The sequence below is a fragment of the Miscanthus floridulus genome, chromosome 19, assembly GCF_019320115.1.
Source record: "Miscanthus floridulus cultivar M001 chromosome 19, ASM1932011v1, whole genome shotgun sequence".
NCBI classification, from domain to species: domain Eukaryota; kingdom Viridiplantae; phylum Streptophyta; class Magnoliopsida; order Poales; family Poaceae; genus Miscanthus; species Miscanthus floridulus.
The window spans coordinates 24238270-24310358 of record NC_089598.1 but is presented as its reverse complement, the minus strand read 5'-3'; the positions used below and the strand labels follow the sequence as shown (position 1 = coordinate 24310358).

The following is a 72089-nucleotide window of genomic DNA, read 5'->3' as shown; positions in this document are numbered from 1 at the left end:
ACCACAACTAGTTTGCAAGAATATAAATGAGTGAGTAGAGTGATTATACCACCGTATAGAGGAGTGAACCAATTACAAGATGAATACTAAATCAATCACCGAAAGAATACCAAAGGGCAAGAGACAACCAATTTTTCTTCCGAGGTTCACGTGCTTGCCGGCACGCTAGTCCCCATTGTATCGACCAACACTTGGTGGTTCGACGACTAAGAGGTGTTGCTCGAACCTCGTCCACACAATCGAACACCGTAAGAACCTACCTAGAAGTAAGGTAACTCAATGACATGAGCAATCCACTAGAGTTACCTTTTGACTCTCCACCGGAGAAGGCACAAGACCCCTCACAATCACCACGATCGGAGCCGGAAACAATCACTGACCTCCGCTCAAGGATCCTCGCTGCTCTAAGCCATCTAGGTGGCAGCAACCACCAAGAGTAACAAGTGAATCCCGCAGCGAAACACAAATGCCAAATGCCACTAGATGCAATCACTCAAGCAATGCACTTGGATTCTCTTCTAATCTCACAATGATGATGAAACAATGATAGAGATGAGTGGGAGGGCTTTGGCTAAGCTCATAAGGTTGCTATGTCAATGTAAATGTCCAAGAAGGTGAGCTTGAGCCGGCCATGAGGCTTAAATAGAAGCCCCCCACGAAATAGAGCCGTTGTACCCCTTCACTGGGCACAACTCGGGGTGATCGGATGCTCTGGTCAATTCGACTGGACGCAGGATCCCAACTTCCAGTCACTCGATGCTTGCCACGTGTCATCGGCTTCAAATGCCGATCGCCCGATTTCAACGGTCAAGTGATGATTGGACGCGTCAGTTAGAAAGTGACCGGACGTAGGACCCCAGCGTCCGGTCATTTCCAGTAAGGTTCCAAACACGAAATTTCATGACTCAACCAGACACACCTAGCATCCAATCATGCTCGACCGGACACACCTAGCGTCCGATCACTCAACAATTCCTCTATGCGCCTCACGTCAGCGTACGTCAGCACTGACCAAACGCACCCTACCAGTGTATGGTCACTCTTCGCGCTAGCATCTGGTCACAAGACCGAGACGCGTGCTCACTGCTGCTACTGATTGAACTCAGGACCCCAGCATTCGGTCATTGTGCCACCAGCGTCTGGTCACTCTGTGAACCCCTATCTTTTCGATATAGGGCGCCGGTGTCACCGTCGGACTGTCTGTACTCTATGAGTGGACACTCCACTGGTGAAGTTTCTATCCCTTGCTCTAATGTGTCAACCACCAAGTGTATCACCTTGTGCACATGTGTTGGCATATTTTCACAAACATTTTCAAGGGTGTTAGCACTCCACTAGATCCTAAATGGATATACAATGAGTTAGAGCATGTAGTGGCACTTTGATAACTGCATTTCAATATGAGTTTCACCCCTCTTAATAGTACAGCTATCTAACCTAAATGTGATCACACTCGCTAAGTGTCTTAATCACCGAAACAAAATGGCTCCTACTATTTATACCTTTGCCTTAAGCCTTTTATTTTTCTCTTTCTTCTTTTCAAGTTCAAGCATTTGATCATCACCATGTCATCACCATCGTCATGATCTTCACCATTGCTTCATCACTTGGAGTAGTGCTACCTATCTCATAATCACTTTGATAAACTAGGTTAGCACTTAGGGTTTCATCAATTAACCAAAACCAAACTAGAGCTTTCAACGCTGCAGGGGGACATGGAGGAGGTGGCCAGACATGCGAGGGGTCATGGAGGAGGCGGCCGTTGTCGTGCTCAACGCCGGCGCTACTGTCGCGCTGGACTTTAGTGTGGTCAAGGGATGGGGAGGAGCTGAGGAGGAGCAGGGTTGGCATCGTGGAGGGGATGGAGGTCGCTCTGCTCAAAGCCATGTGGGGGGCATGAAGGAGGCGGCCAGAGCTAGACGTGCGGGGGGCGTGGAGGCGGCGGCTGCCGTCGGACTCGACATCATCGCGTGGTGGAGGTGGAGCTCTAGAGGTGGCGGCATGGGGATGGGAGAGGTGGAGTGGAGTGGAGGTGGAGGCAACAGCATGGCCGGGGATTGAGCAGGCGGTGCCAGCTGCCACGCGCCCACACCTGGCCGATAAACAAAGAGAGGGAGCATGGGAGAAGAGCGATGCTGCAAGTGGGGAGCGGGGAGGGAGGGGAGGAGTGAGCACTATGGTGTGGGGAGGCCAGGAGGGGGAGGCGCTGGGGGATGGGAAGGGTGTTAGGGTTCAGGGGGTGGGGGCGATGCTAGCAGGCCGGCTAGCCGGGCCGCTAGCGGGCCTCCAGCTCTGGAGCGGGCCGTGCCTTGCCGGGCCATGTGCCTAGGGTAAGGCCTAGGCACGGCCTGCTCCTCTGGGCCATGCCAGCCTGGGCCCGCTAGCCGTCGGTGTGGCAGAACCTCCTAAATTATAGGACCCACATGCACTTATCACTGTCCAACGACATTTGACAACTATGCATATGTTCCTGGTAACTTAAAAAGTCTGTCGGGTGTCCTCAGGGAACCCCGAATCATCCACTATTTCTGAGCAGGATCACATTACAGAGTCATTGCAGTATTACAATGCATATGATGACATGGCAGGTTTTAGTATTTAAACACCCGAGGTGTTACAATCCTTCCCCCTAAAAGAAATCTCGTCCTGAGATTCAAAGCCATAGGGTAAGTAATGGAAAAGGAAACATGTCAGTCCAAAAACATCCAAAACCTGTCCATAAAACAGCTGAGGTCCCTTTACAAAACACAATTTGTAACAACTGAACTCAACTAACATTACTCTATATTGACGCAAGAAACTCTAGAAATTTTTCTAGCAAGTAATCTTCGGATTCCCAAGTATCTTCTTCTTCGGAATGTTGATTCTATTGTATCTTGTAAAACTTGATTGTCCTTCTTCGTGTGACACAATCTTTTTGATCTAAAACTCGGATAGGATATTCGGAATAGGTCAAATTAGGTTCAAGTTCCACTCCTTCAACCTCAACATTCTGCTCAGGCACTCAGAGACACTTCTTCAATTGAGAAACATGGAACACATCATGTACAGCTGAAAGATGTTTAGGTAGCTTCAAGCGATATGCCACTTTTCCATACCTCTCTAAAATTTGAAATGGCCTAATATATCGAGGTGCCAATTTGCCTTTAACACCAAAATGAGTAACCCCTTTCATCGGTGATACCTTCAGATATACAAAATCTCCCTTGTTAAACACCAATGGTCTACGTCGTTTATCTGCATAACTCTTTTATTGGGACTGAGCTATCTTCAAATTACTTTATATTTGCCTAACTTTGTCTTCTATTTCTTTCACAAGGTCAACTCCAAAGAACCTTCTTTCCCCAGGCTCAGACCAACTCAGTGATGTTCTGTATCTATGACCATAGAGTGCTTCAAATAGAGCCATTCTAATGCTCTCCTGATAACTATTGTTGTATGAGAACTTAGCCAAAGGCAAACATTCATCCCACTTCTTGGAATAGTTAAGAACACAACACCTTAACATATCTTCAAGTACTTGATTGACCATTTCAGTCTGACCATCGGTTTGTGGATGATAAGCTATACTATACAATAGTTTGGTACCTAACGAAGCATGCAATTGTTTCAAAAAACTAGAGACAAACTGTGTACCCCTATCTGACACTATGGTCTTTGGTACTCCATGTAGACTCATGATTCTTGCTAGATACATCTTGGCATACTAGATAGTAGGATATATACTCTTGACTGGAAGAAAATGTGCTGACTTAGTTAGTCGATCTACAATGACCCATATTGAATCAAAACCTTTTGATGTCTTGGGTAGACCAACAATAAAGTCCATACTAATATCCTCCCACTTCCAAGCTGGAATAGGTAATGGATGTAACTCTCCTACAGACCTCAAATGTATAGCTTTCACCTTTTGACAAGTATCACACTTGGCTATATACCGGGCAATTTCTATCTTCATTTTGGTCCACCAAAACCTTTGTTTCAAGTCATGGCACATCTTATTACTTCTCGGATGAATAGATAGCCTAGTAGCACGTACTTCTTCAAGAATTGACTGTCGTAACTCCAGAACCTTTGGTACCACTAAGAGATTCTTGAACCATAACACACCTTCATCATCTACTTTGAAGCATTCCACTTTCCCATTCTTGATTCTTTCTTTGATATGGGCTATACCCTTATTTTCTTTCTGAGCAGCAATAATCTGATCTCGAATAGTGGCTTCAACAGTTATATTGGCCAAACTACATTGTTTAATTACCTCTATACTCAACTTTTTCATCTCTTGGCATAAAGTCAAACCCATTGTTCTTACTGTCAGACAATTGCAATGACTCTTTCGACTGAGGGCATCTGCAACTACATTTGCTTTACTAGGATGGTAATGTACTTCCAAGTCATAATCCTTAATCAATTCTAACCATCTTCTCTGTCGCATGTTCAAATCTGATTGAGTAAAGATATACTTTAAACTCTTGTGATCTATGTAAATATGGCACATATTACCTAGCAGGTAATGCCGCCAAATCTTCAGAGCATGGACAACTGCTGCTAACTCTAGATCATGAGTGGGATTGTGCTCTTCATGTTGCTTGAGTTGTCTAGAAGCATAGGCAATGACTCGGCCTTCTTGCATCAATACACATCCAATACCAATACCAGAAGCATTACAATAAACGTCAAACGACTTCTCGATATTAGGTTAGGCTAATACTGGTGCAGTGGTTAACAGTCTCTTCAAAGTCTAGAAAGCTTCTTCACATTTAGATGACCAGACAAACTTGGCTTGGTTCTTCAACAACCCAGTAATGGACTTGGATACTCTAGAGAAATCTATAATAAAACGACGGTAATACCCCGCCATTCCTAGAAAACTCCGAACCTGATGAACAATGGTTGGCGGTTTCCAATCAAGCACATTCTTAACTTTGCTTAGATCAACAGCAACTCCTTCAGCTAATAAGATATGTCCAAGAAACTATACTTCCTTAAGCCAGAAGTGACACTTACTGAATTTGGCATATAATTGATGTTCTCTTAAGCGGGTTAGGACAATTCTGAGATGTTCCGTGTGTTCCTTCTTGTTCTTAGAATAAACTAGGATGTTGTTAATAAACACCACCACAAACTTGTCTAGCTCAGGCATGAATACAGAATTCATCAGATACATAAAATAAGCTAGGGCATTTGTCAAACCAAAAGACATTACTAGGTATTCATATAATCCATATCTCGTGGTGAATGCTGTTTTGGGAATATCTTCAGGTTTAATCTTGATTTGGTGATAGCCTGACCTTAAATCAATCTTGGAGAAAACTTTGGCTCCGGCCAGTTGATCAAAAAGCAAGTCTATCCGAGGTAAGGGATACTTATTCTTAATGGTCACTTCATTCAATAGACGATAGTCAACACATAACCTCAAGGTCTCATCTTTCTTTTTCACAAAAATTGCAGGGCATCCCCAAGGTGATGAACTAGGTTGAATAAATCCTTTCTCAATCAACTCTTGCAACTAAGTCTTCAACTCGGCTAATTCCTTGGGAGGCATCCTATAAGCTCTCTGAGAGATCAGAGCTATTCCAGGCTTTAACTCTATGTTAAACTGAACATCTCTATCTGGTGGTAGACCGAGTAAATCCTCAGGAAAAATATCAGAAAATTCACAAACTATTGGGATATCCCTAATCTCCTTGACAAAAGTTGCACAAACTCTTTCTACTGGTCTCCTTAAGGTTGGAAGTTGGATAAGAAGCTAAGAATTACTATCAGGCAAACTCACCCTTAATGTCCTATGCAAAGCATCTATAACAGCCTTATGCTGATACATCCAATTCATTCCTAAGATCACATCTATATCTTGATCCTTGAGAATAATCATGGCAGTGGAAAAAATATACCCACCCAGGTTTATGGGTACCTTGTAACAGAACCGACCAATTATACGAAATTAAGTAAGAAAATCATCCACCAGAGCAGACGATTGAACAAACTTAAGCCCGTATAACCCGGTAGTCCGTGAAATCACGAAGGATTTCAAACCAACTCGTGTCCCAGCCATGATCGTAATAAGTTTAGCGGTCACCATCACAAATTACATAAAAGTTCGCATCACAGATACATCAGAGTTTAAACATAGTTATTACAAACCAGTTTGAATAAAAGTAGCGGAAGTCATTTGTTCAAACCACACACACACTCACGCGGAGTTTAAATATAGTACCAACGAATGATCATCTCCAACCAAAGCATCAGACGAGACATAAGGAATGACCATGCCCATGGTCCTAAGCATCACCCATCGCAGGATAAAGGCAGTTGATACAGTAGCCGTAATACATCTGCCCATCTGCAACAAGTGGGAATAAAACCCTGAGTACGAGAAGGTACTCAGCTAGACTTACCCGACATAACCAAAAATAAATGACACCAAGGATTATGAAGGGCTTTATAGTAGGGTAGCTGACTCATTTGCAAAAAGAAGCATTTTTAGCATTTCGAGAACCTTTAGAAAAGCATTTTTGCCAAGTTAATTATTATTAACCTGTCGACTAGATTTGCACCTATACTAGAGTAAACATGTGATTAAGCAGATAATGATAACCAATGGTCATTAAACAACTTCCATACTGTCATATTCATTATAACTGTCCAAGTGTTCCATAAAATTTACTACGATGAAGTAACTCAAGTCAAGTGCTCACTATCCAGGAGCGATGGCGATTCGAATTGATTCCTAACCAGCTGGTGATTTGTTCCTTACACAAACCTCACTCACCCGCTAAAGTGAGATATTGATCACCGAGTCAACTTTCCAGGAATCTCGAGTTTGCCAGGAACCACATGTACCCGGGGGCCGACCGACTGCACTTTGGTCTTATCATCCCGCCCCCGTGTCCTACCACACCTGCTCCGGCACAGTGCGTTGTGGGCAATCTACTCGGCCCGAAAAAGGCATGCGTTCAACATGACTTGAGGCCCAACAATGGTCGGTCCTTAATCGACACAGACGGAAGCACTACAGTCCAAAACTCTGCAAGTCTTCGTCCGGTCTCAACTTCGTTTAACACTTAGTTATACCATGACTTCATAGTCATCCAAGCAGATCTAGGTAACCACCTATAGCTCGCAGGTGATAGGAAATCACCCGACTTCTACCGGTCTAAGCCAGCTAAGCATTGACTCGACTGCGGATACCAAGGTAACAAGGATATAGTATAACAAAGGTAAACAAGGTATAATGCAGCAACGGTTGCAAACAACTCCTAGACGTAATGCATCAATTAAAGTAAAGCATTTAATTAAATCATTGCAAACCGGGAGAAAAATGCTCCGGGGCTTGCCTCTCTCGAAGGAGCTCGGACGGTGATCGGGGCACTCCGGAAGTTCCTCAACGTCCTCCTCGTCGGCTTCTGGCACTTCCTGCTGCTGCACCTCGAGCTGCTCCTCTGGCTCCTCGGGTATGACGACTGGGTTCTCGGTTTGCGATCCTGTATGATGCAATGCGCGTAAGTGATTATGCAAATGGTGCATCGAAGGAGATGAATGCAATGGATATGTTGAAATGCAAGGTAGTCAACATCATCCAAGAAACTATACTACAAGCACATGTCATCTACTGCATTCTCTTCTACTACTAATATGTTAAGTTAACATATCTTATGAAATGCTTCAAAGATACACCAAAGCTTTACTAATTTCTTAATCACACTTAAAGCAACACTTGCTTAAACCCTAATTAATAATAGGTTTGAATAGCAACATATATTTCTGATGCTCCTAAAAATCTGAGAAAATTACAGTAGCATAATACTACCCTAAACAGACTACCATAAAAATTTCATGGCATTTGGATAAGTAAACTATCCTACACAAAAATGACAAGCTATAGCATAAAAATGAGCATGAAATTACTTTGTACTATGAAAAGTGTCAAACAACAGAATTAATATTTTTCCTAGGTTCTTAATAGCATATAATGATTGTCCAAAAATTATCACATGCATGTTTTATACAAAGTTTGCTCTCTAGCAAAAATAACAAAAATCAGCCATTAAAGGTACTTGAACTACACCTCCAAAGTTTTCCCACAGCACATGCATGAAACATATTTTTCCTAGGAAGTACATGACATAAGAAGATTAACAAACTTGGAATCATATTTTTCTGAAGCCTATAGATTTTTCTACATATTTTTCAAGTTATCAGCAATATTCATGATTAAATAAAATCCTACAGAAAAGTATCCCAAAAATGACATGCAATAATTTTCCCAAGTAGATCTGATGATAAGGAACCTAGCAAAATTTGTTTCAACAAATTTGGAGCAAGTTTGAGCACCCAAACATTTTTCAAACCATTTCAGATTTCAAATAATAAAGAATAAATGGAATTCAAATCACTTGAACATTACTAGGCCAGCCCGTGGAAACGAACTGGCCCACGGCCACAACCGGCCTACGCGGCCCGAGCGCGAGGGAGGGGAGATGGCCCAACAGGGCGTCAGCCCACGGCCTGGCTCGGCCTAGCTGGCTGAGGCAGAGCGCCTCGCCGGCGTTTGCACAGGCGCGGCGGCACGGCTCGGCCATGAGGCCGGCGGCCATCTCCGGCCACGGCAGCACAAGCAAGCGAGCGCAGGAGGTTCGCGAGGCATTGGCGAATGCGAGCAGGTAGCTAAGCAGGGTGGAGAAGGGGAGGAAGGGGGAGTCCCACGGCGGCCGAGCACGGCGGCGCCATGGCCGTCGGTGGCGAGGCGCGGGGAAGCTCACCCTGGGCTCGGAAGGTGGCGCAAGCGCGAGCGTGAGTTGAAGGAAGGCGAGGCGGAGTTGTGGGCACGAGGAATCGGGGAATGGCGCGGTGGTGCGGGATCTCGACGCCGGCGGAGCTGTGGGCGCGGCGAGCGGCGGAGCTCGAGCTCTCGGCTCTAGAGGGAAGGGGAGGAAGCACGGGTGGGAGTGAGCGAGCGCACAGGCACCAGCAGGTGAAGACGGGCACGTGGGCGCGATGTCAGGCCACGGCTGCCGTGCGGCGGGCGACGACGGCACGGGGTCACCACGCGGCGGAATTTCTCTGCCGCGGTGGCGGCGTGGCGCAGCGCGACAGCGAGCAGGCACGCGAGTGCGGGAGAGCGGGAGGCGCGGCGTGGGCCTAGGCCGGCGAAGCGGCTGCGGGAGCAAGGGCGCGACGCGGAGGCAGGCCAGGCCGCCTGTGTGACTGGGCCAAAAATGAGGCGCAAGGCCCACGAAGGTATAAACAAGATTTTTCAAATTAATTTGAATTCCTTTTTCATTTCAAACGAATTTTTGGACTAAATCAAAGCAGTTTCAAACTTTGGGCCAAAAATAAAAGTTGCCCAAAATTTTATCCTCTACAACTTTGCTTTTATGACCAAAACTAAATTCTTTCTAGATTTTGAATTATAAAATCAAAGTCAATGTTTGACTCCAAACCCTAATTTTTGGGAATTTATTTTTGAAGCCAAATTTTGAATTAATTTGAATACAAACATTGCTCCAAAAATTAAACTAAACATTGCTAGATGATTTTCAATAGTAGCCAAACATGTTTTACTAATCTAGCAAGAAAATTTTTAGGGCAAAACAATTCTTAAACAGGTGTATGCAACATTCAGGTTTCACGCATGTTTCAGATGTTTCAAAGCAATGTTTCAATTGGTATTCACATGATTAAGCATGTATGATTTGGATGCTTGATGATGCATGATATGCATTATTTGCAGTGCCTAAATGCAGACATAACACCGGGGTGTTACAGCCCTCCCCCCTTATAAAAATCTCATCCCGAGATTTGGGTTACAAACCATTTGTAAAAAAATTCTTCATAAGCTTTTTGTAGATACTCTCCTGTTTCCCAAGTTGCATCTCCCTCATCATGATGATCCCACTATATCTTGTATATTTTCACCACACTATTCCGAGTAGCACGTTCCTTAGTGTCTAACACCCGGACTGGTTGCTCACGATACACCAAATCTGATTTGAGTTGAATACCTCGAGGTTCTATTCTTTCCTCCGGAACACGCAAACATTTCTTGAGATGTGATACATGGAAAACTAGGAAAACGGTACTCATTGTCTCTGGTAACTCAAACTTGTAGGCTACCGGACCTCTTTGTTCCAAGATCTTGTATGGTCCTACGAATCTCGCGGCAAGCTTTCTTCAGATTCCAAACCTTTTCTTCTTCATTGGCGTGACTTTCAGATAAACATAGTCACCAACTTCAAATGCAAGGGGTCTCCTTCTTTTGTCTGCAAAGCTTTTCTGACGTGATTGAGCAGCTTTCATATTCTGCTGAATAATATGAACTTTCTTCTCGGCTTCTTCTACAAAGTCAATGCCATAATACCTTCTATCTCCAGGCTCGATCCAATTCAATGATGTTCTACATTTTCTGCCATATAAAGCTTCGAATGGAGCCATCTTGATGCTTTCTTGATAACTATTATTATAAGAATACTCAGCTAACGGTAACCATGACTCCCATGATCCCTTAGAAGATAATACACAGGCTCTTAACATATCCTCTAAAACAGCATTCACTCGTTCAGTCTGTCCATCTGTCTGAGGATGATAAGCGGTACTGTGAATCAAACTAGTTCCTAAGCCTTTGTGTAAATGTTCCCAAAAATGAGCCGTGAACTGTGAGCCTCTATCAGATACTATGGTCTTTGGTATAACATGCAACCTCACAATTTCTGCGATATACTTCTCGGCATATTGAGGTGGTCGATAATCTATTTTGACAGGTAGGAAATGAGCGGTCTTGGTAAGACGGTCCACAATTACCCAAATCGAATCATGTCCTTTTTGAGTAGTGGGCAAACCCGTGATAAAATCCATACTTATATCGTCCCACTTCCAACTAGGGACTGATAAGGGTTGCAACATACCAGCAGGTTTCATGTGAATTGCTTTCACTCAACAACATGTGTCACATCTGACAACATATGCTGTAATTTCTTTCTTCATTTTGGTCCACCAATAACGAGATCTTAGTTCTTGATACATCTTACTACTTCCGGAATGGATAGATAGCTTAGAAAGGTGAGCTTCATCCATGAGTTTATTCCTAAGCTCTCTATCCTTGGGAACCACAAGACGGTCGTCAAACCACAACACGCCCTGTTCATCCACTTTGAATCGTTGAGACGGCTTTTCTTTTATTTTCTCTTTGATGTGAAATATCCCCTTGTCGGTTTTCTGGCCTTCTATTATCTTACTCTCCAAAGAGCAACTAATCTGAATACTATGTAACACAACAGGATGCATTAGATCGAACCCATCTTCAAGTAATGGCTGCACATTCAAGTAATGTGACTTTCTGCTCAAAGCATCTGCCACTACATTGGCTTTTCCAGGATGATATTGCACATTCAAGTTGTAATCCTTGATCAATTCCAACCATCTACGCTATCTCATGTTTAACTCTGGTTGGGTAAAGATATACTTAAGACTCTTGTGATCCGTGAAAATATTGCATACATTACCAAGTAGATAATGTCTCCAAATTTTTAGGGCGTGCACAACTGCAGCAAGTTCAAGATCATGTGTTGGATAGTTGACCTCGTGCTTTCTCAATTGACGTGATGCATAAGCTATGACTCTCCTTTCTTGCATAAGAACACAACCCAATCCAGTCTTCGATGCGTCGCAAAACATATCAAATGGTTTCTCGATATCTGGTTGTGCTAGAACAGGAGCAGTGGTCAACAGTTTCCGCAAGGTGTGGAAAGCTGCTTCACACTCCTCTGTCCACACAAACTTGTGATCCTTCTGTAGGAGGCTTGTCATTGGTTTGGCGATCTTCGAGAAATCTGGTATAAAGCGACGGTAATAACCCGCTAGTCCTAAGAAACTTCTAATCTCAAGAACTGTGGTCGGTGCTTTCCAATTCATAACTTCTTGCACCTTACTTGGATCGACTGAAACCCCATTCTCCGATAGAATGTGACCAAGGAAAGGAACTTCCTTCAACCAGAATTCGCATTTGCTAAACTTAGCATACAATTGATGATCTCTAAGTCTAGTCAAGACAGTTCTCAGATGCTCTTCATGATCTTTCTCGTTTTCGGAGTACACCAGAATGTCATCGATGAACACTACCACAAATTTATCCAATTCTGGCATGAAAACTGTATTCATCAAAAACATAAAGTATGCAGGAGCATTTGTCAAGCCAAAAGACATGACAAGATACTCATACAACCCGCATCTGGTGGAAAATGCAGTTTTCGGTACATCCTGTGGCCTAATCTTAATCTGATGATAACCGGATCTCAAATCTATTTTTGAGAACACCTTGGCCTTGGATAATTGGTCAAACAGAACATCAATATGTGGCAAGGGATATTTATTCTTGATGGTCACAGTATTGAGTGGCCTATAATCTACGCACATTCTCAACGTGCCCTCTTTCTTCTTCTTCACAAACAAGGCGGGACATCCCCATTCAGACTTGCTTGGCCGAATAAACCCCTTTTTTGACAAATCTTCTAATTGCTTCTTCAGCTCAGCTAACTCATCTAGAGGCATCCGATAGGGTCTCCTTGAAATCGGAGCTGTTCCGGGGACTAGCTCAATTCCAAACTCAATCTCCCTATCTGGCGGAAGACCAGGTAGCTTATCCGGGAACACATCCGGAAATTCACACACTACCGGAATCTGATGAATAGGAATGACTGCCGTAGCACATGTAACACTTATCAGGTCTGTTCTCCGAGGCAATGGTACTTGGAAAGTACCCTCACCCAGGGGATCCTTAAGGGTAAGCACTCGACTTCCAGTATCTATGACTGCTCCCCAATCCTTCATCCAATTCATCCCTATAATAACATCCAAAACTAATCCAGGCATAACTATCAAGTTCACTCGGAACTTCCTGCTACCTAATTCAAGGGTTGCCCCTCGAACCATCCGGTTGGTCAAAACATCAGCCCCTGCTAAACTTATATGGTACCCATAACCCAATTCTGTGCATAGTTGTCCATGTTTCTGTGCAAATGCTTGACTCATAAAAGAATGCGATGATCCAGAATCAAATAGAACAACTGCAGGGTTTTCGTTGACAGGAAACTTACCAGCAGTGACGGGCTCTCCCTCAGGAATCTCATCCACAGTTGTGCTATGCACTCGAGCATTATAGGTCTGTTGCTTCTTCTTGGGCGGATAAGGGCAAAACCTCGAGAAATGGCCGGGTTGATCACAGTTATAGCAGGGTCCTCTTACTGTCCTGGCAGACCCCACAGCTCCCTTGGAACTGCCTTGTACCACAGTTGCGGCTGCTTTGTTGGGCTGTACTGCCATCTTGTACGGCTTTTGAGGTCCACGGAAATTCTGACTTCTTTGCTGAGGTGGCCGGAACCTAGCGCCAGGTGCCGATGGGCGATATGGAGGACGACCTCCCATAGGTGCTCTAGCTTGAGACGGCCCACCTTCAAAGGCTCTCTTGCGTGTCTTGGCTACGGTGCTAGCGTTGTTATTCTTCTCCTGCTTCAGACAGTCGCTGATGAAGTCATTGAATCTGACGCCGTTGTTGGTACCAACATGCTTCATCATTTTTGGATTGAGACCCCTCTTAAAACTGGCTATCCTTTTGGCATCTGTGTCAACCATGTCGGGAGCATAGCGACACAAGTTGTTGAAGGCATGCAGGTATTGCATCACGGTCTTGGTGCCCTGGTTCAATGCCAGAAACTCTCCCAACTTCATTTCAGTCAGCCCTGGTGGAATATAGACTCCACGGAAGGCCTCAGCAAACTCCCTCCAAGAAATCTGAGCATTTGGAGGGAAGGTGGTGCGATGGTGCTTCCACCACATTCCCGCCGGTCCCTGCAATTGAAGTGCAGCATATTCCGTTTTCAGCACCTCAGTCATCCTCAACACACGGAATTTATCTTCCATCGTGTTGATCCATTCCTCAGCATCGAGTGGCTCTGTTGCTTCCTTGAATACTGGCGTCCTGGTGTCCATGAAATCTTTGAAGCTGCTGTATTGGTTCACTCCCATGCCACCACCTTGATTGTTACCACGTTGAACGTTGTTGGCGATGGTTCGCAGAAAATCCTCCATGTTCTTCTAGGATTGTTTCGTGTTGCGCTGACTCCTGAGCAGCTATGCGAGGAACATCTCAGGGGTAAACGGGGGAGGAGGTGGCAAATGTGGTTCATGGGGAGGTTCATTGTTGTTGCCGTGGTTTCCACCACCACCACCAGTTCCCGCACCGTTAGCACCAGGCTCAGCGGCCTCATACGTGGTTCGGCGAGTATTTGTCATCTGCATATTTCAGCAACAAGTAACGATTGAGTGAAGCTGTAATAATTGCGAGTGAAGGAAAAATTATGCCGTACTGAATTTACTGGAGAGAATAAATTCATGCAATAAAACAGAGGCACAACAATCGCATCCCAATTAACACAACAGCACTTAATCGAATTACTTAAACGGCAAACATCGTGTCCATACAATCAAATTGCCAGCATACATACACTGGACTTTTTGTGCGTTCAGATATCGCATTCGAAAATCAAGTTCCAACCACGTGCCAAGTCTCATACGTTCGAAACAACATACGATAGATTACATGCCAACAAAAGAAAGGTCCTCGCGACAAGACCTAGATACTAGCGCAAGGCAACTAGCCTACTCCTCGGGGCCATCGTCGGGATCGGAGACGTCACCATCGCCTCCAGGTGAAACTACAGGCTCGTCCTGGTTGTCGTCGTCGATGTCCATGCCAGCGGCGTTCGGTGGAGCATATGGGCCAACCCCATTGTAGAGCGCGTGAAACTCCTCGTGCAGGTTGCCGTTATATTCTTCTAGCTCATCGACCCTCTGCAGCAGAAGGTTTCTTACGTTCCAGGCTTCATTCCTCTCCTGAACCAACTGTCCAATCATGCGGTCTGCATTGTTGTTGGCTTGAGTCAACGTATGCACTCGCTGCATAGCTCTATCACCTCTCTCAACCGCCTGATCTCGCTGTAAGTTCATATCAGCCAACTGCTCCTGCAAGCTAGCTATAGCACGTGCCTGTCTCTTCTTCTGCTTCTTCCCTTTGAGCTTATCCTCATTACGTAAGCCAGTCAAAGTCTAGTAGGTACTCTCGAGACCCTCATACGCTCTGATGGCGGCGAACATAGCACTCATTGCCTGGTTATCGCTAGCCTATCCTTTAGCTGGACCTCTGACCAATGCACTTCCCTGAGGCTAAACCCAAATGGCATCACGAGGATCATCCCTAGGAAAAGTACCAGCTAGAGCTGCTGCAAGCTCACTAGGAAATCTGCTCATAATGTCCCTGATGACACGGAAGGCTGCTCCCTCTGCACCCTCAGCTGGAGTGCGACCCTCAAACTTCAAATGCCAACCATCCCAATCTGGAGCATCACCGAGAGCAGGAACCGTGATCTCCACCACTGCGAGTCCATCCTCTGTTAACTGGCTCTCATTCCAAGAGTACACCGGCTCTTGACCCTCTGGGTACCCCACATCATGGAGCACTCTCCAAAGCAAAGTCGGCATGCCAAATTTGCTCAAGAAGGTGTCCATGGTGCGGTGCTCCCTCAGGGCCAACGGACGTCGGGGTGCTCTTCCTCCGGTGGACTTACGGGCGGTCTGCTTCGTGCGGGCCATCTGTAGCAAAAGTTCTTTCATTACCTCGGGGAAACATATTTTTAGGTGATACAACTTTTATCAAAATGAGATAATCAATTTATAACGGGAGGAATGCATGACATGAATGAAATGCACAAGTAACATGATGTATGTACGTGCCGTACATTCTCACAAACTTAGGAAATAAATAATTTCTAACGACGAATTCGGTGGCATACAACGATCTCTCAATACGTAGCTAATACGTTCTACACGATAGCGTTGTTATGTACCTGTAGAAGATTCATTTCAGCCCAATTCCCAATGAATGCATGAAAGCAGTAAAGTTTTCTCTACACGCTCTACACGAATCCCCAGTTACGTGTACAACGGTAGTAACTACCCGAACCATCGTCCTATTGACGGCATCGCCTCAACAGACGGAAGACCCATACATGAGATACCTTTGTAAAACATGCGTAGAACATGTAATTACTCCAGCATCATATAAGCATTCACCCTAGATCGACGGTGTATCCGATCATGCTCTCACAACTCACACTTACCGACGCGTAGAGGCAAATGATCCATAAATTACCACTCAAACAAGTGGCACTCATACAATAGCACGCCGTATGAGCGACGAAAGAAAAATATGATGCAAGAATCCTAGTTAGTACTTAATTAAGCCACCTAAAGTCCTTAACCGGGCATAACGGATATGATCACTGGCACACTTTATAGTTTTTAAAATCACGTTTTTCAAATGCCTTTTTGTTTTAAATACACTTGTGAACAGTAACACGCTAAACCATGCTCCGATACCAGCTGTAACAGAACCGACCAATTATACGAAATTAAGTAAGAAAATCATCCACCAGAGCAGACGATTGAACAAACTTAAGCCCGTATAACCCGGTAGTCCGTGAAATCACGAAGGATTTCAAACCAACTCGTGTCCCAGCCATGATCGTAATAAGTTTAGCGGTCACCATCACAAATTACATAAAAGTTCGCATCACAGATACATCAGAGTTTAAACATAGTTATTACAAACCAGTTCGAATAAAAGTAGCGGAAGTCATTTGTTCAAACCACACACACACTCACGCGGAGTTTAAATATAGTGCCAGCGAATGATCATCTCCAACCAAAGCATCAGACGAGACGTAAGGAATGACCATGCCCATGGTCCTAAGCATCACCCATCGCAGGATAAAGGCAGTTGATACAGTAGCCATAATACATCTGCCCATCTGCAACAAGTGGGAATAAAACCCTGAGTACGAGAAGGTACTCAGCTAGACTTACCCAACATAACCAAAAATAAATGACACCAAGGATTATGAAGGGCTTTATAGTAGGGTAGCTGACTCATTTGCAAAAAGAAGCATTTTTAGCATTTCGAGAACCTTTAGAAAAGCATTTTTGCCAAGTTAATTATTATTAACCTGTCGACTAGATTTGCACCTATACTAGAGTAAACATGTGATTAAGCAGATAATGATAACCAATGGTCATTAAACAACTTCCATACTATCATATTCATTATAACTGTCCAAGTGTTCCATAACATTTACTACGATGAAGTAACTCAAGTCAAGTGCTCACTATCCAGGAGCGATGGCGATTCGAATCGATTCCTAACCAGCTGGTGATTTGTTCCTTACACAAATCTCACTCACCCGCTAAAGTGAGATATTGATCACCGAGTCAACTTTCCAGGAATCTCGAGTTTGCCAGGAACCACATGTACCCGGGGGCCGACCGACTGCACTTTGGTCTTATCATCCCGCCCCCGTGTCCTACCACACCTGCTCCGGCATAGTGCGTTGCGGGCAATCTACTCGGCCCGAAAAATCTCCCAGCTTCACGGTCGGAAGGTACTTTATCCAGCCAGCTAAATGTAAGGCATGCGTTCAATATGACTCGAGGCCCAACAACGGTCGGTCCTTAATCGACACAGACAGAAGCACTACAGTCCAAAACTCTGCAAGTCTCCATCCGGTCTCAACTTCGTTTAACACTTAGTTATACCATGACTTCATAGTCATCCAAGCAGATCCAGGTAACCACCTATAGCTCGCAGGTGACAGGAAATCACCCGACTTCTACCGGTCTAAGCCAGCTAAGCATTGACTCGACTGCGGATACCAGGGTAACAAGGATATAGTATAACAAAGGTAAACAAAGTATAATGCAGCAACGGTTGCAAACAACTCCTAGACGTAATGCATCAATTAAAGTAAAGCATTTAATTAAATCATTGCAAACCGGGAGAAAAATGCTCCGGGGCTTGCCTCTCTCGAAGGAGCTCGGACGGTGATCGGGGCACTCCGAAAGTTCCTCAACGTCCTCCTCGTCGGCTTCTGGCACTTCCTGCTGCTGCACCTCGAGCTGCTCCTCTGGCTCCTCGGGTATGACGACTGGGTTCTCGGTTTGCGATCCTGTATGATGCAATGCGCGTAAGTGATTATGCAAACGGTGCATCGAAGGAGATGAATGCAATGGATATGTTGAAATGCAAGGTAGTCAACATCATCCAAGAAACTATACTACAAGCACATGTCATCTACTGCATTCTCTTCTACTACTAATATGTTAAGTTAACATATCTTATGAAATGCTTCAAAGATACACCAAAGCTTTACTAATTTCTTAATCACACTTAAAGCAACACTTGCTTAAACCCTAATTAATAATAGGTTTGAATAGCAACATATATTTCTGATGCTCCTAAAAATCTGAGAAAATTACAGTAGCATAATACTACCCTAAACAGACTACCATAAAAATTTCATGGCATTTGGATAAGTAAACTATCCTACACAAAAATGACAAGCTATAGCATAAAAATGAGCATGAAATTACTTTGTACTATGAAAAGTGTCAAACAACAGAATTAATATTTTTCCTAGGTTCTTAATAGCATATAATGACTGTCCAAAAATTATCACATGCATGTTTTATACAAAGTTTGCTCTCTAGCAAAAATAACAAAAATCAGCCATTAAAGGTACTTGAACTACACCTCCAAAGTTTTCCCACAGCACATGCATGAAACATATTTTTCCTAGGAAGTACATGACATAAGAAGATTAACAAACTTGGAATCATATTTTTCTGAAGCCTATAGATTTTTCTACATATTTTTCAAGTTATCAGCAATATTCATGATTAAATAAAATCCTACAGAAAAGTATCCCAAAAATGACATGCAATAATTTTCCCAAGTAGATCTGATGATAAGGAACCTAGCAAAATTTGTTTCAACAAATTTGGAGCAAGTTTGAGCACCCAAACATTTTTCAAACCATTTCAGATTTCAAATAATAAAGAATAAATGGAATTCAAATCACTTAAACGTTACTGGGCCAGCCCGTGGAAACGAACTGGCCCACGGCCACAACCGGCCTGCGCGGCCCGAGCGCGAGGGAGGGGAGATGGCCCAACAGGGCGTCAGCCCACGGCCTGGCTCGGCCTGGCTGGCTAAGGCAGAGCGCGTCGCCGACGTTTGCACAGGCGCGGCGGCGCGGCTCGGCCATGAGGCCGGCGGCCATCTCCGGCCACGGCAGCGCAAGCAAGCGAGTGCAGGAGGTTCGCGAGGCATTGGTGACTGCGAGCAGGCAGCTAAGCAGGGTGGAGAAGGGGAGGAAGGGGGAGTCCCACGGCGGCCGAGCACGGCGGCGCCATGGCCGTCGGTGGCGAGGCGCGGGGAAGCTCACCCTGGGCTCGGAAGGCAGCGCAAGCGCGAGCGTGAGTTGAAGGAAGGCGAGGCGGAGTTGTGGGCGCGAGGAATCGGGGAATGGCGCGGTGGTGCGGGATCTCGACGCCGGCGGAGCTGTGGGCGCGGCGAGCGGCAGAGCTCGAGCTCTCGGCTCTGGAGGGAAGGGGAGGAAGCGCGGGCGGGAGTGAGCGAGCGCACAGGCACCAGCAGGTGAAGGCGGGCGCATGGGCACGATGTCAGGCCGCGGCTGCCGCGCGGCGGGCGACGACGGCGCGGGGTCGCCACACGGCGGAATTTCTCTACCGCGGTCGCGGCGTGGCGCAGCGCGACTGCGAGCAGGCGTGCGAGTGCGGAAGAGCGGGAGGCGCGGCGTGGGCTTGGGCCGGCGAAGCGGCTACGGGAGCAAGGGCGCGACACGGAGGCAGGCCGGGCCGCCTGTGCGACTGGGCCGAAAATGAGGCGCAAGGCCCACGAAGGTATAAACAAGATTTTTCAAATTAATTTGAATTCCTTTTTCATTTCAAACAAATTTTTGGACTAAATCAAAGCAGTTTCAAACTTTGGGCCAAAAATAAAAGTTGCCCAAAATTTTATCCTCTACAACTTTGCTTTTATGACCAAAACTAAATTCTTTCTAGATTTTGAATTATAAAATCAAAGTCAATGTTTGACTCCAAACCCTAATTTTTGGGAATTTATTTTTGAAGCCAAATTTTGAATTAATTTGAATACAAACATTGCTCCAAAAATTAAACTAAACATTGCTAGATGATTTTCAATAGTAGCCAAACATGTTTTACTAATCTAGCAAGAAAATTTTTAGGGCAAAACAATTCTTAAACATGTGTATGCAACATTCAGGTTTCACGCATGTTTCAGATGTTTCAAAGCAATGTTTCAATTGGTATTCACATGATTAAGCATGTATGATTTGGATGCTTGATGATGCATGATATGCGTGATTTGCAGTGCCTAAATGCAGACATAACACCGGGGTGTTACATACCTGGTATACCATTTCCTTAGTACACAGACGTCCCCTGAGCGACTGTATAAAGAAACTTTCCTTTGTTTCCCCAATTGGAATTGCATGCTTTACGATAAAGGTTCTATTGATGAATGAATGAGATGCACCAGAATCAAAAAGCATAACAGCAGGGTGATTGGTGATAGGAAACATACCCATCATCACTGGCTCCCCTTTCAGAATTTCTCCAGCTTGAATATAGAACACCCGTCCTATCTTGCTCTCATCTTTGCCCTTCTGAGCATTCTGATTGTGGTTCTTGTTCTGTGCTTGACCTTGTTGTTGATTAGCAGGGGCCTTCTGATAATTTTGATTAGCCTGCTTGGGATACGGACATTCCCTAGAGAAATGACTGGTCCTTCCATAATTGTAACATGGATAATTGTGACCCTAGGACGTTGGAGCATTGCCACCAGGAGCATTTGTCTGTTGGGAATTCGGGTAGGTTATAGCAGGATGGACATTTGACTGCTGCCCGGCTTGGAACTGCGGCGGACGATAAGGAGGACGATAATGGTTGACTGGATGATAGATTATCTTTTGCCTCTTTTGATTTCCACTAAAAGATCCAGACGGCACACTCTTCTTTTTCTTGATCTCCTTATGCTGCCGATACTTTTCCTTAGAAGCAATTGCAATATTCACTGCCTCATAATAAGTAACATTGGCACATGCAGTCATCATTGTCTGTAATTTGGTATTCAGTCCTCTCATGAACTATTTCTTTTTCTTGGCATCTGTATTGACATGTTCAGATGCATACTGTGACAGGTGATTGAATCTACCCACATATTGCATAACCGTTTGATCCCCTTGCTTCAAAGCAAGGAACTCATCCAGCTTCATGGCCATCACCCCTTCTGGAATATAATGAGCTCTGAAGGCAGTATGGAACTCAGCCCAAGTTATTGGAATGCCAGCTGGTTGCATAGCCACTAGATTTGCCCACCAGGCACCTGCTGCACCTCTAAGTTGTTGGACAGCAAACACAGGCTTTTGCATCTCCGTGCATGGAATAAGATCAAATTTCTGCTCCATGGTCCGAAGCCAATCATCAGCCTCTAGTGGTTCATCTGCCTTAGTGAACACTGGGGGTCTTGTATCTATAAAATCAACATACATAGCCTCCTGCCTGTTATGATTTCAGCCACGGTTTCCTTGCACCATATTCTAATTATGCACCATATTCTAATTACTCTGAGCTATCTCTCAAAGCAATCGAGCATTTTCTACGGTCACATGGACCAGTGCTGCTATAGCATCAGCTAAAGTTGGCGAAACTAGTGGTAGATCAGGAACACCAACCTCTTCATGCGAAGAACCAGGAATATTCAAAGCAGAGTACGAGACATCTGTTCATAACAAACCAAACTTTACTCACAAGCTTTTATTGAGATATAAAAGAGCTCACTACAAACGCATTACATTGGGTTTACTTATTTAAGCACAAGCCCGCACCTAAACAAGACTACTTAACTTAACTAGATCTCCTATTTTACAACTCTACTCTTCTCCTTGACCACATCAAACCTCGTGATCGGTATCCATTCTGGAAACATTTCCACCTTCATTATCACTTTCATCCTCCATCACTAATTCTTCTGGATCTTCTTCTTCTTCTTCAAGTTCATCATCATCAGCAATGACGACACCAGGGTCCATTGCATTAGCTTGAGGTTCATGATTTGGATCCAGAAGGTTGCTCAGCCTATGGACTTCTTCATGCAAAGTAGTATTATGTTCTTCTAAATCTTCTACATAAAATTCTAGTTCATGCGCTCTAGCTCTAGCTACATCTTCCCTATGCCAAGCCTCATTTCTCCCTTCTACCATACGAACTAACATACGCTCACAGTTCTTATGAGCAGTGGTGCTACACTTCAATTGATCCTTTAACTTGCCCAGCCGGATGGTATCTAAGGCTCTATCCCTAGTAGCATGTGCTAACTCTGCTGAAAGCCTCTGTATCTCTACCTGGGGATTAGGCCTAGAGCTGCTACTGCTAGCACCGTCATTTCTAGGGGCAAGCTGGTGACGAGGAACTCCTTTAGGTCCAACGGACTTACGGGGCGTTACCTTGGTGCGAGCCATACTGTAGGAAGCAAGATTAATCCAATTAAGACCATCAGATCAAAATCTAAAGAGCAGCCAGGATGGATTACATAACTCAACCCAAACTCACTACCCAACCCAGACTCAGGGTGAAGGAAGTAACAAGTGAATTAATCATGATGCATGAATCGTTCTTACGAACAAAAACATCAAAGCTTATAAGGTACATAACCACAGTTATTTTTATATAGGGCATAATAAGATTACTACTCCACCACACAAAGCCTTTTTAATCAATTAAGGAATGGTGAGAATGAAATAAGATAAGCCAGAAGCAATTTGGACCAAATTAATAAGTTATATTTATTTGTCCCAAATCATTTTGAAGTTTTTGTAAAACAATACAACAAAGACTTTGTAACGATCGCTCTGATACCATTCTGTGGTAGAACCTCCTAAATTATAGGACCCACATGCACTTGTCACTGTCCAATGACCTTTGACAACTATGCATATGTTCCTGGTAACTTAAGAAGTCTGTTGGGTGTCCTCGGGGAACCCCGAATCATCCACTATTTCTGAGCAGGATCACATTACAGAGTCATTGCAGTATTACAACATTTATTCAATTATATACATCAGAGTAAAATAGCGGAAGTCTTACGATAACTTAATTTACAAACCAGTTGTTTCAAACCTTACAAACTAAGTTCGATAATTATTACAAACCATAGTAGTAGTGGAGTGGCATAATTAACATAAACATAACACACAAAATAAGCATCCTACCCAAGGATCACACATTCACTTATCGTCATCGATAGGAACAACAGTCATGCAGTAAGGTCCAAAACAGACCTGCTAATGAGGCTACCTGCAACAAGGGTCAACGAACCCTGAGTATAAAAGTACTTAACAAGACTTAACTGAAATAAAAACTGAGAAGACTCAGGAATATAGGCTCAGGGATTCAAGGTATGGCTTTAGCAATAATCAAAGTTCTTTTGCGTAAAAGCTCTTTAGCAAAATTCTTTATATCAATATTTTTATCTGCAAAAGATCATATACAAAGCTGACATGATCCGTAATGAGATCATGAAACTTCATATCCAACACTTTCTTAATCCTTACTCAAGTTCTAGTTATTAACTACGATGATGAACAGTGAGTTGAGTCTCCATAACCGAGGAGCAACGATGATTCGAACCGATTATTAACCTAGCTGGGGATTCCAGACCACACGACATCTGCAGGTCCCTGACTTACATATATCAACCTACCCTCGGATCTTCTAAAATAAGAACGGGTCCGCGCCACCCGGGAATACAGTACTCCACCAATCCAGCCCATTGCCACGTGGGTACACGCTATTCCCGCCATCTCTCCACTCCCAGTGCGTGAGTAGCCATTCTCGTAATAGAATAGCCGAGTTAAGGCTTACCGGAGTATGTGGTTAGTACTACAAAGTCTCATCTCATGCAATTCAACAACGGACGAACCTTAATCGACATAGGCAGAAAGAAGCCGCTCACAAGACCTCCATGTCTTGTGGCTCTCACACACGAAGTCCGCCCGATCTAGATTTATTACTTCACATTCTCATATCTCATGATAACATAAGTAACCAAAGATCCATTTAAAACTCGCAGGTGACAGGTAATCACCTGGCTAAGCATGACTAAGCATAACTAGGCATTTATGAATTAAAACTGGTAACAAGGTAGATATGGACAAACAAGGTTGGTAATGCACCAATTAGGTTTCCACTTGACTCCTAATCACTTAATGCAGTATAGAAAAGCAAAAGTGATAAAATTTGTAAAACACAAGGTAGGGTTAAATACATCCGGGGCTTGCCTTCGTTGATGGAAAAGTTAGATTCCTACGGCGTTCCACAATTATCCGATCCGACCTCAACAGACGGATTAACCTCCTCCACAATTTGATTAACTACCACGTGTTCACCTTTGTTCACTACACATAGTAACAATGCCATGTTTAACATGATGCGGAATACGAAACATGATGCTTGATGATGGATGTAAAATTAACATTTCGAATACAACTTTCCTTCGCGGTACAGTTGCAAGTCAATCGAACTAAACCTTTTTCATAACACATACATCAATTGCCAAGGATCATTACCAACTAATGATTCAAGGTCATCACTCAATCCAAAATTTCAAACAAAACCTAAATCATTAAAGGTTACTATTTGCTTTTATGAATTAATTATTTAATTAAAAATTATGAAATAAATCAACTTATTCCAATTGAGCTCAAAATTTTTGTAAATGTTCATCACATGATAACTAAGTGGCAAAACAATTTTCATAATGTTTGGATAATTAATTAAGCCAAGAAAAATCATGGAAACTCATTTATTAATTAATTGAGCAATTTTTATCACATTAAAAAAATACTAAAAAATAACATTTCATATTTTTCCTAAATAGTATTCATCACAGAGAGGTCACATAAAAATTTTCATAATTTTTGGAGCTCTAAATAAATCTACACAAAAATAACAAATTACAACACTATTTAAACATTTCAGAAAAGGAGAAAATTCGTTTTTCAACTACACAGTCGCTGACAGGGTGGCCCCACATGTCATCCCCGACCTCCCGCTTTGACCACGACGGCGACGGCGCTGACCGACGAAAACTCACTGACGGTGAGACCAACGGCGACGGCCAAAGTACCAAAACACTCCTCACACCACCCTGCATCGCTTGAAGGCACTAACTTGAGCAATTATAGCGAGTTACGAGCTTGACGTCGGCCATGGCGGACGCGGCGGCTCGGCGATGCCACACCGGCAAAACAAGGTCAGTAGAGTGTAAACAAAAGGCACAGGAAGGTTCAGCAGCTCACCACGAACACGTTGGAGCAAAGAGCGAGACCGGAAAAGCAACGGTGACGCGGGTCGACGTTCACAGCGGCCACGACGGAGCAAACTTCGGCGACGGCGGTGCTCAGGCAACTGTGATGGACAAAATGAGCAATCAACCGGTCATAGAGCATCTCGGGAACAAGGCGGAGCTAGAGGTGCACTAAGCAAGAGCAAAGGCTCACCGGAGAGCGCTGGCCACGACGGCGCAAGCACGACGGAGAGGTTGCCGGCCGCGAGAAAGAAAGGCGGCTAGCGACGATTCCCAGCGAAATCAAGTGACCACAGTTGGATGGCTAGGCGTGCAAGGAGTAGGCGAAGCTATTGAGCGCTTTGCTACGACGGCACAGACGCTGGTTCGACGGCGAGGGCTCGACGGAGATGATCGGCGACGTCGAGAAAAGCAGAGCAAAGAAAGGAAGAACGGCGACGGCGTCTGAGCTTTATAGAGCGGCCAAGGGATCAAGGAGACGACACGCAGTGGCCTTCTCTACGCCAGCGTGAAGCCAAGAGCAGCCACAGGCGCGTCTGGAACCGAGCAGAAGGACGCCGGCGGTGGGGCGGTGGTCGTGGTACTGTTCCACTTAATTACAGAATTGCCATTCGTTTTAAAATCCAAATTACTCCCAAATTTGTATAACAACTCAAAAATCTCCAAAAATAAAAGTTGCTCAAAATCCAAAGTTCTACAACTTTGCTTTTATAACCACCCCTAATTCGGTCTACATTTTGAAATGAACTTTGGAATTCAATTAGGGGACTTTTAAAGAATTTTGCCTTTTCAAATTACTTCAAATTTTTTATAACAACTTTGAAAACTCCAAAAACAAACTTTGTATAACTTGACAAGCTCTACACTTTTGCTTTTAGGCTCAACCCCAAAATATGCTTAGATTTTGAAATAAGTTTTCAGGGTAGGATTTAAATACCGAAAATCAGGGTTTTCTTGAAAATTCAAATCCAAACCAAATTTTGAACTTGATTCAAGCAATACAATTCAACACATACCACATAAAGGTAAACTTGTTTTAGTGTATGCATATCAAAATTTTCACTAAATGCCAAATGTTTTGCAATATATACGATGACATGGCAGGTTTTAGTATTTAAACACCCGAGGTGTTACAGTCGGGCCGGGCCGGGCCAAAAAAACGGGCCTCGGGCTGCATGGCCATATATAGCTGAAGCCTGAAGGAATGCGCTCATCGTCGTTCGTAGGATGACCGCAAAGCACTGAACGAATGCGCTGGCGGGTGGGCCGTGGGCCACACGCTGAACGAATCCTGCTAAAATCGTGCATGGGCCAAAAACGTGCGTGGCAGGGATCAGGTGGTCGGCACGCCGACCGGTCGGCGCCGACGGTTTCCACAAAAAAGCACCCAAGCTAGCTGCATTGTTGAAGGGTGTGCACAAGTAGAATTTAGCCCATGTAAACGTTTTTCATTGATGATTGAGAAAGGGGAAGAGGGGTGGGGTCGCAGGGAGAGCAGTAGCGGTGGTCTAGTGGACTGGAGGCATGGTAGCCGGAGGCCTTGAGCGATTATTAGGGACGACCGGACGGATAGAGATGACACCACCCACAAAAGGGGTGGTCGACGGCATCACAAGGTAGCGTCTAGCGTGGTGGATGTATCCAGTCGTCAGCGACATCCGACGACATGTGCCTTGTTCGCTTGGCTGATAAGTCATGGCTAAAAGTACTGTTGGCTGATTTGTTGTGAGAGAAAAATAATGTTCGTTGACTTAAAAAGTACGGCTTATAAGCCAAGCGAATAGGACAATGATAGACGACGCCAGCCCATTGGTAACGGTGGAGGAAGACGACAACAAGGGCCTCGTAGCCCGGGTGACTCATTCGTTGGGCGTGGTGAGACACAAGCACTACTTCCAGTGGCGGAGACAGGGAGAGGGCTGAGGGGGGGGGGGCGGCACCCCATAACATTTCATGCCCCCATTAATACACTCCATTAATTAGCTACTTAATGGACCAATAACTAGTTAATGATGTTATTTTTATTCAAAATTTCTTCTCTAATAACATCTTATATAATTAAAATTGACTTTTTTATTATTTTCTTCATCTCTTTTATTCCTTTTATTTATTATTTTCCTATCAAACATCTAGTTCATCCTCACAGTATACTCTCCGATTAGTTTTCTAAATGTAATTAGTGTTTTCTTGTTTACTCTCCCTCTAAATTGAACGCTAATAGCATTTATATTATTTAGAATTAGTCTTCATATTATCCTTCTTATTTTCTTTGTTCATGTTATTACTGTGATCCTTTTTTCTAGTCTAAAAATTAGATTGATCGAGTGAACGTTAAAGACCTAGGGCTAATTAATTTTATTCTTTCTTTTGTATCGTAACACAACCATTTATTTGGTTGTCATTTGTATACTCTGGCTAAACCACCGCTTAGCGATCTTGGGTAGCTGTCGGGCTCATCAGTGAAGTGCAAAAGGGTTTTTTTAATTGTATAAAAGAGAAACACTAAGAAATTTTAGATAAATGTTTCTACATAATAAGATTTGTTTGAGCATGTAAAAATTTCTAGCTTGACTATTGTATATATATTTTGGCCGTGTATATATCTTCTCACACATGATCATTGGTTGTCGGTATGAACGCCCCCCTATGTTAAATCCTGGCTCCGTCGCCGGCAGCAACCAGAGTGGCATCACCTGTTCGCTTGTTCATATCAGTCATATGTATCAATCATGATACAGTGTTTTTCTCTTACAACAAAACAACATTAGCCAACTTATATAAGTCAGAAACGATAAGCGAACAAGGTGCTGGGCACTGCCGACGGTTTCCTGTGCGCTACCATCTCCCAGCCTGTCCTACCACAGTACCCCAGAGGCCAGAGCCACGGCCGGGCGAGCTCCTCCTCATCCCGTTCCCGTCCGCCCTCGGGTTCACGAGGATCGCGTTGCGCTGCTGCTGCACCGCCCCATCCTCCTCGTCCTTGGTCCACGCATCAATCAGTCACCACCACGCTCGGCCCCAGCAAGCATCCTGCGCTGCCCCCTCACCTCGCATCATTTACGACGCCTCCCTGACACGCTACGGCCTGGTGCGTTCGTCCATGGGCTCGGCGACATCCGCACAGCACGAGCACATGCCGCTCTCCAGGTGCCCGGGGGCCACGGAATGGCAGCGGCAGCCGGCAGACGTACGGCTCGGATGAAAAGAACCCGGAAAATCATGGCTGCTCTGCTGTTCGCTCGCCTCAAGTTCACCGGTTACAGAGGTCAGTAAAAAACAGGAGCTAGTGGCTATATGCAGATCATGAGTCACCTCCCATGATTCCAACACGGCAGACACAAGAGACTGCGAGAGACGATCAATACAGCCTCATAAGAAGTTGCTAGGGCCCTGTCACATGGATGTTTAGATACCAATTAAGAGAACTATAAACATGAACTAATTATAAAACTAGTTGCAGATGCCTAGCTAATTCACGAGCCGAATCTAATGAACCTAATTAATCTATAATTAGCACATGTTTACCGCAGCATCACAAGGGCTTATCATGGATTAATTAGGCTCATTAGATTAGTCTCACAAATTAGCCTAGGGGTTATGCAATTCATTTCGTCATTAGTCTTCTTTTATAATACTCCTAAATAGCATCAAGGTGCTAAAAATTAGCCACATGAGATCCAAACGCACCCTTAGACCAAAGAAAAATGAGGGGATAAAACAGCTCTGCTCTAGAGGCACATGACTTTTTACAGTTAACAACACCCTACTGAGTCGTTAATATCTCCTACATCCCACAAAATGTCAGTCAACTGCTCCCACTACTCCCTCTTCAGACGCCTCAAGACTCCCCCAGTCTCCCAGACCTCTTCCCTACTCCATGATCTGCGAGATGGCCTCGCCGAACTTGAGGAACAGCTCGGCGTCTGAGGTGCTGGACGAGTTGGCGCAGGAGAGAGCGGCAGTGCCCCGCAGGCTGACGTACTCGTTGATGTAGCTTGGCACAGCTGGAGACGGCTGCGGCAGCTGGCCCAGCTGATGGGCGGACGGCTTTGGCGGCAGATCGGGGTTCGCCAGGCAGTCCAGGACACGCACCACCTCGTGCATCGTCGGTCGGTCCGAGGGTTGCCGCTTGGTGCAAAGGAGCGCCAGCTGGAAGAGCTTCTTCACCTCGCCGAGGTCCTTGCAGGTGTCTCCGATGTCAGGGTCCACGGTATCCATGACCTCGTTGCTTGCTGTCTTCGATAGGATCTGCAATTGGAGAAAACATTGATAACGACATACGGAAAAAGTTTCTTCCAGACAAGCTCAATATATGGAAAAAGTTCCTTCCAAACAAGTGGCGGCAGCAGCGGCGCATGTTATGATTTTATAAATGGACATGATTTTATAAATGGATCGATTCTGGAACTACAAAATGACTCCTAATTTATCACACTGTTGCACATACCTACTGTCAATTTTGAGCCATGTTTGAAACTGAGGTGACTCAAAATGTTACATCAAAGCATGGAGAGCTATGGGGCACATGATAAACCACTGACATCCTGTTAGTTCATTTTTTGCTTTCCATCTACATTATTTATGACAGGGGGACACCAACGGTAGGCTTTAGGGGACAGACACACTGCTACTTATAATGGAGCTTTCAGTCACCAAATCCAATGGATCAGCTCATAAATCCACAGCTGGTCTACAGTGCAGATAGATCTACTCACATGCTAGGTTTCGTGTCGCTGGTCCCCTTGTAGGAACACAAGCCTAATGGTCATTGTTCAGCAATTATTGGGCGCTGTTGGAATCCAATGCGATATAAGATGAAGGAAAGCGACTTCTAATTGAACAAATGCAGGAGACTGAAGATTAGTTACCAAGTGATGGAGATTGCACTCGTTGTCCACTGGCTTCTTGCCAGTCAGCAGCTCCAGCAGAACAATGCCATAGCTGTAGACATCAGACTTTTCGTTGAGACGGGAAGTGCGGGCGTACTCAGGATCAATGTAGCCAATAGTGCCCATGACATAGGTTGATGTGTGAGTTTTTGAGACACATAAGCTCTTAGCAATGCCAAAGTCTGTAAGATGGGCCTCATAATCTTTGTCAAGGAGTATATTCTTTGATTTTACATCCCGGTGAATTATTCGTGGACTGCAGTCATGGTGAAGGTAAGCAAGGCCTTGAGCTGCACCAAGAGCAATCCGTAGGCGAGTCTCCCAGTCAAGTTTTTTCTTCTTGGATGAACCTTCTGAAAGAAAATAGGTTTACATTATGAAATGGTATAGTAATTGCAGCCAAATATCCATGACCATTAAATAAGCAAGCCTTTGTCAAAACATGAACTGTCTTGAGAGCCCAACTGATGTTGTGTGACAGGTAAACAAACAAACACTATTGAGATGAAACAAATAAAGACTATTTAAATGAAAAGCAGCATAGTGGTGCTAGTTCCTGGTCGCTTTATAAACAGTTCTCGTGATTCCTTAACCACAAAAAAAAATGTCTGCATGGGTTTGGGACCTAGACTTACCATGTAAAACATCCCATAAGCTGCCACTTTCCATATAATCATAAAAGAGGAGGTTCCCAACAGGTGATAGTGAGTACCCTTGAAGGCTGACTAGATTCCGGTGCTTGATGCTACCAACAGTCTCGAGCTCAGTTTCAAATTCCTTAAGGCTGTGCGGGTAGTGGGCATACAGCTTTTTTATTGCCACTGGTTTGCAATTCTTTAGAACACATTTATAAACTGTACTTGACGCCCCGTATCCAATGATGTATTTCTCACTCAAGTTCTCAGTCATCCTCATTATATCATCGTATACATGAAGGGCCATGTTCATATGAAGGATAACCAGCTTGGGGGGAGCATTGCTCACTGCAAACAGAATGGATATCAATTACAGGATATCGATGTTGTTCTAGCATCAACTATAAGAGACCAGTAAACTACTGAGTTGAATCCAGACAATATTATTATTTGACAAAAACTATTAGTACATCAACATTACAAGTAAGATAAGATACTAAATAAGGTGGTGGACCATCATATTATTGTTAGAGGAGATTCCAAAGTTAGTAAATGCATTACCTTGCTTGCTTACAGTGACATCTTTAAAAGCAGGTGGACGGTGTGGCCTGCAAACAGCCACTAAGATCATCAGGAGGATAACAAGTCCACCCACAGCAACACCAATTATGGCAACCTTTGAGATTGGCGCTGAATAGAAAATCCAGGAAGAAAAGATCTTGGTTTATAATGTACTGATAAAATTCAGGTCAAATAAATTGATGAATGCAGCACTCTTCTTACGTTTCTCGCGGTGGCCAGTGGAACGACACGAAGAACCAAGCCAATATCCACAGAGTCCAGGATTACCTAAAAAGCTGAAGAAATAACAAGATCGCTAAACTACTATTTCCAAGTATAAGCAAAAAGATAGTCATGATTGAATTCATGGAGCACAATACCTGTCAGGTGAAAACCGTGTAAAGTTGTTGTCAGCAGGGACAACACCAGCCAAATTATTGTATGACACATTTCTGTCCAAAGATGCAAAAGGTCAATGTTAGAAAAATACCTACTTCAAAAAAAATGTTAGAAAAATACAAAATTTTGTGCATCCTTCCAATATTCAGGTTATGAAATTACAAGATATTGAGGCTGAAGCAGTTCATCAGAGAAGACACATCGCCAGTTATATTGTTATTTTCCAGTTTTCTACAAGAGTAAATGATGATTCAGAACAAAGCTGCACTTGAAAAACTAAACTTGCAGACTAAAAAACTAGGATATAACTTACAACAACATCAGGTTTTGCAGCATTTCAAGTTCTTGAGGAATCAGGCCACCAAGGTGATTATAGGATAAATCACTAGAAACAACAGTCAAGTCATTAAAAATATAATGCAAGGAATATTCAATAAAAGGATTCACATAAATAAGGTCAAGTACTTACATCTCCATGACACTCCTCAAATTACCAAACTCCGCAGGGATGAATCCAACTAGACCATTCTTGCTCAAGTTACTAGAGAAACATGTTCAATGTCAGGATATGAAGCAGGAAACATACCAAGAAACCGTAGCCCAAAAAACTTACAGCCTCAATAGATGCTCTAGGCTGCCAATGGATGATGGAATTGGACCAGTCATCATGTTACAGGACAAGTCCCTGGTACATATATCTATGTTATATATAGCATTAGCATGAAATGGATACTCTTAATACATATGAGCTGATGAAGGCTTACAACGTGTCCAAATTGTTGATCCTTGATAGCTCAATAGGAATAGATCCACTTATGAAATTTGATGACAGATTTCTGAAGAAACAAAGGAAACGGTTGAATGTGAGTTACGAATCAATATGAGCAAAACAGCATATCAGTACAAAAAAATGGAAATGTGTTCAACTCAATTTAGCACAGCATGAGGCTCAAAATTTATTGGAACTTACAAATAGGTCATGCTTTCAAGTTTCCGCAACGAACAAGGAATGGTCCCATTTAACTTGTTGCCATAAGCATTGCTGTTAAATAAAATTAGCATGTTATATAGATACTTGCAACATTGCACATGAGCTGCAAATTTTCAGAAATAATTTGTGCTTACAAGCTATTGAGATTCACACATGAACTTAGGTTGTCAGGAATTGGTCCTTCAAGGTGGTTATTCGCAAGGTTCCTGCGATAGAAGTAGAATCAGCGATGTTCATGCAATGTAGTTTTCTGGAGAACAAGAAAACACTGGTTCACGTGGCAAGTAATAAGAGGGTGCCTGAAAAGTACTTACAGGTCAAACAAGCCTGTTAGCCTTCCAAGCTCTGGTGGAATTGACCCAATAAGTTGATTATCGTTCAGTTCTCTGAATTTAGATAGTTATATCAAAGATAGATTAATGGTCAACCTGAATCTTGATATCCATAACAGAAGGAATACTAAAACTTACAGGTAATGAAGTGTTGACATATTTCCTAACTCTGGTGGTATCGACCCAGTTAACCTATTGCCTTGGATGTACCTATGAAGTTTTAACATGTATAAAGACAAACTTAGAAATATGTTCAGATCAAACTTTTTCTAGGGTTGAAGTGTATCAGTTCAAACTAAAATCTTGAAAATCTATGAACCAGATTTAGGGGGATAAGAATTCTTACAGCTTCTCAGTATATGTCAAGTTGCCTAGTATAGATGGTATAGGACCAGATAATTGGTTGTAACTCAGATCTCTGATAGAGTAAAAGTTCCATGAATTAGCAAACATATTTCTTTCACTACCAGCAATGAGAAAGCAATGTCTCATTTGTAGATTAGTCAACTATCTAGTAACTGTAGAATTCACTGTAGGACTTACAGAACAGCGAGAGCCTGCATAAGACCAATTACTGAAGGAATTGGACCGGTGAACATGTTCCCTTGCAAGGATCTAATAAAGGGTACATGCAGCTTTGCAGGTAAGCTTATATATGTTAGGCATGTAATTACATCATTTTCAGTGAAAAGAAACAGGCAAACAGCACATACAGTGTAGCCACTTGTAGGAAACCAATGTTGAATGGGATTGGTCCAGTAAAGCGGTTGTAAGACAAATCCCTACCAATATAAAATGTTAGGAAAAATGATATATATGAAAAGTTAAATCAATTATTTCAGGAGTAGCAAGAATGCATATACGTACAAGACCTGAAAACTTGTACAATTCCCAATGGTGTCTGGTATCACCCCAGTCAAGCTATTGTTCTTCACATCACTGATCAAATTAGTGGGAAGCTTAAAACCAGATTGAAACAAAAAAAAAAAAAAAAAACTTGCAGCAAACTAGACAAGCAGTGTACTTACAAGTACCAAAGGCCAGTCAGCTGGCACATATCAGGAGAGAGGCTTCCTTCTAAATGATTGCCCCGCAAGCCCCTAGTAATTATAGTTACTAATTTAGCCACAAAACTTAGGAGAAATTACTTGATGTTTCAGTAACAACTTATGTGTTTGAATGCCATTTCACAAGAATATATCCAAACCATAAAGACTTAATAATGCTGCCCAGCTTTTACTGAGCAGCCAGGCACTTAAATATATAGTAGCAATGTATGTACAGTACCAGCAGTCCAGCACTAGTACAAACTTTTTGAACCTCAAGGATGACTTACAGATATTGAAGAACCTCATTCCAGTAGATAAGCCTTGGTATCTCCCCAGTCAGTTTGTTTTGTGCCAAATCCCTGGAGTGCGCATCACATTAGAAATTCTGAACCATCCTAGTTGATCCACCTTATAAGAATCATGTAGCAGTAATAGCTTACAAAATCTTCAAATTTGGGAGCTGTGACAATGTTGATGGGATAGCACCAATCAGCTGGTTGTTCTTCAATATCCTAGAAATCACAAACAGCACCACAAAATCTGTAAAAACTTCAAAATCCCCAAATGACGTGTATTTCTATGGATTTCAGAGGGAAGAAGCCTCACAAGTTCTCCAGGTGCTTCAGCTTTGATATAGAAAATGGTATGTCGCCATCCAGGTTGTTGAAAGAAAAGTCCCTGAAGGTAAAGGCAAAGTTTGAATAAAAGCACTACCACCACAACCACAACTAAACATGGGTTACTCGAAGTTCAACTTACAGAGTCTTAAGTGATGAACAATCGCCAATCTCATCAGGGATCTGCCCGGATAGCCCATTTGACTTCAGATCGCTGAATGTGAATGCAAAGGAGACCAGTTAACACAGTTCAGGAAAGTAAAATCTAATCAACAGCAGTCGTTTGGACAAACAAGAAATCATCCGTACATGGAGACGAGGCTCTTGAGGCTGCCGACGGCTGGAGAGATCTCGCCCTCAAGGTTGAGGCCAGAGAGGTTGCTGCATTGCATTGGCGCCAACCCGCATCAGTGGCTACACATCGCAATCGTTGGGAAAGGAGCAAAGTTTAATGGACGCTCTTCTTACAGCGCAGCGACGGCGAATGTGACGTTGTCGCACAGGACGCCGCGCCAGGAGCAGTAGTCGTCGCCGGCCCAATCGTACAGTACGTTGCCGACGTTGCGGAAGGACTTCTTGATCTCCACCAGCGTCGCCCCTGGAAGATGCAGAACTAGCCGCATTAGCAGAAAAAAAATGGAGACACAGAACAGATTACAGACTGGTAGAAATCTGAACAGACGACTCGGCAAATGGAATATCCGCAGAAAGGGAGTCGGATAAACAAGATAGTTGGATTCTGACTAGTGTTTTCAGGCAGGAAAGCAAAGGAACTGGGGAACGTCAGATTTGGAAAGCCCAAATATGACACGATAGTGAAATAAGTTACTTGGATTCATTCAGATAGAAAATAGGATCATACTCCAGAATAGCAAACCAAACACAGCTAAAACACACAAGAATAGAACAGACTAAACAAAAGAGACCAAGCTTCCAACACTGAAGGGACAAATAAAGAAACAAGAATGTTCTGAGCATTTGCTCCAATAAGCAGCACAAGAAGGCACATGTAAAAAAAACAAAACAGAACATGAAGAGAAAAAAAAAAGATCACATTTTGAAACATGGGCAGACTAGTTATAAAAACTCGTAGGCATGAAAGAAGAGAAGAATAGAAGATGAGATGAGAAGAGGCACAACTCACAAGGATTAGTTAAGTGTGTTACACTCGGGTTACGGGCTTATAGGGCTATAAAAAAATGGGAATGGAACACTAGCGAATCACCATGCCTCCAAAAGCGCGTACTTGAAGCGCTAATAAAATACCAATCCTAACAAACCCAACCCCCTGAATCTTTGCTCCCCAGTAGGCAACCAGAGGGCTCCTCCCAGAGAAGAAAGAAATAAAGAGAAATGGATATAGAAAAAAGAAACAGATCACCAACCATCGTCGGCGACGGCGACGGCGACGGCGACGAGGAGGAGGGCGACGAGAGCACGGGCGGCCGTCGTCGTCATGGGCACTGAGCTGCGGACAGGCATCGGGGGAGTGACATTACAGGGAGAGGACAGCGACGATGGAGCGCGAAGCGTGCTGCAGCGAGCCTGCCTCCTCTGCCTGCCTGCCTTAATGGGGCGGAGCTCTTGGTTGGTTTCGTGGGTTCTCGCGCTCCATGCTTATCAGCTTTTTCTCTCGCCACAAAATGAAAAGAGTGTCGAGAGTGTATAGACTTGGGAGGAGCCCTCTGGTTGGGAGAGTGGTTTCATAAACATCAAACGAAAAGAGTGTAGAGAGTGGTTTCATATGATGAGAGACATTGGGAGAAGGACACTGCAGCGCCTGAAAGGTCACATCAATGATCTACAGTGATTTTCTCTCTCTATCTGGTTGGCCTAGGGCAGTAGAACTCGAGTAACAGATTGAGGAGCATGGCACAGCTGACATGTGGGTCCTACGGGTTTGGATTGGGTTAATGCTTAGCTGTGAGTCTACAGGGGCAACTGCAGCTGCAGGTGGACCACCACACTTCTGTATTTTCGATACACTGTGTTTAACCTTCCCTGATAGGTAAGGGTAAGGGTAAGGGTAACGGTAGGGCTAGTTTCACCAGAATCTCGACCTGCTTTTTTTTGCAATTCAAGTTTGTCAAGTAAGCTAAAGCCACACAAAATGTTACTATAAATTTGACGAGCCAAATATAAGAGATTTTAAGTTTTGATGACAAATCAAATAAATACGAAAATCATGACCAGCCAAAATTTTGGCTTGGCATACTTTAGAGCGAACTAAGCAGACCCTTTACATCGTGTAAGTTTCTCATACGTCCTATAACGAGTGTCATTCTTATTTTTTCGGAAAATTAAATTAAATATTTTTAAATTTAATCAAATATATATATAATATTAATATTTATGATACATCATCATTAGATGAATCACTGGATATATTTTCATAATAAACATATTTAGAGATATAAATATTGCTAATATTTTCTAGAAACCGTAAACTTAAAAAATGACTAACACGAACCCCATATACGATATTCTTTTTGATAGAGGGAGTAATGATTTTGAAAAAATAATAATATAGAATTTGGTTAGCTACAATATTCAATTTTTTTCATTGTGTCGTCATAAAAAATATACTATACAAACTCTATGGTCATTTTGATATTATTATAAGCATTAGCATATTATTACAATTGGGTCATATTGGCAAATAGATATGTTTACCATACTTGGCGACTTCTTCTGTTTGAAATTTCACATGGTAAATAAATATTGCAAATGAAAACAGCGGCCATGCTTTCATCGTAGTTGGCCGCGCTTTCATCATAGTTGGCCGCGCGAGATGAAAGAGATGAAACAATCAACCTTAGTGCGAATTTCATCACCTTCACAAGGCCTTGGAAATAATGCTAACAAGTGTGACAGAACCACCCGAAATAACATACCTTCGGAGGCGCTCGTCTTCTACCAGACGCTAAGCACCCCGAAAGCAAGCTACATCAGAGGGATTCCGTCGAGCACACCCTAAGGGAGAACTCGAATAATCCACGTTTTTCCTCCAGGATCCAATAATGAGAACGAGTTTACAATACTTAGTCTATTTCATACAACAAGAGTTCTTAGAAATACATTATTACAATACCAAGTTCAGAGTGCGGAATTTAAACAGCGGAATTACAATAAATATCTAACGATAAGATACAAGGATCCGTCTGTGTCCACCAGAAGAATCCTCCACACAACAGCTACTCCTCAAGCCGCACCTACAATAGGAGTAAATGAACCATGAGTACACAATGTACTCACAAGACTTACCCGACTAGTGTGAATACTTTCCCGACTCCAAAGGATATGATATACTTTATGGTTTGCTGGGTTTTCTTTTTACAAAAGCGATACTAGTAGTGAATTCTTATGCATGTGTTTTATTAGCAGTCACGATTAGTTCATTAGCTAACCATTCTATGTAAGCACATGTTCTACTTTCAAACAAGAGTTGAGCAATCAGATCTATTTCACCATCTTTCATCTTCCAGCTCTTACTACGGTGCTAGATCATAGACAAGTCGTACCGGATTATCCAGCGATTCGTGAATCAATGTGCCCAGCTGGGTTCCCTAAAACACATGCCCCGTTTATATCTAGGCACAAACAGGATCAACCCATCACTCTCCTGTCAAGGGGTCCAGGTCCCCGTCTAAACTTGAACTCCAAGCCCCCACACCTGAGTCCCGAACTCAGTGTGGTGCTTAGACCTCCACCATCTTTGCATCCAATCAGTCGGTCTAGAAAGAGTCGGAACCCACGATAAAAGAGTAACGAGCCTTCTCTACTCTCATAAATAAGTATGTGCTCAGAATAATAAGTCTGTGATCTGACTAGAATCCAATGCAACGGTCGGTCCTTAACCGACACGGACAGGGAAAACAGTGTAACCAAGCTATGTCCCGTTGGCCGCGGGACACAACCTCTTACACCTACCAATACATATACCATATCGCTGCCCGGTCTCTATTTCTTTTCACCATTTTATCATGAGAGTGATAATAATCACCTGTTGTGAGTAACGACAGGTTACTCATGCTACCGAAAAACCTAAGCATAGCAGCTACTCGATCTAAGCTAGTAGGACTCATAGGTAGGTATATCTATGCATGTAATTTCAATATAAATCCTGTAATGTAATTGTATATCATATATATATTTCCAGTGATTATTCAGAATAAGGGTTATTCATCGGGGCTTGCCTTGGACAGGCACGGTGTCAGCTCAGTTTGTCCGTAGCGGCTCTGGGACCTCCTCCCGCACGAGGACCTCCTCCTTGTACTCTTCAATCACCTCTTTGTACTTCTGCTCGCCCTCAGTCACGAACTCCACCAACTCATTTTCTACATGCATGCAATGACGATGCAACGCTCAATATTAAGGCAATAGCAGTTCTTAAAATAAGAATATATCTACTAAGCCACTAAGCTAGCTCTAATGACTAAGATACCGAGCTAATCATCATTCCCATCAAACCAGCAGGGTTTCACCTACAAGTGCTACTTAGCAACTAAAATATATTCTCACTCTTATTAATGATTCAATATATACTATAGCAAGGAGTACTTAGCTACCATATTTCTCAATTGATTCTAAGGCTACAAAAATTACAGTAAGCACATAATAATACAATGAATCTACTGTAAAAATTTCATGGTCAAAGCAATTACCAATTTGCCACAAAAAATTCCTACAAATACTAACCTAAATAATACTAAACACTCGCAAATAATTTAATAGCCACTGGTATCAACAAATATATATAAACTAAATACACTAACAGATAGAGCACAATTTTAGGAACCTAACAAAATTACTTTCATAATTTTTGGACACCTATGCGAATTGATATTAATTTTCAAAGTTTAGCTCAAAATTAAAATATAAAGTTATTTCTAATTCCTTAAGAAAAAGGAAAAACGAATTCCACCCGCGGCCCACCACCGCGCGGCCCACGCGGACGCGGCCCAACATGAGGCAGCCCACAATGGGGAGGCCCACGCGCGCGACACATATGCAAAAACGCCCCTAAACTCTAGGCAAACTAACCCACAGTCCATGTTACTATTCCTAGAAAGAGCAACTATGCAACAAAACCCTCGGAAACTCCCTCCTTTACAACGGCATGGTCCTCGGCCACCCGCGCGCGTGCCGACGTGGCGGCGATGGCATTGGATGGCCACGCCGGCCAGCTGGGACCTGCGCTAGCTCCACTAACGGTCCAACCCCCATCTACAACCCTAGCGCCTACACTAGCCTAGGTTACTAGAGTTCACGGAAGTGGTGACCACGGCATGCGCCCATGCGCGACAGTGGCACGGACATGCCGGCCACCCTAAGCCACCACGGGGTAAACTAGCTAGCGCTATAGCATCACTATCTTACCCTGGTTACGGCTGCGGTGGTTCCCCGAACAGGGCTGGCCACGTGCGGGTGGTGGGATGCGGTGGCGCTCCGAGACGGCACGGCCACGTCAATGGCTATGGCGAGGTGGTAGAGGTGCAAGTGAGGTGCGTAGGGTGAAGTGGTGGTGGAGACAGAGTTCGTGGTGTAGATGGATTGATGAGGGGTGGAGCGGTGGGTGGCTACTCTCGGCCACGGCCGGTCCTGGCCTTAATGGCACGGTGGAGCGGAAACTCCAAATTGGAGTTCATCGTGGCTCGATTCAAGGCGGGGTGGGGACAGTTGGCACGCGGACATCAATGCGCATACACAGGCACGCGAAATTGAAGGCAAGTGCCTGCGCCCTAGCTCACCGTGGCCACGATGTGATGACGGAAACAGAGGCGGGCAGGGGAGAATGAGAGGACGGGAGGCGATGAGGACGCGGTCGGTAGCTGGCGAGTGCACCTTGGCGCGATGTGGCTAGCGTAACTAGGACGGCCCACGGCCAGCACTAGCTGATGGCACGCGCTTGAGGTCAGCGTGGCCCATGTGCCACAGTGCCATAAATGGCATGGCGATGGCGGTCTGGCCTTGCGCGCACAGCGCCTAGGCAGACCAGTGGCGTAGCGCGGTGCAGCGACAGGTGAGAGCGAGACGGTGACACGATGGCAGTGGCAGTGTCATGATGTGTGGTGGGAGCAGCGCGTGGGGTAGGTGGCCACGGTGCTCGGTTGTATGAGCAGCAGCAATGCGGCAACGGCAGCAGGAGGTGGGGCAGCACGACGGGATGAGTCGGGCAGCCATTGCTCCACGCGGCGATAGCCTGAGGCAGTCAGTGGTGTGGCTAGAGCAGCAGTGCGGCAGCGGAATGGGACATCCGTGTGGTAGGGCGGCAACGGCGGCCAGGACGCTAAGCCCGTGTGGCAGCAGCACCGCGTAGCCAGGCCAACCGGCCCATGGTGGACAGCCGAGCACGCCAACGCGCACACTCGCAGAATGCCCGATATGGCAGAACCGCCTAATCTAATGCCTCCCAGGAGTACTTGTCTTGCATTAGACACTGAGTACTCAAAGGAAGATACTAAATTACGTAGTTCTATAGAGCACACCCCAAGGGAGAACCCAAAAATCCACATTTTTCAATCAGGATCACCAATGAGAGAATAATGCTTACAACATTCTTAAATCATTTCTTACATTACTTTTCATGTAGCATCAGAGTATAATATTTATTGTTTATAATAGCGGAATATGATCATGATATCAGAGTTATGAATAATTTAATTTAACAGCGGAATATAAACAAGTGAACAGAGTTATCGCTTAAATAAACATCTATTTATGACATGATGAAACATTGATAAATAAACTATGACAACAGATTATAAAACTTTCATTTATAAAAAAACATTTAGTAAGAGTTATAAATAAAGACTATGATCGTAGCGTAAAGAAATTCTCTCTGAGCCCACTAGGAGGAATCCACACATAAGAGTCAGCTCTAGCATCTACATGTCACCTGCAATAGGGGAAATAAAACCCCGAGTACTCAATTGTACTCAGCAAGACTTACCCGACAGAAGGAAAGAAAAGACTCCAAGGATATGCAAGGCTATCTGGCTTGTGGATTTATTATATCTGCAGTAGCATTACTAAACGTGCGTCCTTATATTCAATTTTATTAGCAGTCATCATTAGTTCATTTACCAACCATTCTATGTAAGCACATGTACTACTTTCAAGCAGGTGGTAAGTAATCAGAATCATTTTCCATCTTTCATCTTCCAGTTCTTACTACGTTGCTAGACTGTAGACAAGTCGTACCAGATCGCCCGGTGATTCATGAATCAATGTGCACAGCTGGGTACCCCGAAACACACGCCACGCTTGTACCCCAGGCACAAGCAGAACCAACCCACCACCCTCCTATCATGGGGTCTAGGTCCTCGTCCAAACTTGGACTCTAAGCCCCCGCTCCTGAGTCCCGAACTTAGTGCGATGCTTAGACCTCCACCATCTCCGCCTCCAATCAATCGATCTGGAAAGAGCTATAACCCACGACAAGAGAGCAATGAGTCTTCCCGTGCTCGTACACAAGTATGTGTTAAGGATAATAAGTCTGTGACCCACGTAGAACCTAATGCAACAGTCGGTCCTTAACCGACACAGGCAGAACAAATGCAATTCAAGCCTCGCTCGAATGCCAAACCAAGTCCAGATCCAAAGTACCATTCCATCCAGTCTCCAATTATCATTCATATATATATATATATATATATATATATATATATATATATATATATATATATATATATATATATATATATATATATATATATTCCAGGTGATAATAATATAGTAACAACAATAATATATTTCCTATCTCTCGTGAGTAACAGGCAATCACTCGATTTCTATCGGAGTCCTGTAGCATAGCAATCTACATGATCCTGTTATGCTAGTAAAACTCATAGGATATATATATATATGCTAGTGGGTTTCATTCAACTCCTTAAAACTTAATTTACAAACATAAATTAAAGTGCAGAATAATAGGAGTTATGCACCGGGCTTGCCTGGGTAACATATAACCAAAAGTTAGTATTCCATCTTAGTGTCATGATCTCCAAAAGTACCGTCTCACCAGCAACTCCCGATGACTCCGCGATCCACTATCGTCCCTATTTTGATATGCAATGCGATGCAGAGATGATGCCACAGTTGATTAACAAGGCAACAACAACTCTTAACACAGAGTACATACTATGACCTAACAAGCTAGCTCTATTGACTAATGTACTAATCTATGTATCAACATCATCGAGAAAGATGTCATTTTCAAACAAGTGTTTTAGTTATATAATTCCAAGGTGTTTCTTTATTCGAAATAGGGCATCATTATCTATCTAGCAGACTAATTATTCTAGAGCTACCAAAAATTACAGTGAACACCTAATGACACTTCTAACCTACTGCGAAATTTTTAAAGCTAACACTATCACCGATTTATCACGAAAATTCCTACAAGTTTATGTCTTAACAATATTAAGCATGTTAAAATAATTAGAGCAACCCTAGAAACATACAAAACCTATGCGAACAAAATACACTATCAGATAGATCATGATTTTAGAAACTTAACAAAATTGGTCTGGCATTTTTGTGATTTTTCTACACTTTTTGGCGGATTTATGAAGTTTCTGCAAATAAGAAAAAGGAAAATACAATTCCTCCGGACACAGGCTACGTGGCCAGCCCATAGCCACGACGACCCACATGGGCGTGCGGCCCAGGCGCACAGCGCGCGCACGTGGCCCAGGCGTGGGCGGCACAAGGCCGGCCCAAGCAGCGTGCACGGCCGGCGGCCCAGCAAGCCAACCCACACGCGGTGCAGTAACGGTCGAGGGCGTCCCAGTGCGAGCAGGGCGGCCCACGATGGGAAGCCCAGCAGCAACAGCACCAATTTGCGCCGAGGCCCCTGTACTATCCCTGAATTAACTAAGCCATTACTTGTAAATTTATGAGTCTAGCATTTTTGTAAAGTGAACATGGTAAAGAGTTCTATTTGCGCTTGAGTCTCTTTTCTACCTTGAAACAGAGCAGTGTAGGGAAGGCAGTGCGTCGGCCGATGGGTGGCTCGTCGGCGGTGGTGCTGTCGTGGGGGCCACGGTAGCCTCGCATGCGCTCCTGATAGGACGTGGCTCAGCTGGAGGTGGCCTGCGGTGGCGGCTTGGCCGGGCGCAGTCGGTAGTGGCCCAGCCACGCGCACGATGGCCGCGGTGGGCGGTTGCATGACGACGGTGGCGCAATTGGTGGCTCCCGGTGATAGAGATGATGGGGTGGCGTGTGGGGGCATGGGCGGCTTCGGCCGCACTCGTGGGCAGCAACGGCTTGGCTGGGCGCGGCCGGTGGAGCACCCGCCACGCGCGCAACGGCAGTGTGCGCCTACGGCGTGGCCCGACGCTGCTCATCGCAGCTGGACGTCCTTGGCGCAGTCAACGACGGGGCGCTACGTGATCGGGTGTGCTCACGCGCGCGGTGGCCAGGCGATGGCAGCGGCCGCAGGTGCTTGCAGCGGGCCAGCCACGCGCACATCGGCGAGCAGAGGCCATGGTACATGGCGGTTCTTGGCGTGGACGATAGCGGGAGGGGCGGCCTGGTCAGCAGCGGCTGCGTGGCGCGCAGCTACGACTAGCCGACAGCCAGGCGGTGCGCCCATCCATCCCCGGCAGTCCGTCGGGGGCATGGTAGCCTGTAGTGCGAGGGCGCGCGACGCGGGGAGGAAGAGGAGGGGGCGCCGGCACTACACATGAAGGAGCGGGGGAGGTCGCCATAGGAGGAGGAGCAGGGAGTGGCATGGGACAACACAGGCTCGGCGCGCTCGTGAGGGAGGGGCCAGTGATGGCAGGCGGGAGACGCGACATGGTGACTTCGGCGCATAGAGGTGCTGCGGACAAGCTGGGAGGGTGGGAAGAACAAGCGCAAGAGGGAGAGCGAGGAACCACGTGTGGGATCACCACCAACTTCAAGCACGACGAGGGGGTAGGGCAGGACGACGCAGTGTGGCCGATAGAGGCGCGCCTGTGCACACATAGGAAAAGGAGTGGACACGGCGTGGGCAGGAGCAGAGCCATGTGCTCTCTTTTTGATGCCCCTGCATAGTGGACCTGTTCAAGATGTGGGCTCCGCTGCATTAGCAAAAGCTCTTCTCCACTAGATGACCAAGACCATTAAGACAGCGGACGCAAGGATAGAGCAGGGCAGGTGCCAACCAGGCTGGGGCGAGGCATGCGATAGTTGCAGCGATAATCAGACAACATGGCAAGGACGCGGGCAGCAGCAGCTTGGTGAGTAGGTGGGATGAACGGCTAAAGAAATGCCACGTCGACTAGGTGGTGGCCGCGAACGCAAGTCGAAAGACGGAAAACGGTGCCATGCACGCTATTTAAAGCTTACCAAAAACCACTTAAAACTCGACTAAGGCTCAACCAACTACACGAACCTAAAGTCCACACCACCGGCTACCTAGCGAAGCAATCGTCTAGACTAAAGAGTGACTAAAGAGGGAGAGAGGAGGATGCCAAGGTGAGCTCATCACCGAAATGCCGGTTCACGATTCGAGAGCCAAAGGCATGCTTCCAATGCATTCTAGCGAAGTTTGGCCAATTTTAGAGTGAGTATCGTAACCCTTAACGCAACTACGACCTGCACCACGTCCTAGTATACACCTAAATGCAACCGATCGTGCGAAAACATGGATGAAGTGCTTAACCATTTTTGTTGGAAATCAAATGCCAAATTGGCATTATCGTTAGGTTTCCATACTTAAATCATTTAGTTCTAGAAGCAGAAATTATATTCCACTTCCAATTCTTGAGCTATCAAAAATATCATGGAACAACATCTATTCACCAAATCAATAGTTGCATTTTCATCTACTAAACTTGCACTTCAAATTTTATTTAAGTACCAATTACAAGTTATATTTTATTTTTGTTTATAAAAATTGCTTCTCGTGCCAAACAATTAAAACTACTTTTCCTATTTTCTTGTTAAGATTTCGTTACCACATTTAAGTAACTGACTCACTATATTGATAGATCTATTTCTCCGGCCATAATCTCAGGGCTTAGCGAGCTCGTAACACCAGGAGTGTTACACTCAACACGGTGGCGTCGTGCCCCCGGTGCTGGTGACCTCACTGAACTAGGAAAACAGCCCGAGAACACGCCAAGCACTGATTTTAAAGTGCTCAAGAAACCTAAACCGTTGATCCAATTCCCAAACCACCTTTGCTATACCTTAGAGGGTATATTAGGCTACTAAAACAAGCCAAAATACAATACCACTCCTTAACCCAATCTCACACAATAAATTGCCAAACATAGCAGTGTCTAACTGTCGGCAGACTTGAAAATTTCTAAGTGTTAGAGCTGAATTTGATTTCCAATTGCGATCTCTAAACTAGTGGAAATATTAGCTAGCAATATCATTTTTCGACCGTGAGTATTTCATTGTCATATAAAAAGTTTGCACTTCAAACCTTATTGAAAGCTCTAGTTTAGTTTTGGTGAATTGATGGAATCCTAACCGTGTGTTTGGTTTAGGGATCAAGTGGAATGGGTTGGGTCCAACCTAGTTTTCTAGGTTGGGATGAACCCATCTCGTGTTTGGTTAAGGGGTTGGGATGAACCCAGTTCTGTGTTTGGTTGCGAGGTTCAAGAGGGATGAAATGGACGCCATTTTGATACCGTTAACAGTACCATTAGTGGGACCCGCCTGTCATCCTCCTTATTTTCTTTTTCCCCTCATCTTCTTCCTCTGCTCGCCCATCACCTCCCAGCCCGACATCGCCATGGCTGTCACCTCCCAGCCCCGCCCTCACCCCCTCGGTCGCCGCCTCCCCGCCCCGACCCTTCCCCGCGCAGGCCTCGGCGGCCATGGAGGCCCCGTCTCCCCGTGCAACCCCGCCCCGCCCCTATGGCCATAGAGGCCCCGCCCCAGTAGCCATGGAGACCCCTCCTCTCCGCACAGCCCCGCCCCGCCCTGGTGGCCTAGCGGCCCTGCCTCCCCGCGTAGGCCCCGCCGACACCCGCCTCAGCGGCCATGGCGGCCCTGCCTCGTCTAGCGCCAGCGCCCCAAGCTCGCGCGAGCTCACCCACGCAAGCGACATAGCACCGGCTTCCAGAGCCCGACGTCGCTGCTCGCCCACATCCGGAGAAATGGAACCACCGGCGCTCGCGACGAAGGGAGGGAGAAGGAGACGGCGAACGACGCCGTTCATCTAGGTCGAGATGGTCCGCCCAATTTGAATGGACCAAGGGAACCCACATCTGAGGGAATATTCGGTGCCTGGTCCAACCCAATCCCACCTAGCTCCTCAACCAAACAGCGCACCATCTGGGTCGAACCCGGGATATCCCACTTCATCCCGCAATCCAAACAGATACTAAGTGTTAACCTAGTTTATCAAGTGATCATGATATAGGTAGCACATTCCAAGTGGTGCAGCAAATGAAGATCATGACATAATGACGGTGATGCCATGGTGATGATCAAGTGCTTAGACTTGAAAAGAAGATAGAGAAAAACAAAAGGCTCAAGGCAAAGGTATAAATGATAGGAGCTATTTTATTTTGGTGATCGAGACACTTAGTGAGTGTGATCACATTTATGTTTGATAGACGTACTATTAAAAGGAGTGAAAGTCGTCTCGAAATGCGGTTATTAAAGTACCACTAGATGCTTTAACTCATTGCATATGCATTTAGGATCTTGTGGAGTGCTAACACCCTTAAAAATGTTTGTGAAAATATGCTAGCACATGTGTACAAGGTGATACACTTGGTGGTTGGCATATTTGAGCAAGGGTTAGGAACTTCACCGGTGGAGTGTCCGCCCGTATAGTGCGGACAGTCCGATAGTGCCACTGGCACCCTAGACAGAAAAGACGGAGGTCACTATAAATGACCGGACGCTGGTCTCGGTAGGACCGGTGCGTTCGGTCAGGTGGAGAATGAAGACGCTAACGTCGGTCTCTGACCGGACGCTGGGTCAATTAGTGACCGAACGCTGGAGGGGTGCGTCCGGTCCTGCTGATGTGGCAGCGCACAGCAGAGTCACCATGTGACCGAACGCTGGGTGAGTCCGGTCGAGCATGACCGAACGCGTCCGGTCATAAAAAGTCGTCTCTGGATGCTTACTAGAAACGACCGGACACTGAGGCTCAGCGTTCGGTCACTTTGAGCTGCTGTGTTCGGTCATCACTTGACTGTTGAGATCGAGCAATCAACATTTGAAGAGAGGGGACACGTGGCACACATCGCGTGACCGGACGCTGAGGTCCAGCGTCCGGTCGATATGATCGGAGCGTCCGGTCACCCCGTGTTGTGCCCAGTGAAGAGGTACAACGGCTCTATTTTATGGGGGCTTCTATTTAATCCCTATGGCCGGCTCTAGCTCACCCTCTTGACCATTTGCATTGACATAGCAACCTTATGAGCTTAGCCAAAGCCCTTCCACTCATCTCCATCATTGATTCATCATCTTTGTGAGGTTGTGAGATAATCTAAGTGCATTGCTTAAGTGTTTGTATCTAGAGGCACTTGGTGTTCATGTTTCGCTGCGGAATTCACTTGTTACTCTTGGTGGTTGCCGCCACCTAGATGGCTTAAAGCAGCGAGGATCGTCGAGCGAAGGTTGGTGATTGTCTCCGGCTCCGATCGTGGTGATTGTGAGGGGTTCTTGACCTTTCCCCGGTGGAGAGCCAAAAGGTACTCTAGTAGATTGCTCGTGGCTTGTGTGATCCTCATCTTGTGTTGGTTATGCGGCACCCTTTTTAGGGTTTGGCGTGTGATGCCAATTAGCGTGTGAACCTCCAAGTGAGTGAATCGCCACAATGAGGAGTAGCTTGTCGGCAAGCAAGTGAGCCTCGGTAAAAAATAATTGTGTTCATCATTTGATTTTGAGGTGATTGGTCTTCATTGGTATTCATTCTTGTGATTGATTGGCTCCTTCCTCAACACGGCGGTATAAACAAATTGCCCACTCTCTTTACATTACCACAAACTAGTTATCAAGCTCTTTAGTGTAGCTAGTTGTGAGAGCTTGTTAGTTTAGTTAGTGTGGCTCTTTAGTTAGCCGTTGAGAGCACACTAACTTAGTATAGTGACATAGCTATTGTGCGGGTAGAAACTATATAAACTAGAATTATGGTAGATGGCTTACAATTTTAGTAGGCTAGCGCAACACTTGCTTCGTCTCATAATTGTATAACCGGTTTGTTAAGTGTTGTTGTAGAAACTTTTATTAGGCTATTCGCCCCCCTCTAGCCATTAGGACATTTCACTTATTTAAGTATCACATACATATTCTATAGCATTTTTGCTTAATAAAAATTGGTTTTAAACCCTAAGTGATATAACATGACTATTGAATTAACTTTTGTTTCGCACTTCCGTTGATCGTTTTGAGTTACGGAAATTGATCTACACTCTTTATTACATGCATTAACACATAAACATGATGCTCATGACATGTTTTAGTAAATGATTTACAGTGTAACACCGAGGGTGTTACAACAAGTTTCATCACTACTTTTGCTGAGCTATCACCCTGCTTAATGCCTTTAAAACTTTATTTTCAAAACATTATCATTGAGACGGATCTAAACGGTAAACGTGGGAGTTTGGAATCCACTCGGTCAAAAACCATGTAATTATTGTTTTTATAGTTCAATCAAATACAATAAAATAAACTAGATAATGAGTAAGTATTATTAGATTAGTTAAATAATATATTTTTTGTACTAGTTATTTATAGACATAAATATTGTACTATTTGCATAGATTCAGCAAAACTAAACAAATTAACTTGTTCTATATCTAGAATTACATTCTTTGTGATGAGAGAGTACACTGTATAGTAATTTCACACAAATTATTTTATTTTCACATGAAAAATAAAAAACAGTATTCTGAAGGGGATAAGTAGGTATATATTGACCTTTTAACTAAAGATAATAAAAGTTTCCAACTACGACTGACAAGAGGTCGGAGATGGCAAAATGCCCCGTTTGATATGGAAGAAGCCAAATCCCAACCATTCCGTTCAACTTTAACCGAAACTCTTTGAAATATGGTGTTTGCTTGCATGGATAGGAGGTTAAGAACATATTTTAGGGCATGTTTAGATCTACTAGTTCTAATAATTAGAAACCAAAATTAGTACAAGTGGATCTAAATAGACCTACTAATAGACTAACTAACTATTAGATAGAGGGTTTCTAATTATTACATGCCAACCATCTATTAGCAACATATGAGCAAGTTAAAAGTTAGCGGCTATTAGCTATGTAATTATTAGAGTTTGTTTGGATCCACTAACAGTTAATAGTTAGCTAACTATAGCTCCTAGCTAAAATGAGCTAACTAACAGTTAGATGTTATTAGCCGCGTTGGTCTAACTAGTGAGATAGTAGTTTGATAGATATCCAACTAGCAATTAGCTAATTTATTAGATGTACATGTTTGGATGCAATCTAGCTATTTGTTAGCGGCTAACTATTAGCTCTATGAATATAAACAAATCCTTAATATTAATGGATCTAAACAAGATTTTATAGATGTCATCAACTCATTTGTGGGAGAATAACTCTATATAGTGCGTGCAAGATATAGAAAAGCTGCTGAAGAATAAAAAAATGTATAAAAAGTGTTTTTTATTCAAATGACTCTTCAAATGAACCATTTTAGAATAGTGAGTTCAAATGATGATTGAAAGTAAAAAAAAACATACAGCCGCCATCTCTATATCTATGTAAGCGTCTTTCTGCACTATGTTTTATAAAAAAGTACGTAATGGTCGTCAAGTATGTTGTCATAAAGAAGCATATTGAGGCCCTCTCTGGAGTACAGGAATGCAGGAACATAGGCAATTGCACATGATTGAAAGTAAAAAAACATACAGCCGACATCTCTATATCTATGTAAGCGCCTTTCTGCACTATGTTTTATAAAAAAAGTACATAATGGTCGTCAAGTATGTTGTTATAAAGAAACATATTGAGACCCTCTTTGGAGTACAGGAAAGCAGGAACATAGGAATTGCACAGGAATGCTATTGCAAAATAGAGGACTAAAAACACATGAATTTGAAAGGAATAATCATTTGTTGGATGGACTGAAGAAAAAACATAGGATTTTTTACCAAGAGGTTTTAGTGGATGCTAAAGTACCTGTAGTTTTCCTCCTCTATTTTTTCTATAACCAAAGGATACCTGATTTTTAAACTTAGAAAACCGTGAATTATGCTATTAACTACCCAAACAGAAATAATACTACAAGTTAATTGCTACCTAAACGGACAGATACAAGTAAAGGCCCCGTTCAGCTTACCTTATAATCCGCACTATTCAGCTTATTTTTTCAGTCGGAACAGTATTTTTCTCTCACAACAATTCAACTAGAATTGTATTTTCAGCCAATTCAGCCAAGTTTCAGGAAACCGAACGGGGCCAAAATGTTCCTAAATCCACTGCAATTCGGCATATCCTCCTCGGGCACAATTTAGGACATCGTTTGCTTCTAGTAGATTGTCAAATGCAACAAAACATGGTGATGAATTCCATAAACCAGTCAATCCAAGATAGCTCTTACTATTTAGGATCTGTTTAAAGCTCAAGACGGCTTTGGCTGCACCGTACATCGTAACCGAGAAGTGGTTTTTCTCTCTCATTTCAAAATAAATTAGGAACAGATAAAAATATTATTTTTTGCTTCACTCGCTTCAGCCCATCTACACTTCAATAGCAACAAGTCCAAGTGGTTTAGACTTTAGAGCCATACCATAAAGAACCTCAATTGATGAAACTTAGGGCTCATTTGGTAGGAATCCAGATTTTTATAAAAACATTCTAGATCTATATTCTCTTAAAAAACGTTTCAAATGGTGAATCGTATCACCAAACCATTTGGCTACATAATTAGAATTACTATGAAACCATGTTTTCACCAACTCACATTTATAGGTAGAAAAGTAAGAATCATTTGAAACCATTTCGAGCAGTAAGAATCATTTGAAACCGTTTCGAGCAGAAACATTTCACCTGCGTGTTGGTTTGTGTACGGTTTCCGCTAATTCTCGAAGAAACCGGAACCGATTATATGTGTGCCGAATGAACGCACCATTAGAAGTGACATGCTGTTACCTGTGGTCTTTAACCGTGCTGTGGGTGTGCGTCCGCGATCATGAGTGCTTGCCTAGGACACAGGCGACCGACATGTGGGGGCAAATGTTTACTATACCCCACGCGTCAGCGCTGCATGATTGAGCCCAACACGAAACGTGATCACGTGATGTTTATCAGGATTCTGCAGGAAATGTCTTGCTTTCCCCTCTCTATCTCTAGCTTTTGCCTCCTTTTGTCTCATGCCCTTTAGATTTATCCGTTCATTCTCCTCTTTTACCCCTGCTTAAAACAAGGATCATCCTCCAAAACCAAAACCCTCCGAGCAAACCGGGCGCAGACACCACTGCACCGAATGCTGCGACAGTAGACAAGAGCATCGGATCGGCAGGCAGCAGGCTGGAGATTCTGTGATGAAGGCCGAATTTTTTATTTTTCAGCTCTTTTTTTTCAAAAATATGACAAATAGATTTCTGGTGGTTTGATTTTCGTTTATGGACTATGATCTCGGCACCGTGGCTTTTGACATCGAGGAGACACGTCTCGGCGCCATGAGGTCTTGGCGAGACGTCAGACATGACGGTGACTTGACGTCGACGTGGATAAGACCTCGGCGTCGTAGATCTTAGCGCCGAGGTATTACCCTATAGATTTTAGCGTTTAAAATGAAACAAGTATAATGGTTCCGAGGAACATACAACAACACCATTATGGTTTAGTTGGTTAGGACGCGCGCGATTTAGCTCAAAGACCTAGATTTGAATCCAGCACTAAATCTTTTTTGCTACATTTTTATAAGCAATACAGCAAGAAAAATTATTTCCAGTAACATGCAAACTGGGTCCGGAGTTTATATATCCGAGCAGCTGGCGGTCTACACCAAGAACTACTTGTGCGAACTGGGGTCCGGAGGCTACGGCGTGGTCTACGAGGGTGAGCTGCCGAACGGCCTGCTGGTGGCCGCGAAGGTCCTGAAGGTGTCTATGAACAAGAAAGTGCAGGAGGCGTTCATGGCGGAGATCGGCACCATCGGACGTACCTACCACGTGCACCTCGTGCGGCTCCATGGTTTCTGCTTCGACGCGAACACGAAGGCGCTGGTGTACGAGTTCTTGGAGAATGGCTCACTCGAGAAGTACCTTTACGGCGACGAGGGCAGCACAAGCACAAGGCTGGAATGGGGGACGCTGCACAGCATCGCCGTCGGCACGGCGAAGGGGATCAGGTACCTGCACGAGGAGTGCCAGCAGCGGATCGTGCACTACGACATCAAGCCGGCCAACATTCTTCTCACGGCCGACTACACACCGAAGGTGCCCGACTTCGGGCTCGCACGGCTGGGCGAGCGCGAGAACACGCACATGTCGCTGACCGGCGGCGGCCGCGGGACGCCCGGGTACGCGGCGCTGGAGCTGTGGATGGCGCTGCCGGCGTCGGAGAAGTGCGACGTGTACAGCTTCGGGATGGTGCTGTTCGAGATCCTGGGGCAGCGCCGGAACTACGACCCTGGCCACGGCGAAAGCAAGGAGTGGTTCCCGAGGTGGGCGTGGGAGAAGTACGAGCAGCGGGAGATCGAGGACGTCGTGTCCGCCAGCCGCACGAGTAGTTCTTACGAGGGGGATCATTGCATGTTTCTCAAATAATTTTCCTGAATGTAGCACAAAAAAAAAATTCAGCACTAGGGTTTGAACCAAGGCCTTCGAGCTAAGTAGCGCGTATCATAATCAGCTGAACCGTAATGATGTTGTTGTAAGTTCTTTGGAATAATTATACTTGTTTCATTTCAAACGTCAAGATCTAGGCGTTAAGATCTACGGCGACAAGCTCGGCGACAAGATCTACGGCGCTGAGACCTTGTCCACGTCAGCGCCAGGTCTCCGCCACGTCCGATGCCTCGTCAAGACCTCGGCGCCATTGGTTATGGCGCCGAGACGTGTTTCCTCGGCGCCAAAAGCCATGGCGCCGAGATCAGGGTCCATAAACGAAAATCAAACCACCAAAGATCTATTTGTGAATATTTTTCAAAAAAAGAGCTGAAAAATAAAAAAAATCGGTGATGAAGGTTGCGACAGTGGAGACCGTAGAGGTGGTAAATAAATGGATGTGTTGGTACACAGTGGAGGGCAGAGGGTAGCTAGGATGCTGTACGCGGTGGATCAGCGGTGCGAGGCGGTGGTGGCGTTTCGGCCGGGATGGCAGCAGCGCGCTCGGCACGTGATGGTGTCGCCTGTTGGGAATGGAGCTGGGAAGTGGGAACTGATGAAGCTCGTGCTCTGGGACATGTGGCCATGGACCATGGCCCATGGCTCCCTCCTCGCCTCCTCGCTGGCACCCTGACGTCCATCGTAGTCTCGGAACGGTCTACCTTGTTCGCTTGATCGTATCAACCATGCTTAACAGCCATGATAAAGTGTTTTTCTCTCACAACAAAACAGCATCAGCCGGTTTATAAGCCACAGAAACGATTTAAGCGAACATGGTGCTAGAGATGGTTGGTCAGTGTTCATCGGTTCGACCTCGCAGGAAGCTGCTCTGCTCGGCTTTCCACCATAGACGGCTTTCGAGAACAGCCATTATTAGCATGGGCACTCGGCAGTGGGCATCAGGGGATCGAGCATGTCAGGTCATGACGGCCAAGACGAAGAGAAGCGTAGGTTTTCTGACGAACCAAGACAAGCGTAGGGCCTACATGGCCAATTGGCCACCTCGACCAAGTAGTTCAGTGAGACCATTAGCAGTATTCTTAATCTCTCTCATTCAATGATGATGTGGTCTCGGTCACCATTAGCAGCGGAGTGGAGGAGCTGCCAGGGTTAAGGATCAGTTTAGGGTTGCGAGGTGGAGGGGCAAAGAGTCCTTGGCTTTAGCGGCGGAGTGGCCTGCTGCCTGCTAGAGACAAAGGGTCTATATTTGGTTGGTGATTTTTTAAAAAAAAATTGGCGCTGCTAGCGTCTGGACATCCGGCGCGCGAGACGCCTCCGGACGTCGGGCCCATCGCACCGAGGCATCCCAAACCCGCCCGCCCTTGTTAAACCCCCCCCCCCCCCCGTCCCAGCCGCTCACTTCTCTTCACCGCCCGACCCCTGCGGGAATAGAACAGAACCCGCTCTCCCCCGCATCACTTGTTCCCCCAAGCTAGGTGTGTCGCATCCTCACCGCGCTCCCATCAGAAAATTGTTTTGCAACATGTTGGGTTCATAAACCCGGGGTCTCTCATGGACCGGCTTCCCAGCAAGAGCTCGGCCCAGCAGACAACGATGCGAACGACGCGCGACTCCTGGTCGGCCCAAAAACCTAACAAATAGGACATAAGGACGATCCAATCTCCAACCGAAAGGCCTGGCCAAGGAGGAACGGCACCCACTTCCAACTCCGGCCCGCCTCTTCGACCGGAAGGCCTCGCTTCTAACTCCAGCCCACCTCCGGGCGGCCTCTCCGAACGGAAGGCCCAGCCAAACACCGCTTCCGACTCTAACCCGCTTGTCCGACCAGGAATGCACCGAACCTCTGCTTACAACTCCTCTCTGACTAGCACAATCTGAGCCAACTGGAACCAACCGACCGAGGACGCTCGCTCGGTAAGGACCAGGAAACGGATGGAGAAAGTAAGGTAGGGCACTCAAGTGAACCGCAAGACTAAGGACCATACCCTGTACACCTACAGGACAGTATCGACAGAACATGTCAGAAGATTGCCCTGTGAACTTCCAGGCATGTCAGAACAGCATTGTAGGCGTCGACATTTGACCTACAGCATTGTGGGCGCCCTCAACAACTGCCATACCGGACGAGCACGGTAAAACACGTCGTATGCCTTTGGGCATCCATAGTAGGGTGGGCACCAACATCGGCCATACCAGAAGAAGAAGACGCAGCCTCCCACGTCATCTGACATTAAACAGTATTGTGGGCGCCTATCATCATCTTGTACCTGATGGCGTGGGCAACAAGACTTAGTAACATACGTACTTTCTCCCCCTCACTTGTAAGGCTATCCCATTCATCTATAAAAGGGGATGCGCTCTTTACCAACAGGGAGATCGATCAGTTCACCTACTTTTATTCACCCTCTGTAACTTTAGACACTCTAAAGTTATACCGAGCACACGCTCGAACACTTAGCACATAGCGGGGCTCCCGTCACTCTCGGCCCTTCAGACCAGAGTCCGATCGGACCTCTTGTACCCCCCATCTTTCTCCCTTCCGTTTGTAACCCCACAGCAAACTTCGAGCACCTAGGCTCAAGAATAAAGTCACCAACCGACTCAAACTGGACGTTGGGCATGTTGCCTGAACCAGTATAAACCCTATATCATTGAGTGCTAGGCCACCTTCGATTATAACGTATAGCAAAACTATAAATATTTACGTGTTGGTCACTTTCTGTACCAATAGTTGGTACAACAAAACACTAATCAAACCAACAAGCTCTCACAACTAGCTACACTAAAGAGCTTGATAACTAGTTTGCGGTAATGTAAAGAGAGAGAGAGAGCAAGATAGCTATACTGCCATATCGAGAAGTGAACCAATTAATCACGAGAATTAATATCAACGGAGACCAATCACCTCGGAATCAAATGATGACACAATGATTTCTTACCGAGGTTCACTTGCTTGCCGGCAAGCTAGTCCTCGTTGTGGTGATTCACTCACTTAGAGGTTCACGCGCTAATTGGCATCACACGCCAAACCCTCAATAGGGTGCCGCACAACCAACACAAGATGAGAATCACACAAGCCACGAGCAAATTACTAAAGTACCTTTTGGCTCTCCGCCGAGGAAGGTCAAGAACCTCTCACAATCACCATGATCAGAGCCAGAGACAATCACCAACCTCCACTCGACGATCCTCGCTGCTCCAAGCCGTCTAGGTGGCGGCAACCGCTAAGAGTAATAAGCGAATCCCGCAGCGAAACACGAACACCAAGTGCCTCTAGATGCAAACACTTAAACAATGCACTTGGATTCACTCCTAATCTCACAAAGATGATGAATCAATGATGGAGATGAGTGGGAGGGCTTTGGCTAAGCTCATAAGGTTGCTATGTCAATGCAAATGGCCAAGAGAGTGAGCTTGAGCTGACCATGGGGCTTAAATAGAAGCCCCCCACGAAATAGAGCCATTATACCCCTTCATTGGGCACTGCTCGGGGTGACCAGACGCTCCGGTTAGATCGACCGAACACAGGACCCCAGTGTCCGGTCGCCCAATGCTTGCCACGTATCATCAGCTTCAAACGTTGTTCATCCGATCTCAACGGTCGAGTGTTGATGGGATGCGCAGCTCAAACTGACCGGACGCTCCCGCACTAGCGTCCGGTCGTTTCTAGTAAGGTTCAAGCTATGACCAGACGCGTCAGTTGGATCACGACTGGACGCATGACCTTAGCGTCCGGTCATTTCCAGTAAGCTTCCACGCGTGACCGGACGTGTCCGATCAAGCCCGACCGGACAGACCCAGCATCCGATCACACACTGCCTCTCAGTGTGCTGCCACATCAGCGTGGCCGGACACACCCCATCAGCGTCTGGTCAATTTCAACGCCAGCGTTCGGTCGAAGACCGACGCCTGCGCATTCTCTGCTACCACTGACCGAACGCGCCGGTCTAACCGAGACCAGCGTGCGGTCAGTGCGTGACCTTCGTGACTAGCTCATTTTCAACTCTATCTTCTTCACCCTTGCTCAAATGTGCCAACCACCAAGTGTATCACCTTGTGCACATGTGTTAGCATATTTTCACAAATATTTTTAAGGGTGTTAGCATTTCATTAGATCCTAAATGCATATGTATTGAGTTAGAGCATCTAGTGGCACTTTGATAACCGCATTTCGATACGAGTTTTACCCATCTTAATAGTATGGCTATCAATCCTAAATGTGATCACACTCACTAAGTGTCTTGATCACCAAAATAAAATAGCTCCTATCATTTATACCTTTACCTTGAGCCTTTTGTTTTTCTCTTTCTTCTTTTCAAGTCCAAGCACTTGATCATCACCATGGCATCGTCATCATCATGTTATGATCATCATTTGCTTCACCACTTGGAGTGTGCTACCTATCTCATGACCACTTGATAAACTAGGTTAGCACATAGGGTTTCATCAATTCACCAAAACCAAACTAAAGCTTTCAACCGGCTTCCCAGCAAGAGCTCGCCCAGCAGACAACGTTGCGAATGACACGCAACTCCTGGGCTGGCCAAAAAACCAAACAAAAAGGATAGAAGGACGATCCAATCTCCAATCGAAAGGCATGGCCGAGGAGGAACGACGCCTGCTTCTGACTCCGGCCCGCCTCTCTGATCGGAAGGCCTTGCTTCTGACTCCAACCTACCTCCGGACGCCCTATCCGAATGGAAGGCCTGGCCAAACACCACTTCCGACTCCGACCCGCTTGTCCGACCAGAAATGCGCCAAACCTCTGCTTACAACTCCTCTCCGACTGGTGCAATCAGAGCCGACTAGAATCAACAGACTGGGGACGCCCGCTCGGTAAGGACCAAGAAACGAACGGAGAAAGTAAGGCAGGACACTTAAGTCAACCGCAAGACTAAGGACCAACCCTGTACACCTACAGGACAGTATCGACAGGACATGTTAGAAGATTGCCCTGTGAACTTCCAGGCATGTCAGAACAGTGTTGTAGGCGTCGACATTTGACCTACAGCGTTGTGGGCGCCCGCAACAACTGTCATACCGGATGAGCATGGTAAAACCCCTTGCATGCCTCTGGGCATCAATAGTATGGCGGGCACCGACGTCTGTCATACCAGAAGAAGACGACGCAGCCTCCTATGTGCATCTGACATTAAATAGTATTATGGGTGCCTACCATCATCTTATACCCAATGGCATGGGCAACAAGACTTAGTAACATACGTATTTTCTCCCCCTCACTTATAAGGCCATCCTCTTCATCTATAAAAAAGGGTATGTGCTCTCTCCTAATAGGGAGATCGATCAGTTCACTTACTTTAATTCACCCTCTGTAACTTTAGACACTCTAAAGTTATACTGAGCACACGCTTGAACACTTAGCACATAGCGGGGCTCCCGTCACTCTCGGTCCTTCAGACTAGAGTCTGACCAGACCTCTTGTACCTATCATTTTTTCCCTTCCGTTTGTAACCCCATAGCAAACTTCGAGCACCTGGGCTCAGGAACAAAGTCACCGACCGACTCAAACTAGACGTAGGGCACGTTGCCTGAACCAGTATAAACCATGTGTCATTGAGTGTTAGGCCACCTCCGATCACAACGTACAGCAAAACTATAATATTTACATGTTGGTCACTTTCTGCACCGACACAACATCAAACAAAAAGCGATGTGAGGTGAAACATCAGAACAAGTCTACTACAACATCAGAACAAAAAGCGACTGCAACAGCACAACAAAGCTACTGCAACACGAGATGCAACATCTAAAAAAAGACTAATGCAACAAAGAAAAATTACTTGTTACAACAGCAAACCAAAACTACTGCAACAACAGAAACAAAACGCAATGTGAGATGCAACATTAAAAAAAGACTAATACAACAAAGAAACATTACTTGTTGCAACAACAAAACAACGCTACTGCAACAATAGAAACAAAAGGACAATACGAGATGCGACAATTAGAAAAAAGACTAATGCAATAAAGAAAAAATACTTATCGCAACAACAAAACGATGCTACTTCAACAACAGAAATAAAAGCGAAACATGAAATGCAATATTAGAAAAAGGCTAATGCAACAAAGAAATATTACTTCTTGCAACAGCAAAACAAGCCTACTACAATAGAGCTCATCAGAACCCTAGCCACCGCCACGTCCTCAAATCCAAATCCAGGGGAGGAGGGCTCAGATCCAGAGACGGACCCACCTACCTCGCCGAAAGCCACCATCGCCCTTCTCTTCGGTGGCATAGAGGTCGTGGAGCGAGGGAGGGAGGGAGGGCGGCTCGTCGGAAGCCGCTGCCGTCGCCCTCCTCTCTAGTGGCATGGAGGTCACGGAGGGAGGGGCGGCTCACTGGAAGCCGCCGCCATCTCCGATGGCATGTGAAAGCATCTAGGCCCCTAGTTGGATTTCGATGATTAATGTCAATACAAGATTACTATGACTAACGTGTGTTTTGCAGAGGAAATTAAGTTAGGTCATGGTAATGGAGATCGATTGGGCAATCGAGGTTGTCATGCCCCTACGATGGAAATCGTTTCGGTTTTCAAAGGATGGACAATAAGGTTAAGGATAACTAGTTCTAAGTGTCGATTGAAGTTGGAGAGACACTTAGAGTAGTTTAGGACTTTGTTTTTCCTTTGGCCGTACTATGAAGGGGGGTATGAACGGGTAGCTTGACCTAGTTGAGTCTAGTGAGTTAGGTGTGGTGCACACTTGTGAAAACTAGCTCTAGGTAGCTCCTATGAATGCCTAAAATCCTTTGGAGCAAACTTCATTCACATATGATCGAAAGTTGGAAGTGAATGGAGGGTCAAATACTGACCGGACGCTGGCTCCGGTGCGACCGGACGCTGGCCACAGGGTCCGGTCAGTTCATTTGACTATGAAGAACAAGTCTGGTGTGACCGGACGCTGGAAGGTCGTGTGACCAGATGCTGAGGGCCAGTGTCCGGTCGACTCCAGTAAGGGTCCAGACTTGAGAAAGTGCGACCGGACGCGTCCGGTCAGTGGTGACCGGACCCTGAGTATCCAGCGTCCGGTCGTTTATAGTAAGCATCCAAGAGCGACCGGACGCGTCTGGTCGGTACTGACCAGACCCTGTCAGCGTCCAGTCATCACTTGAAAACTGTTCGCGAGTTGAACTGACCGGAGCGTCCGGTCAATAATCAGAGCGTCCGGTCACCCCGCAGAAGCTCATAACGGTTCGTTTTTCAGGCTGCCTTATAAATAGAAGCTCCACTCATGAGTGGAGTCACTTTTGCTCATTCCAATAGCTGAGAAACACGTTTGTCAGTGCCAAGAAGAGCAAGGTCCTAGTGAGGTGTTTGTGATTTGAGAATCCAAGAGTGAAACCTCATTAGTGAATCAAGAGTAGACAAGTGTGCATCCATCTTCTCATTAGGCTTCGCGTGGTCAAGTGAGAGTTCGTGCTTGTTACTCTTGGTGATCGCCATCACCTAGATGGCTTGGTGGTGATTGGGAGTTTGGTGTTCACCCGGTGGAGCTTGTGGGTGACCCAACTCAAGTTGTGAGCAGCTTTGGGTGATTCGCCGCGACGGAGTGTCGAAGAATCAACCCGTAGAGAGCACTTGATCCTTGCACGATTCAAGGGGGACCTACACCCTTGCGCGGGTGCTCCAACGAGGACTAGTGGGGAGTGGCGACTCTCTGATACCTCGGCAAAACATCGCCGCGTTCCCTTTCTCTCCCTATTTACTTTGAGCACTTACTTTGAGTATTTACTTTGAGCAATTCAATACTTGTTTTACATTCATAGAATTGCTATGCTAGAGAAAGTTTGGAACATAGGGTGCAAGTCATTTGTGCGTTGATTTGATAGAAATACTTTTCTAGGCACAAGGGGTTAATTGGGCTATCCGTAGGATTTGATTATTGCAAGAAAATTTAGAATTAGCCCAATTCACCCCCCTCTTGGGCATCTTGATCCTTTCAATTGGTATCAGAGCCTCGTGCTCATGTTTTTAAGCCTAACCGCTTAGAGCAAGATGTCTCACGGGGATGGACTTCCTCCTATCTTCGAGGGGGATGATTTTCCATATTGGAAAATTCGCATGGAGGCTTACCTAGAAGCTCTAGATGTTGGAATTCTTAGAGCCGCCTCTCAAGGGTTCCCAACACCTAAGAATGCCGCACAACTTCAAGGCGATAAAGTAAACTATGAAAAATGGAATGCAAAGGCTCGCAACACCATCTTTAGAGGCCTTTGCAAAGATGTGTTTAATCGTGTAAGGAACCACAAAGACGCCCATGCACTATGGTCGGACGTTTGTGCGCTCCATGAGGGAACCAAGAGTGAGCATGAGGAACGCTATCATCTTGTGCGCTCAATGGGCTTGGACTTACTCAAATGTCACCATCCGACGTTGTGAGAAAGATCTTGAGTGTCCTTCCCATTGACAAATATGGGCATATTGTGACCGTGCTAAATCAAGGTGATCTTTCCGCCGCTACACCGACACAAATCTTGGGAAAGATCAATGCTCATGAGATGTACATGCACATCACGCCACAAGATGGCTCATCCTCTACAAAGAAGAAAGAGAAGGACTTAGCATTCAAAGCTAGCCAAGATAAGGGCAAGGCAAGACTTGAGTATGAGAGCTCAAGTGATGAAGATGATGAAGAAAGTCTTGCTCTCATGGTGAAGAAGACCGCCAAGATGCTAAAGAAGCTAAACAAGAGTGGCATCAAGTTTGACGGCAAGAAGAAGAAGTTCTTCACTAGCTCAAGAAGAAAGCCAATCTCTGAGATGGATTGCTACAATTGTGGCGAACTTGGTCACCTAGCTCATCAATGCACAAAGCCCAAGAAAGACAAGTTCAAGAACAAGGGCAAGAAAGATGATTCAAGTGATGAAGATGAAAAGAAAAAGAACAAGCCATACAAGAAAAGAGAAGGCAAAAAGAAAGACTTCTACAAGAAGAAGAAGAGTGGCAAGACCTATATTGTCGGTGATTGGCTCATGGACATTGATTCATCAAGTGGATCATCTGATGATGAGAGTGACAATGAGAAGGTGGCCGCCATTGCTATTGATCTTGCATCCTCACCGCCACCATCGCCATCATCCTCTACACACCTATGCCTTATGGCCAAGGGTGAATGCAAAGTAACTAAGAGTGATGATAGTAGTGATGATGAGCAAGCTAGTGATGATGATAGTGATAGCAATGATGATTCACCCACATATGATGATCTTGTCAAAATATTAAGAAAATACACTAAGATCATTAGAAAGAGTAGAGCTACAAATGAAAAACTTGATGCTAAAAATGATTCACTCTTAGCTAAGTGTGATACATTAGAAAAGGCTAATGATGAGCTTAAAGAAACAAATGATTCTATATCATCCAAACTCAAGGAGCTCAAATCTTCTAAGAAAGAGCTTAAAGATAAACATGATAAACTTGAGTGGGTGCACAATAAGCTTATCACTAGTCACAACAAGCTAAAAGATGAATATACAACTCTAAAGATCAATTATGATACCCTTATTATTGCACAAGAATTCTTACCAAATGAGCCACATGATGCTACTAACCATGTTGTTATGATTGATATAGCTACCTCATATGATGATTTAATTGATGAGAGCATTGAGCATGGATCTAGTAGCAAAGGCAAGCAAGTGGTTGAGTGCAATGACTATGATGAATATGTCAAGCTCAAGAGTGACCATGAGAAGCTCATGAAAGATCTTGAAGAGATGAAAAGTCACAACACCATTGTGCTAGAAACACTTGATCATGACAAAGAGTTGATCCTTGAGAATGAGAAGCTCAAAGAAGAAAACAAGAAACTCAAGGAAGAGAAGAACAATGATATTCTCAAGGAAGAGAACAAGAAGCTCAAGATGGAGAAAGAGCATCTCAAGGTGGGATTGAGCAAGTTTGCTAGAGGCAAGCATCTCCAAAGTGAGCTACTCATGAATACCGTCATGAAGATGGATAGAAGTGGCATTGGATATATGGCAAGTGTAGAGAAGAAGAAGGCTCAAGCTCAACACCAACAATCAAAGCCAAAGCTAAAGCCAAAGAGATGTTTTGAGTGTGGACAAGAAGGCCACTTTGCTCATGAGTGTCAAACTCCACCACCACAACCTTTGCCCAAGCATGCTAGACCCTTTGCTTTCAATGCTCACTACATGCTTAGAAAAGATTCTAGCAGAAAGATGAAAGTCATGTTCTTAGGACCCCCCCAATAAGAGTAGACCTAAGAAGATTTGGGTGGCTAAGTCACTTGTTGAGAAGGTGAAGGGCCCTCAACAAGTTTGGATTCCTAAAGCTTGAATCTCTTGTGTGTAGGTGAACTACAAGACCGGTGGAAGTCATTGGGTTATTGATAGTGGTTGCACTCAACATATGACCGGTGATCCTCGTATGTTCACCTCACTAGATGAAGAGGTAGATGGACAAGAGAAAATAACTTTTGGAGATAATTCAAAGGGTAAGGTTAAAGGATTGGGCAAAGTGGCAATATCAAATAATCATTCCATCTCCAATGTGCTCTATGTTGCCTCATTGAGTTTCAACTTGCTATCCGTTGGGCAATTGTGTGATCTTAGCTTCCAATGCTTATTCACCGAGAAGGAGGTTGTTGTATCCAAAGTAGATGACAAACAAGTGATATTCAATGGATTTAGATACAACAACTTATATCTAGTTGACTTCACCTCCGAAGATGCAAACTTGAAGACTTGCCTATTCACCAAAACAACACTTGGGTGGCTATGGCATAGAAGACTTGCTTATGTTGGGATGAGCTCACTCAAGAAGCTTATGAAGAATGATTTGGTGAGAGGGTTGAAGGATGTGAAGTTTGAGAAGGACAAGCTTTGTAGTGCATGTCAAGCCGATAAGCAAGTTGCAAACACTCATCCAACCAAAGCTTTCATGTCAACCACAAGAGTGCTAGAACTCCTACACATGGATTTATTTGGACCAACAACATACAAGAGTTTGGGAGGAAATCTCTATTGTCTTGTGATTATGGATGACTATTCAAGGTATACATGGGTGTTCTTCCTTCATGACAAATCGGAAGTTGCATCTTGTTTCAAGAAGTTTGCCAAGAGAGCTCAAAATGAATTTGAAGTGAAGCTCAAGAAGATAAGAAGTGACAATGGCAAAGAGTTTGACAACACAAACATAGAAGCTTATTGTGATGAAGTTGAAATCAAACATGAAGTCTCCGCAACCTATACTCCTCAACAAAATGGTGTAGTTGAGAGGAAGAACCGGACTTTGATCACTCTTGCAAGGACAATGCTAGATGAGTACAACACCCCCGAAGCTCTATGTGCGGAAGCAATCAACACCGCATGTTATGCATCCAACCGCCTATTTCTTCAAAAGTTCCTTGTCAAGACACCGTATGAGTTGCAAGTGCTATATCTACAAGAAGCGGCAACACCTAGGGAAGTTTCAAAGACGTTGTGATATAGGTTTTCTTGTTGGTTACTCATTGAAGTCCAAAGCATATAGAGTATTTAATCATGCCACCGGCTTGGTTGAAGAAACATATGATGTGGAATTTGATGAATCTAACGGCTCTCAAGGAGCACATGAGAATCTTGATGATATAGGTGATGAACCATTGAGGGAGGCTATGAAGAATATTCCGGTGGGAGACATCAAGCCAAAAGATGATGAAGATGATGTACAAATCATTGACCAACCTTCTTCATCAAATGTACCACAAGATGGTGAAAAAGATGGGAGAGTAGAAAATGAAGATACTCATATCTCCCATGAGCAAATGGTGGTACAAGCACAAGATGTTGATGCTCCACAACCTCCTCCTCAAGTGGTCAATAGAAGAAATACACCTCTCCTACAAGATCATCCATAAGATCTCATCATAGGGAGTCCAACAAAGGGTGTGATGACTCGATCTCAAAAACTTACTTCATTTATTGCTCATCACTCTTTTGTCTCTTGCTATGAGCCTACCAAGGTAGAAGAAGCTCTTAAAGATCTGGATTGGATCAATGCCATGCATGAAGAGTTGAATAACTTCACTCGCAATAAAGTTTGGACTCTTGAAGAGCGACCAAAAGGTGCAAGAGTCATAGGAACGAAGTGGGTGTTCCGCAACAAGCAAGATGATCAAGGTGTTGTTGTGAGGAACAAGGCAAGACTAGTTGCAAAGGGGTTCTCTCAAGTTGAAGGTTTGGATTTTGGAGAGACCTTTGCATCGGTTGCAAGATTAGAAGCCATCCGTATTCTTCTTGCATATGCATCACATCATGAAATGAAACTATATCAAATGGATGTAAAAAGTGCATTTTTAAATGGCTTTATAAATGAACTAGTCTATGTTGATCAACCTCCCGGGTTTGAAGACCCTAGATATCCTAATCATGTTTATAGGTTGTCCAAGGCACTATATGGGCTTAAGCAAGCCCTAAGAGCTTGGTATGAGCGCCTTCAGGACTTCCTCATTGAGAAGGGCTTCACCATTGGGAAAGTCGACACCACACTATTCACCAAGAAGCTTGATGGGCATATCTTCATTTGTCAAGTATATATTGATGATATCATCTTTAGATCATCAAATGAAGACTCATGCAAAGAATTTGGTGAATTGATGTCGAAGGAGTTTGAGATGTCAATGATTGGTGAGCTTACATTCTTTCTTGGTTTTCAAGTCAAGCAAATGAAAGAAGGCATCTTCATCTCTCAAGAGAAATACACAAAAGATCTTCTCAAGAGATTCAAGATGGATGAATGTAAGCCAATCAAGACACCAATGCCTACAAATGGACATCTCAACCTAGATGAGGGAGGTAACCCAGTTGATCAAACTCTCTACCGTTCTATGATTGGTAGCTTGTTATATTTAACCGCATCTAGGCCCGACATCATGTTTAGTGTGTGTATGTGTGCTAGATTTCAAGCTAGTCCTAAGGAAACACATTTAATTGTCGTAAAAAGAATTCTTAGGTATCTTAAGCACACACCAAGCATTGGTCTTTGGTATCCCAAAGGAGCTTTATTTGAATTAATTGGCTATTCCGATTCGGATTACGCCGGATGCAAAGTTGATAGAAAAAGCACATCCGGTGGGTGCCATTTGCTTGGTAGATCACTTGTGTCTTGGTCCTCTAAGAAACAAAATAGTGTGGCTTTGTCCACCGCCGAAGCGGAATACATTGCCACGGGTGCTTGTTGTGCACAAATATTATACATGAAACAAACTTTGCTAGACTATGGAGTAGTTCTAGAGAAAGTACCTCTTTTGTGCGATAATGAAAGTGCGGTAAAACTTACAAATAATCTGGTTCAACACTCTCGCACCAAGCATATAGATATCCGTCATCAATTTCTAAGAGATCATGTGGCTAAAAATGATATATCACTAGAAGGTGTAAGATCCGAAGATCAATTAGCGGATATCTTCACGAAACCGCTAGATGAGGATACATTTTGTAGATTGCGGAATGAGCTCAATGTACTTGATTTTAGTAACTTCACTAAAAATTAAGCTTATGTTGTCCCTTGCATTCATTGTAATATACAACATGTTTAATTTGTGGCAATGCACATAGGGCTTGTCTAACATGGTTAAGATAACCGCCGAAAAGCGTGTGAAGAAGCTTAACCTTGGATCAAACTTGACAAGCAACTAGATTTACTTACAAGTATTACATATGCATGAATGTTGTTTTGTCATTTTATTCCATTTGCCCTCTTGTTGCCTATTTTCTTAAAAAGAATTATAGCCTAAGGCAAAATATTTTGAAAAATATGAGGGTTTGAGAGAGGTCACTCACATCAGTCCCAATTGGTGTTTATTTGGATCTTATTCAAGTTGGGACTTGATTGGGAACAGGCAGCGCGAAGGAAGTTTGAAGATTTGCTGGAAAAGGTGCACCGGACGCTGCACCGGACGCTGCTGTCCAGCGTCCGGTCAGTTCACAGGAGGTGAACTGCTGATGAAGGAGTGACCGGACGCTACGTCTGTGCGTCCAGTCAGAAAGGGTTCAGCGTCCGGTCGATCGAAGGGTACACAAGTTGTACTGACCGGACCCTGCCTGCGTCCGGTCATGGACCACCGGACGCGTCCGGTCCCGATTCCAGAGGATTTGGACCTCTCTGGAATCGATCGGACGCTGGGTGGTAGCGTCCGGTCGCTACCACCGGAGCGTCCGGTCAGTGGATCTCGCGCGGTTTCAGGACTCCTTTCTCCGATTCCTTTTCTGTCGCGTGTGGGGAACTATTTAACTGCAAGCCGTACCCTTGTTCGCCCTCATCCCGCCGTGCCCTAGCCCGAGCAGCCGCCAAGCCGCGCCGCCACAGCCTCGCCGAGCCGCCGCCAAGTCGCGTCGGTTTTGCCCTAGCCAGCGCCACCGCAACCCTACGCCGGCCACCTCGCGCCCACGCCGCCGTGCTCCTGCTTCCCGCGCGCCAGCACAGCCAACACCACCGTAGCTCGCCGGAGTCGCTCTGTCCACGCCTCTGCTCTGCCTCTTGTCGTGTGCCCTAGCCTCATCTCCTCTCGGTAAGACTAGCCCCAAATACTAGGGTCACAAGTTCATCACTACTCCGTGTAACCTTAGCCGGTTCTGAGGTTCCCCCACGTAACATCTCATCTTTTCTCGGATCGTTGAACGTCAGGTAGAAAGCCATTCGATTCAATTTCGCATCTACATTGCTTTCTCTACTAGGGTTTCGCATCTATTAGCAATATGGTATTTATTGTATATCCATCTATTCTATCGTGCAGCGAGTCGGTTCTGTTGTGATTCTTGTGGCAGTTGGCAGTCAACTCGGAGCCAAGCTCGCAAGTAAGGATCAAGGCCAAGCCTCGAAAGCGACAGTTTGACAGTTGATCTTCATCAGCGATAGTTCACCATCTTGTCAGCTCAGATGGCCCACACCAAGAACGTTGGTGGTGGCCCAGGTGATGATGATCGGAGGCCCCCGTCTCGCCAGCCAGCCGGATCTAAGGGCAAGTCAACCAAGCAGGTGACATCCAAGAAGCAGAAGTACCCCGATGCAGAGACAGCGAGAGCAGCAGCTATTGCAGAGGCCGTAGAGCATGCCGAGAGAGGTGGTGCCCGCAGCGGAGTTGTCATTGCAGATCAGCCGGTTTCACCAGCACTGAGAGCTACGATTGAGGATGTTGAGCGTCATCATGGGAGTCCAGCTGGGACTACCACATTTGCAGGACGACGGGTTGTCATTGAGAAGGGTCCGTCAGCACAGCAGCAGCCCCCACCAGCAGAGCCTTAGCCAGCCCAGGAGACTCAGGACGGTTAGGAGACCGAGCCGGCACCTTAGCTATGCCGCTCGAGTCGTACCAGTGCTACAGTTCCACCGAGGCTAGTTACACAGCGCAGAGGTTCACGTCCTCCGCCCAGACCTCAGGGTCCGCCTCTAGTGGTTCACCTCGACTTGAGGGCCACCACCGCCAGACAGGTTCAGCAGCTGCGATTTGTTGAGTTTGAGGTTTGGTTTCCTCCGAGGAGGGATGAGAGAGCAGTTGAGGGTTTCTACACGCCACTGCAGGAGGATTTCTACAATGCTTATCTCAACAGTGGGGCAGTGTTTAGATCTCAGAGAGTCTGTCAGATAGAGTCTATTGTGGCAGCAGCCGGAGAGAGCATTCGGCCATACTTGTCATATTTGCTAGGACTGTCAGATCTGATTGGACGGACGGGGATATATGTACCATCTTGGGTCCGTTAGTTTTATGCTTCGCTCTACATCGATCCACATCACAGATTCATTCACTTTGCCTTCAAAGGCAAAGACTATAGAGTGACGAGTGGCAGAGTCAGAGAGATACTGAGGCTACAGGAGCAGCCTATCAAGATGCATGAGGTCTGTTATGGACAGCAGGAGCCTCCTAGGTGTCCTCATGAAGGGTTGGTGCCCCCTACAGATTTAGTGCGATATTGCTTCAAGGAGCCATTTGGAGAGGGGTCGAGCAGGAACCCCAGTGACTTGACTCCTATAGCGAGGGTACTAGAGGCCATCATCAGGAGGACACTACTTCCCAGGTTGGGATATAGGGAGGGCCTGACTCATTTACAGCTATGGCTTCTCAATGCCATCATGCAGCAGACAGTATTTGATATCTGGGATCTCCTGCTTTCAGAGATGGAGGACACGATAGCTGAGGGATTCAAGGGTCGCAGGCAGCTTCCCTATGCTCACTGGATCACATTCCTTATCCGCAGAGTAGTGCTTGATAAGCCCCCTGGCATGATGGATGAGTATACAGGTGCCACCACAGAGTTCCCAGCTTACAACCTATCACAGAGGATCAGGCACACCACTCCTCAGGCACCCAGACAGCCTAGCCGTCGTCTCGACGTGCCAGAGTCCGCAGCTCAGCAGGATGAGATCATCAGAGGGATTGCAGCCACTGAGGAGGAGGAGCTAGAGGCACAGTAGGAGGTGAGCGAGTACAGTGACAGCTCTGACGACGATTACCAGCCTCTACCTCAGATGCCTCCACGCAGACACGATGTAGAGGCTGGTAGCTCCAGTTCTGCTCCACCTGCTCCACAGACAGACTCCGCTCTCATTGCTATTCTTGAGCAGATGCAGCAGGATCAGACACGCCAGGCACAGGAGACAGCTGCCAACTTCGCATAGTTTCAGGCTCATCAGGACGAGTTCCAGCGGCAGCAGCAGCTCATGGGATTCATGCAGCATGTAGTGATAGCCATTGGGATCCCACTACCACAGCCTTCGCCCCAGCTTGCACAGCCTCCTACCACTTCGACGACTCCAGCAGTACAGCCCAGTGGGCTCCAGAGTCAGGGACAGCCTCTAGCTCAGTTTGCTTCACCTCCTATATAGGTGTCCCAGTGGTTAGCCTCACCCGTGGTAGCCCCGTAGTTCACTCCATTTTAGACGGGCTTCACGCCAGAGCAGTCTTCCTCGCTATTCGTGCCTGAGACGTCAGTCTCCAGGAGTCTTGGAGCATCCTTCAGTGAGTTGACCGGCATGCCTACTCCGCCTCATATGCATACCGCCGGTCCGTCTACAGCAGCTCCAGTCGCAGTGACTACTCAGAGGCTCCCCTCGTCTATCGCCTCGTCAGATCCTACGATAGACATACACACAGCTTCCCAGGCAGCACCAGCCCCAGCTCAGACCCAGACCGTTTCAGCGACACTTCCTGCTTCAGAGGGTCAGTCAGTTCAGAGCTTAGGGTCAGATGATGATGGCGCCCAGTTCCATCTTGCTCCACGTACTTCAGCGCCCGACTCGTCCGCTGCAGCCCCGCCGACCGACTCTTAGGTTTTGGTGTTTGATGCCAAAGGGGGAGAGGGCTTGAGTATGTAGACTCAGGAGGAGCGAGTTTTAGGGGGAGCTAGTTATCTAGTATTAGTTTATTATATACATTTGGAGTTTTATTTGTGTGATACACTATTACTTATGCATTCATGTGTTTACTTTCATGCATACTATTATATATGTGTGATAGTACTATCTACGTGATTGTGATAGTTGACATGTGTGATTTCTACTTTGCATTATCTATATGTCATATCACTTGTGATGCTCATTTGTTTTTGCTTCCATGCTTATACTTCGAAGCAAACGAGCTTTGTTACTAGTACTCATGCTTAATTCATATTCTTTGAGTACATTGTGTTGGTTTGGGTCATATAATCTTGCCTAACTCTTTTGCTCTTATCGACAAAAGCTTATATGAACCAAGCCCTTCAAAAACCTCACTCCATAACATACTCGAGGTAGTATTGTCATCAATCACTAAAAAAGGGAGATTGAAAGCATCTAGGCCCCTAGTTGGATTTCGATGATTAATGTCAATACAAGATTACTATGACTAACGTGTGTTTTACAGAGGAAATTAAGTTAGGTCATGGTAATGGAGATCGATTGGGCAATCGAGGTTGTCATGCCCCTACAATGAAAATCGTTTCGGTTTTCAAAGGATGGACGACAAGGTTAAGGATAACTAGTTCTAAGTGTCGATTGAAGTTGGAGAGACACTTAGAGTAGTTTAGGACTTTGTTTTTTCTTTGGCCGTACTATGAAGGGGGGTATGAACGGGTAGCTTGACCTAGTTGAGTCTAGTGAGTTAGGTGTGGTGCACACTTGTGAAAATTAGCTCTAGGTAGCTCCTATGAATGCCTAAAATCCTTTGGAGCAAACTTCATTCACATATGATCGAAAGTTGGAAGTGAATGGAGGGTCAAATACTGACCGGACGCTGGCTCCGGTGCGACCAGACGCTGGCCGCAGGGTCCGGTCAGTTCATTTGACTGTGAAGAACAAGTCTGGTGTGACCGGACGCTGGAAGGTCGTGTGACCGGACGCTGAGGGCCAGCGTCCGGTCGACTCCAGTAAGGGTCCAGACTTGAGAAAGTGCGACCGGACGCGTCCGGTCAGTGGTGACCGGACCCTGAGTATCCAGCGTTCGGTCGTTTACAGTAAGCATCCAAGAGCGACCGGACGCGTCCGGTCGGTACTGACCGGACCCTGTCAGCGTCCGGTCATCACTTGAAAACTGTTTACGTGTTGAACTGACCGGAGCGTCCGGTCAACAATCGGAGCGTCCGGTCACCCCGCAGA

At 45.1% G+C, this 72089-nt stretch overlaps 2 protein-coding genes across 2 annotated transcripts; one reads left to right on the top strand and one right to left on the bottom strand.

Annotated features, from left to right (window-relative positions):
* Positions 1 to 28900: 28900 nt before the first annotated feature.
* On the bottom strand, positions 28901 to 36481 carry LOC136527262 (LRR receptor-like serine/threonine-protein kinase ER1). The gene is made up of 27 exons (XM_066519921.1): positions 36156 to 36481; positions 35239 to 35368; positions 35080 to 35151; positions 34913 to 34984; positions 34760 to 34831; positions 34594 to 34665; positions 34441 to 34512; positions 34133 to 34204; positions 33972 to 34043; positions 33818 to 33886; positions 33648 to 33719; positions 33451 to 33522; positions 33243 to 33314; positions 33087 to 33158; positions 32907 to 32978; positions 32752 to 32823; positions 32546 to 32617; positions 32395 to 32466; positions 32251 to 32322; positions 32095 to 32166; positions 31944 to 32012; positions 31763 to 31834; positions 31605 to 31678; positions 31383 to 31511; positions 30822 to 31169; positions 30166 to 30539; positions 28901 to 29545 (listed from the first exon to the last, which is right to left on the bottom strand). The coding sequence occupies exons 1-27, from the start codon at positions 36250 to 36252 to the stop codon at positions 29168 to 29170; spliced, it is 2964 nt and encodes a 987-aa protein (XP_066376018.1). The 5' UTR covers positions 36253 to 36481; the 3' UTR covers positions 28901 to 29167.
* Positions 36482 to 43919: 7438 nt separating this feature from the next.
* Positions 43920 to 53478, top strand: LOC136525736 (G-type lectin S-receptor-like serine/threonine-protein kinase SD2-5). Its single transcript, XM_066518621.1, has 2 exons — positions 43920 to 44214; positions 52643 to 53478. Exons 1-2 carry the CDS (start codon positions 43920 to 43922, stop codon positions 53476 to 53478), a joined length of 1131 nt encoding a protein of 376 aa, XP_066374718.1.
* The last annotated feature ends 18611 nt before the right edge of the window (positions 53479 to 72089 follow it).

Excerpts from the sequence above, each read along its gene's own strand:
- LOC136525736 (XM_066518621.1), top strand. The coding sequence starts at position 43,920 with ATGGCCGCGGTGGGCGGTTGCATGACGACGGTGGCGCAATTGGTGGCT. Across the intron at positions 44,215-52,642 it reads GGCGATGGCAGCGGCCGCAG|CAAGAAAAATTATTTCCAGT; the intron begins GTGCTTGCAGCG and ends TAAGCAATACAG.
- LOC136527262 (XM_066519921.1), bottom strand. The coding sequence starts at position 36,252 with ATGCCTGTCCGCAGCTCAGTGCCCATGACGACGACGGCCGCCCGTGCT. Across the intron at positions 31,170-31,382 it reads TGTCACTGTAAGCAAGCAAG|TGAGCAATGCTCCCCCCAAG; the intron begins GTAATGCATTTA and ends TTCTGTTTGCAG. Across the intron at positions 29,546-30,165 it reads AGTGCAATCTCCATCACTTG|ATCCTATCGAAGACAGCAAG; the intron begins GTAACTAATCTT and ends CTCCAATTGCAG.